This window comes from Cajanus cajan, chromosome 5 (assembly GCF_000230855.2).
Source record: "Cajanus cajan strain Asha chromosome 5, NIPB_CcT2T_4, whole genome shotgun sequence".
In the NCBI taxonomy this organism is placed as follows: domain Eukaryota; kingdom Viridiplantae; phylum Streptophyta; class Magnoliopsida; order Fabales; family Fabaceae; genus Cajanus; species Cajanus cajan.
Genome location: NC_138521.1, coordinates 59378837 through 59449158, shown reverse-complemented (window position 1 = coordinate 59449158; position 70322 = coordinate 59378837). Strand labels below are relative to the sequence as shown.

At 33.8% G+C, this 70322-nt stretch overlaps 9 protein-coding genes across 15 annotated transcripts in view; 7 read left to right on the top strand and 2 right to left on the bottom strand.

Moving 5' to 3' along the window:
- LOC109808399 (putative aldehyde dehydrogenase) overlaps nucleotides 1-1401 on the top strand; it is a 7212-nt gene extending 5811 nt beyond the window's left edge. For both annotated transcript variants that reach the window (XM_020371394.3, XM_020371395.3), the window contains exons 13-16: nucleotides 13-222; nucleotides 333-443; nucleotides 892-971; nucleotides 1052-1401. In XM_020371394.3, coding sequence (XP_020226983.1) covers nucleotides 13-222; nucleotides 333-443; nucleotides 892-971; nucleotides 1052-1190 — 540 coding nt within the window. In that variant the 3' untranslated portion in view covers nucleotides 1191-1401. The remainder of the gene's footprint in view (nucleotides 1-12; nucleotides 223-332; nucleotides 444-891; nucleotides 972-1051) is intronic.
- Nucleotides 1402-3338: 1937 nt separating this feature from the next.
- Nucleotides 3339-11122, top strand: LOC109807911 (putative aldehyde dehydrogenase). Its single transcript, XM_083075499.1, has 16 exons — nucleotides 3339-3565; nucleotides 4514-4593; nucleotides 4999-5102; nucleotides 5471-5538; nucleotides 6133-6190; nucleotides 6335-6448; nucleotides 6758-6841; nucleotides 7644-7748; nucleotides 8122-8235; nucleotides 8500-8631; nucleotides 8719-8808; nucleotides 8951-9040; nucleotides 9724-9933; nucleotides 10031-10141; nucleotides 10602-10681; nucleotides 10764-11122. Exons 1-16 carry the CDS (start codon nucleotides 3483-3485, stop codon nucleotides 10900-10902), a joined length of 1662 nt encoding a protein of 553 aa, XP_082931625.1. The 5' UTR covers nucleotides 3339-3482; the 3' UTR covers nucleotides 10903-11122.
- Nucleotides 11123-14927: 3805 nt separating this feature from the next.
- On the top strand, nucleotides 14928-17418 carry LOC109806842 (uncharacterized). Of its 2 annotated transcripts, XM_020369369.2 has the most exons (3): nucleotides 14928-15082; nucleotides 15253-15370; nucleotides 16009-17418. In XM_020369369.2, the coding sequence occupies exon 3, from the start codon at nucleotides 16032-16034 to the stop codon at nucleotides 17214-17216; it is 1185 nt and encodes a 394-aa protein (XP_020224958.1). In that variant the 5' UTR covers nucleotides 14928-15082; nucleotides 15253-15370; nucleotides 16009-16031; the 3' UTR covers nucleotides 17217-17418. The 2 variants fall into 2 exon arrangements, with proteins under 2 accessions (XP_020224958.1, XP_020224957.1); XM_020369368.2 differs by lacking the exon at nucleotides 15253-15370 and having other exon boundaries at nucleotides 14939-15082.
- Nucleotides 17419-20009: 2591 nt separating this feature from the next.
- LOC109806818 (P-loop containing nucleoside triphosphate hydrolases superfamily protein) lies at nucleotides 20010-28246 on the top strand. 2 transcript variants are annotated; one of them, XM_083075497.1, is made up of 13 exons: nucleotides 20010-20794; nucleotides 20860-21019; nucleotides 21408-21520; nucleotides 21642-21743; nucleotides 22311-22380; nucleotides 22898-22953; nucleotides 23908-23958; nucleotides 24220-24324; nucleotides 24447-24491; nucleotides 25842-25941; nucleotides 26881-27083; nucleotides 27538-27624; nucleotides 27881-28246. In XM_083075497.1, the coding sequence occupies exons 1-13, from the start codon at nucleotides 20225-20227 to the stop codon at nucleotides 28043-28045; spliced, it is 1827 nt and encodes a 608-aa protein (XP_082931623.1). In that variant the 5' UTR covers nucleotides 20010-20224; the 3' UTR covers nucleotides 28046-28246. The 2 variants fall into 2 exon arrangements, with proteins under 2 accessions (XP_082931623.1, XP_082931624.1); XM_083075498.1 differs by having other exon boundaries at nucleotides 20011-20794; nucleotides 20863-21019.
- A 2579-nt stretch (nucleotides 28247-30825) lies between these two features.
- On the top strand, nucleotides 30826-32357 carry LOC109807613 (uncharacterized). Its single transcript, XM_020370169.3, is given in 3 exon segments — nucleotides 30826-31298; nucleotides 31619-32185; nucleotides 32188-32357. Coding segments are annotated over 3 exon segments (756 nt in total). The 5' UTR covers nucleotides 30826-31165; the 3' UTR covers nucleotides 32244-32357.
- Nucleotides 32358-33987: 1630 nt separating this feature from the next.
- On the top strand, nucleotides 33988-38251 carry QKY (C2 calcium/lipid-binding plant phosphoribosyltransferase family protein). Its single transcript, XM_083075492.1, has one exon. It carries the CDS (start codon nucleotides 34735-34737, stop codon nucleotides 37771-37773), a length of 3039 nt encoding a protein of 1012 aa, XP_082931618.1. The 5' UTR covers nucleotides 33988-34734; the 3' UTR covers nucleotides 37774-38251.
- A 5092-nt stretch (nucleotides 38252-43343) lies between these two features.
- Nucleotides 43344-45903, top strand: LOC109809333 (mitochondrial outer membrane protein porin of 34 kDa). The gene is made up of 5 exons (XM_020372605.3): nucleotides 43344-43502; nucleotides 43619-43705; nucleotides 44327-44388; nucleotides 44493-44719; nucleotides 45169-45903. The coding sequence occupies exons 1-5, from the start codon at nucleotides 43454-43456 to the stop codon at nucleotides 45479-45481; spliced, it is 738 nt and encodes a 245-aa protein (XP_020228194.1). The 5' UTR covers nucleotides 43344-43453; the 3' UTR covers nucleotides 45482-45903.
- Nucleotides 45904-46424: 521 nt separating this feature from the next.
- HIR1 (SPFH/Band 7/PHB domain-containing membrane-associated protein family) lies at nucleotides 46425-55463 on the bottom strand. Of its 4 annotated transcripts, none has more exons than XM_083075493.1 (7): nucleotides 55285-55463; nucleotides 53610-53808; nucleotides 53053-53173; nucleotides 52866-52957; nucleotides 52678-52774; nucleotides 51884-52235; nucleotides 46425-51583 (listed from the first exon to the last, which is right to left on the bottom strand). In XM_083075493.1, exons 2-7 carry the CDS (start codon nucleotides 53796-53798, stop codon nucleotides 51577-51579), a joined length of 858 nt encoding a protein of 285 aa, XP_082931619.1. In that variant the 5' UTR covers nucleotides 53799-53808; nucleotides 55285-55463; the 3' UTR covers nucleotides 46425-51576. The 4 variants fall into 4 exon arrangements, with proteins under 4 accessions (XP_082931619.1, XP_082931622.1, XP_082931620.1 ...); XM_083075496.1 differs by having other exon boundaries at nucleotides 55289-55463; XM_083075494.1 differs by lacking the exon at nucleotides 55285-55463 and adding an exon at nucleotides 54777-54945.
- Nucleotides 55464-60106: 4643 nt separating this feature from the next.
- LOC109809086 (protein NRT1/ PTR FAMILY 4.6) lies at nucleotides 60107-64933 on the bottom strand. The gene is made up of 5 exons (XM_020372308.3): nucleotides 64658-64933; nucleotides 64445-64547; nucleotides 64014-64231; nucleotides 62721-63161; nucleotides 60107-61445 (listed from the first exon to the last, which is right to left on the bottom strand). The coding sequence occupies exons 1-5, from the start codon at nucleotides 64658-64660 to the stop codon at nucleotides 60465-60467; spliced, it is 1746 nt and encodes a 581-aa protein (XP_020227897.2). The 5' UTR covers nucleotides 64661-64933; the 3' UTR covers nucleotides 60107-60464.
- Nucleotides 64934-70322: the final 5389 nt, after the last annotated feature.

Sequence of the window (70322 nt, the reverse complement as noted above, 5' to 3'; positions counted from 1 at the left end):
CATATGTTACAGGTGACAACTGATTCAATGCTAGAACACATCAATAAATTGCTTGAGATACCAGGATCAAAGCTGCTCTTCGGGGGTCAACCTTTAGAAGATCATTCAATTCCGTCTATTTATGGCGCTATTAAACCAACAGCTGTCTATGTTCCTCTTGAGGAAATTATGAAGAATAAGAATTTTGAGCTTGTGACAAAGGAAATATTTGGACCCTTCCAGGTATGGAAAAGGAGACGGAGAACATGAAAAAAAAATTGATGCATTTTTTTGAAAAAAGAAATATTAGTTTGCTCTTTTGTGAGATAAATAATTTATGTTTATGTTTCCAGGTTATTACCGAATACAAAAGCAGTCAATTATCAGTTGTATTGGATGCTGTGGAAAGAATGCATAACCATTTGACAGCTGCTGTAGTTTCAAATGATCCTTTGTTTTTACAGGCAAGACTTTTATAACTCAAACTTCTTGGTACAAGTGCATGTGGTATGAAACAATTTTATCAATTTTTAACAAGTCTCGATTTAGTATGACTCCTGCCAATTTTTCTCATTGTCCAAATTGGTCATAAAATCATTAATTCCTTGTTTTCACATCTCATTCAGTAAACAAAATTATAGCTGTTCAGAGGATAGGACTCGAAATTTATTCTGCATGTCGAAAAATTATTCTGCATATGAGATCAAGTGCCTGCAACATTTTTTATGGCAATTAGATTTCTACTCCAAAATTTAGATGGCGACACTTATATTATATCCAACATGCTACTTGTCTGCTGGGCACATAAATGAGTGTGTTATCTTCTGAAAGAATTATCATGAATCTGCTTTATTTTGTGTTGGGTCTCTATGATTCTGATGCGGTCATTTGGGACTAAACACGCATTTGCAGGAAGTCATTGGCCAATCAGTAAATGGCACTACTTATGCTGGTTTAAGAGCAAGGACAACTGGAGCTCCACAGAATCACTGGTAAATTGATATATTTTTTTACTTGTACATAGTTATAAAAATGATGCTTTAATCTGTTGAAAATAAAAAATTTCGCGCAGGTTTGGACCCGCTGGTGATGCTAGAGGTGCAGGAATTGGAACACCCGAAGCTATAAAACTTGTATGGTCTTGTCATAGAGAAATTATCTATGATGTTGGGCCTGTGCCAAAGAATTGGGAAATTCCTCCATCAACATGAAAAAAGAAGTCCTGTTTATGATAGGAACGATGAGATTAGAATGTAGATCGGGGTCCTATTTATAAAGGATCAATGAGATTAGGAATGTAAAAGGAGAGGAAGTATATTAGCATGCAGGTTTTGCCACAGTCTGACAGCCTCTATGGCAGCTTTTCAGATCTTAGAATAAATTTATGAAAATTGAGTTTTATTAGCCTTTTTTATTACTAAATATCGGTCTGTTCGTCAATGGTTGAGGTGCTGATGTGATAAAAGAAAACAAATTTTATTAATGCTAAACAGGCTAGCATAAATAATGCATGTCTAAATAATTTTAAAGAATTGGACAGGTGCTTCTTTTTACACAATCTCAAATTGAAGTAGCCGCTTAGTGTTGCATGTGTGTGGAAGTCGTGAACAATGCGTGACTGTTTATAAAAAAATGTGAAGTAAGCAATATCATGAAAGGACATTTGTTAAGTGGATGAGGGATGCAATAGTTGTGAAAATTTTGGAGCTTAGGCTTTGGTTTTTGAGAGTGCTTTTGGTTGCTGTATCTGCAAGGAATGATAGTGGTTCCATGATGGTGGTACAAGGAGGAGGCTGGCTTGATGGTTGTGCAATTTCGAGAAGGGAGATTCCATGGATGGTTTAACATGGTGAATGAGTGATGTTTTGGTGTTGAGCCACATTTTTCCTTTCAATGAGTTGTATATTCCGATGAATGAGTTTCTGTATATATTGTAGATGTTGTCATTTCTCCACGAGTGTGAAACGAAACTTAATAAGAAATTTCTCATATATAATATAATGGTCATTGAGCTTTGTTTTCTTTCTTGTCAAAAAAATATATTATTTACAAAATATTATAATAATGATAATTATCCAGGTTGTTTTTTAAGGTTTTTTTTTTTGGAATAATAAAGATTGAGTTGTTACTTAGAATTTTAGTTTCATTTTCAATTATGTTATTATTAAAATTTATAATAATAGAAGTTTGATTTTGTATGATGTCAGATTTTTATTGTGTGCTTGATACTTTTACCAAACCACTCAACATGCACGAGTCTCAAATTTACCTTATTTTATTTTATTTTTTTTAAATTACTCCTTCGGGTTAGAAGACATTATTACCTAATTCAATGGAATTAAAAAATTTAATTAATTTTGTTGATAATATTAATTTTATTATAAATTTACATTTTTAATAAAAACCATTCTTAATACTAATGATTCATTTACTCTACCAAATTAAATTAAGAAAAATGATTTTAATTAAGGATATTTTTATAAAAATAATTAATATAAACAATATTTATTAAAAGGAAGAAAAAAAAAACTATGTCGTACGAAAGTCGAAAATGATTGGAGGGAATATTTAAGTAATTACAGATATGAAATTAATGGCCTCTGTTCGTAAACCTTGTGAAAAATGTCAACTGATTCAAAGACGGGGCGAATTATTATAATTTATTCTAATTGATCGGTGAAAAAAAAAATGGACTCAAATTATAATTGCAAGACATTTTAGTGTTTCAGTAATATCAGATGATAGATACTTTTAGCCTTAGGGACATTGCTGTCTTAAGGATTATTGTTGTCTTTAAAGGCAAATGAGGCAGTGACCTAAAGCCTATATATAAACTCTTCACAAGGCCTTTAGTTATTTGAGGTTCTTAAAAGAATTATATTTTTTGAAAAATAATTTTTTTTAATTCAAACTATTAAGTTATAAATTTTATTACATCATTTACGATTAATTAATTAGTGAGATTATGGAATTTAAATTATGTACTGTGGATTGTATAAGAAGTCTTGTTACTCATACAAAATGTTATATGAAAGTTATTTCACCTTTGCTTTGAACTCCAACAAAAAAAATGGCATTGAAATGAAAATGGTTAATATTTTATTTTATGTTAGGAAGGCTTGTCACATTGACGTGCTAATGTTTTGATTTGATGAATCTTAATTTGATTTCTTCCCATAATTCAATCATTCTAAATTTGCTTTCTACCAAAAAGAAACCATTCCAAGTCCATTACGGAAACCAATGCTATCTCCACGTGATGTTAAGACCAGGTAATATGACAATGTCACTGACTCACTTGTACGTGTCCAACACGTGGCTTATGAAATCTACAAGATTGCGTTCAGAATCCATCAAACTCTTCAATGCGACTCCTTTTTTTATTCATTTTAATTTGCTATTTATAAGAAGAAACAGGAGATGAGAGTGTCACTTCATTTTGAACTAGAGTGAAAGTGTGTGTGTGTGTGTGAAGGTAGGGTTTTAGAAACTCATCTAACAGCATGTTCAAGCTTTTGGTTAGCAGAGCAACTAAGGATTCAATTTCACGCAGCCACAATGCCTTTGCAACTTTTGCTTTCTCTAGGTACCTCTTTCTTTTTTTACCCCAAAATTCATTATTGTCAAAATAGATTTCAATTTATTCAATTATTAATGATTGTTTTGCATTCGTAAAGCTGATCCTCCTATAGTTATTGAAATTTGATAATTTTCATCCTTAATTAATTCGATATCAAACTTGTTATGTGATTCTGATTTTTGAAGAACTAAACTGCCGATGGTTACCAGTGAAACAGTTGAATTTTGTTCGTTGGGACTTTGATTCATACGACAACAATCAACATGATTTTTTTTTTCTTTTCTTATCAAACTATTAATTTTTTTTTTTATGTACTCAGGTTTCTCTCATCAAACAATGCAGAAAATAATTGGTGTTGATTCACTGACAAACACGGATAATTCTAAGAGTACTGTTTGTTATGGAACATTTTAAAATGTTGGTTCTATAAAAAAAATGATCTTACTAAGTAACTCAGGATTAAGGAATAAGGGCATAAGCAATTTAGCTGATGTGACCTAAATTAGTTAGGTAAAACTCTATAAACCAAAATAAAATATTTGCTGATCTATTTCTATCTTAACAAATATTTTTCTGTAAGCAGTTTACTGGTTTTTGGAGGTCTATTTGATTCGCTAGTCTGGTCTTACTACATTTAGGCAAACTGATTGGGTTAGACAACTTTTTAGGACTCAAATCAAGAGCAGCTGGGGCATTGTGTTAAATTTTATTTGTTTAGTTAACTCACAGGATGCTGGAAAAGCCATTTCGTTTTCTGATTTCATCCCATTCACTTAAAAATAAAAAGATAAAAGAAAAAAGTATCAGCTTGAACGGGTGATTCTTTTGTTTTCGGTCATATTTATTGTATACAATTCTAAAATATTTTACTATTTTATTTTATTTCTATAGATTTTAATACAAGTCTTATTGTGTTTTTTGGAATACTGAATTCATGTTTACAACATCTTGCAGGTTTGCTCATTCATTATCCTTTGCCACTATTGAAGCAGAAGAGATATCAGGCTCTAAGCCTGCTGAAGTTTTGAACTTGGGTATGTCCAGCAACCTTTCATTTTTTTGGTTTTTTGCAGATAGGCATTAGTGCTCATGAATTTTGTTAGTAATTAAAGATTGAAAAGGGTTACCATGATAGAATGTACTTAAATATTTTTCTATCTCTATATTCCAAGGCTCTGTTTTCAAGGTGTCAAACCTTCTTTCCAAGTATTTATCAAATCCAGAAGCAGATTGTGAAATATTATTTCATTAAAGAAATTGAAATGTGATGGAAAAGGAAAGATTCCTGAACATATATTCTATAATTTTGTTTTCTTCTTTGCATCAAAATCTAAACGGTACTTAGTTTAGTCTCGTTGTAAAATTCTGTTTCACATATTTATTGATAAATCCATCTTTAATCTTTAATCTAAATGGTTCTTTATTGTCTTCACTTTCAGTGCAAGGTAAATGGTTAGGATCTTCAAACTGTAATACAGTTGTAGATCCTTTAAATGGAGACTCGTTCATTAAAGTTTCTGAAATTGATGAAACAGGCATTCAGGTGCATCCCTGTAGTGAATTATTTTATTTTGAAATGTTCCTTTTATTGCATACATACAAAAGCTGCTGCTTAGTGATGGTTTAGTTTGATTGTATTCTTTTATTACTCCCTTACCTTTCAAACTATGACATATAAAGTGACGAGGCATTATCTTATTAGTCACCACCCACCACGCCTATTATTTGAATAGAAGCTTCAAGTTTGAAGCTTTAACCTGCGTGTGAGATGGGATTCTCATCATTTTGTGAAAAAAGAAAAATACTAAGAATTTCAATTTGAAGACTATAGATGAGTTGGTATTTTTGGTTGGAATTCAATAGTTAGTTTGAGACTCTTGACTAAATTTTTTCTTTTTATTCGACTAATAGCCTTTTGTGGAAAGCTTGTCCAGCTGTCCCAAACATGGTGTGCACAATCCTTTTAAGGCACCAGAGAGGTAAGTGCAGATTGTCGTTTGTATCTCTCCTTCATCTTCTTTATCGAAATAGAAACAAGTGAAAATCTGTTTTTTGGTTGGATCAATTAATGATTTGCCGCATAGGGAAAAAAAATTGATCAGAACATCATCCTTCATTATAAACCTACCTCTATACTTGTCTTGTCCATTAGAGAGTGGATGCTCAAATGCTTAATATGATACGGCATTTTTTATGGCAATTGACATGATTATTTAATGTGAATGCAAGTACTTATCTTTTCAGCTGTGTTTATATAGTTCCTGATATAACAAAGGTTGCATTGTAGAATGAACTTCCAACCATGTTGGTCTCAAACTTCTGCTAAGGGGGTAACTAAAATACATGGGACTCTGGTATTCTAAAACCTGCCTATCATAATAACGAGAATAAATAAACTTTCTAATGTCACACAGCTGTTATTTTTACTCCAAAATAAAAAATAAAAAAACAACTAATTTTGGTATTTTAGTTACAAGTATATTATGCTTTAGAGCATGATATCAGTTTTTATGTTCTTATTTTGGTTATCTTTATGAAATTTAATGTGGTGTTTTGCTACAAATCTTTTGCAGATATCTCATGTTGGGAGACGTATCTACTAAAGCAGCTCACATGCTATCACTTCCTAAGGTATTTCAAACTAAAGGAAGATTTTCTAATTTTATTATTTCTTTTTAATGTTACTTTATTATGTATTGTTAACTGTTGTATTTAAGATCAACTTTTTCTTCTTTAATTGAAAACTTATAATAATTTATGCTGCATGACTCTCAGGTTTCGGATTTCTTTACAAGGTTAATACAAAGAGTTTCTCCAAAGAGTTACCAGCAGGCTTTTGCGGAAGTCTATGTGACACAAAAGTTTCTAGAGAATTTTTGTGGAGATCAGGTATGTTAAAACAAGATATGTTAATTCTAAATAAATGAAATCCCAAGTACAAATATGCCATTCTCTGTAATGGAATGATGAAATAATCTAAATTGCTCATTGAGTGGTAAATACTGATGAATTTCCTTTTGTGAATTCTATCATTGATGCCTGGATTATTCGTTAGTGAAAGAATTTAGTCCTGGTACATGCACATACACCCACAAAACTGACATTATTATGTGGTTTCCCTAGGATGCTTCAAAACTCATATAATTCCATTAGTGATTTCTTCTTTATTCTTGCTTAATTTTAACAAAATCTTGACAGGTTCGTTTCCTGGCAAGGTCTTTTGGTGTACCTGGAAATCATCTTGGACAACAAAGTCATGGTTTCCGTTGGCCATATGGTCCCGTAAGGATTTTGTTTCATTTAATTTTGTTTTGTTTTAATTTTTAAACTATATTCTAAAGGCAAAAAATGAGTCCATGTCATCCTGCCACCAATGGTGCTTGTTTATTGTGCAAAAATTGTCAATTACCTTGTGATCAAGCAGGTTAGTCTGTTGGAAGTAATTCATATAGTACACTAGAAGATGTAAGAAATGAAAAATAAAAACAAGTTTTTCAAAATAAAACCTAGTAATATTAATATGTAATAATTTGTGTTTTTGATTTAGTAACAAGAAGGAAGGTGGTATAACTCTTTAGTATGTTAATCTAGTTGCGTCTATATATCAAGCAATGTAAATTGATGATCTTGGCTGGAGTGGCTAATTTCCCTTTGGTTATTAAGTAAAATAATGATGTCCTTTTATACCCAAAAAAAAAAAAAAAAAATACTTCCTGAGGTTTCAATTAGTTAAATATGATGGAAAGTCAAAACCCTGTCTCAGGTATTCTTGCCTGCAAGAAAACCCAAGTCTTTTACAAGTTAAGTGCTATCTTTATCAGAAATAGTTTTTTGCCCTCCACAAAAAAGTTTCATGCCCTATAGATGTGAATTCTACTTAAGAAAATAGATAAAAAAGAATTAGATGCTTTCTGATTTTGAATTAAATTTTGTTTAGATTAGTGTTTAATGATGCTGTGCAGAGATGTTTTGCAGTTTTTTCATGAGTGTCTGGTTTAGTAAAGAAATATTTGGCTCTTTTCACACCCTAAATATTCACCTTTGCCTATTGATGGAATCTTAAAGCTGAAGGTGAATTCTGCAGGTAGCAATTATTACTCCTTTTAATTTTCCCTTAGAGATTCCAGTCCTTCAATTGATGGGTGCACTATATATGGGCAACAAGCCAGTCCTTAAAGTTGATAGCAAGGTGAGTTCTTTTGGCTCTAGTTGTGGCATACTTTTATGACATTGCATCTAATACAAAATTGTGGGCTAGATTATAGGCTGCATGAAATTTTGATCACAATCAATTGTGGAGAAAAAATTGTGATGCAATGATTTTTTTCCCTGTGCGTGTGGAGGGGGTTGGGGGCATGTATTTTTCCTGCCACGCAATATCATTTCATTTGGTTGGTATCGTAATTCAGTTAAAGAAACCATTGTATAACTTGTATCTATCGCTCTTTCACAGTATTTTGATTTTCATCTATGGGATTTTGGAAACATTAATTTTGTTCGCCTTTAAAATTCATATCTGTCTGCAGTTATAATTCTGAATTATTGACATAAAATTGTTGTAGGTGAGCATTGTTATGGAACAAATGTTGCGCCTGCTTCATGCATGTGGCTTACCTGTGGAAGATGTGGACTTCATAAATTCTGATGGGAAGACAATGAACAAGCTCTTGATGGAGGTTGGTTGTTTGCTACTTCTTTTCCCCATCCAAGGCGTTGACTCTGCATAGCATAGTATTATTCCTGATAGATTGCAATTTACTTTTATGCTTCCATTTCATGATGATCTCAATGTTAACTCATATTGACCTCTGTTTTTTTGGTCTTGTTAGATCTTATTGGCTTTTGAACTCCTTTATTTTATGCTAATCATTTATCAGTACCTGCATGTGGTTACATGTTGCTTTTATTATGATAATGGTAATATGGTATCATATTTACAGGCAAATCCACGAATGACCCTTTTTACTGGTAGTTCAAGAGTGGCAGAGAAGTTGGCCCTTGATTTGAAGGGCCGTGTTAAATTGGAAGATGCTGGATTTGACTGGAAGATACTGGGCCCTGATGTTCAGCAGGTTTCTTACAATTTTTTGTGGATATCATAAAGGTACTGACTCATTTTCAGTTCTATAATTGTTTTTGTATGTTTTCTTGGGTTTCAGGAAGATTACATAGCGTGGGTCTGTGATCAGGATGCATATGCATGCAGTGGTCAGAAATGCTCGGCACAATCATTGTTATTTATGCATGAGGTCTGTGATGTGACATAGGTCATTTTGAGAACTTGTTCATGTTTAAATGTTGTCAATAACTAGGGTGAAGATGTGCATTAGTTATTTATTTTGTAAGATGCCAGTTTTTACTAACTTCAGGTTTCGAATTTCCCTTGTTTAGAACTGGTCTAAAACTTCTTTGCTATCTAAGTTGAAAGATCTTGCTCAGAGAAGAAAGCTAGAAGACTTGACAATCGGCCCAGTCCTAACAGTAAGTCTTGCATGTGTGCCATTTGCCCCTTTTAGCTTATTGAACTAGGATTTAACAATTTAAGGTGATAAAAGTTGAAACTGCTTTTTAAGATTTATTAACTTAAATTATATCACTGGATCCTAGTGTTAATTGTGAGAACTTAATATGAAAAATGCAGTAGTTGCAATTATCGTCCCTTTTATGTCACATTTCAACCTTTTACGTCACATTTACAATATGGAGAAGGTATCTATGCTTTTTTGAAAGGAATCTAATGATTAAAGAAGGGAGGGGGTGTGGGGGTATCGGAGGATAACTGAATAAGTCTCTACTTACAAGAGCAGTCTTCAGTACATTCATTGACAGACTAAAAGAAAAATTGGACACTGATTTGTGTTTATTCATTTATATTTGATTAATGATACTTGTGGGATGATTGGTCAAATTCTAAGTTTATGCCTTAGCTGATATTGATTTTGCATCAATGGTTAGACATTGTTGGTGGACCTTGAATCTTATATATCCAAAAATAAATAGCTTTTTGATAAACCATTTCTTCCTGCGCTCAAACAGGATGTTATAATATTTATTTAGTTATTAATATGTTGGTGTTCCTGAGGCAGAATAATTATGTGCTTCATTTCATGCAATGACAAGTTTAGTTCATCTGAAATTATTAATTTTTCTTCTCATATTTGCAGGTTACGACTGATACAATGCTTGAACACACGAATAAATTGCTTGAGATACCAGGATCAAAGCTGCTCTTTGGGGGTAGTCCTTTAGAGAACCATTCAATTCCGTCTATTTATGGTGCTATTAAACCAACGGCTGTTTATGTCCCTCTTGAGGAAATTATGAAGGATAGGAATTTTGAGCTTGTGACAAAAGAAATATTTGGACCCTTTCAGGTATGGGGAATTTTAAAAGGTTTTTTTTTTTTTTTATAAAAAAAAATGATACTAGTATGCTCTTTTTGTGAGAAATAATTTCTATTTATGTTTCCAGGTTATTACTGACTACAAGAACAGTCAACTATCAGTTGTGTTGGATGCTGTGGAAAGGATGCATAACCATTTAACAGCTGCTGTAGTTTCCAGTGATCCTTTATTTTTACAGGTAAGATTTTATTTTTTATAACTAAAACTTATTACCGAGCATGAGTGCAGGTATATGAGCATGGCACAAGTTGTCGATTTTTTAGTATGACTTCTATTCATTTTTCTCGTTGCCATTTTGGTTATTAAATCATTAATTACTTTGTTTTTTAAATCACATTTCATTTATGAAACAAAATTAGTGTTGCTTAGGGGATTGGATCCCATATATATACTGCACATCGAAAATTTTATTCTGCATATAAGATCAATTGCCCACAAGATCTTTAGTGGTAATTAAATAGAGTTTAACTCTTCAAAAATTGGGATGACTCGCGTTTCTCTCATATCCATCATGCTACTTGTAAGCTAATCATACAGAAGGGTATCATATCTTCTGAAATATTGATCATGAATGTGCTTTGTTTTGTGTTAGGTTCTTTATTTGATAAGATTATTTGTGATTAAATACACATTTGCAGGAAGTGATTGGCAACACAGTAAATGGTACAACTTATGCTGGTCTAAGAGCAAGGACAACCGGTGCTCCTCAGAATCATTGGTAAATTTTTTTGAGTTCGTTTTACGTGTACAAAAGTAAGAAATGATGTTTCAATTTGTTGAGAAAAATAATTGTATTGCAGGTTTGGACCTGCTGGAGACGCTAGAGGTGCAGGAATTGGAACACCGGAGGCTATAAAACTTGTTTGGTCTTGTCACAGAGAAATAATATATGATGTTGGGCCAGTGCCAAAGGATTGGAAAATTCCTCCATCCACTTGAAAAGGAAGTCCTATGTTGGAATAATGAGATTAGGAATGTAGAAGGGGAGGAAGTATGTTAGCATGTAGGGTATTTCAAAGTCCATCTTTGATGTTTTTAGATTTTAATAAATTTATGGAAAAGTAAAACAGATTAGAACGCTTGTGATGATGATCGAATGTAAGTCTTCGCCTAATCACTAGGCCACCCTAGTGCTTTTATGGAAATTGAGTTTTGATTACCCTTTTCTATAACTAAATATATTTGACGTGCTTATGCTGATAAATCATTTGCTCATAAAAGAATAAATAATGTGTGAATCATCATTTTTGGTTACTGGTGGTTTGAGACGCTATATAACGTTAGTCCAAAGCATAACTTCCACCAGTTGATGTTGTTAACATTACCGATTTAACATGTTAAGTGCATGCAAGTATCCATGTGTCATCCCAATCAGCAGGAACCAACATGAACAATTAATTATTGAATCACGTGGCATGCCCTCTTTCTAGCCTCTCCTTTCCCCTCCTCCGCACTGCTATATCTTTGTCTGTAGTTTCTGTTGCTTAAACCTGCCATCACTTCTGTCTTGGGACTAGTTTTACACTTGTCTTGCTATTTGCTTTACATTTCTCTAGTTTTTATTACTTCTGTCCTCTGCTTCTGCGCTAGTAATTTTCTATTTCTAATAAATAAATCATTTGTTCATCAAAGATGTAAATCATGTAATGCTTTCGGCAGTCAAAGCCAATGTATCATATTGAGAGCAAGGTTGAATGAACTCTTTCTTTTTTTATAAATATAGGAGAAAAGTTAAATTAAATTAAATAATTCAAGTTATATATAATAAATATTTAGCTTGTATTAGATAGATTAAAATAATAGTATCAAACCAAATATGAAATAAATTGTTAGGTACAGATAAGGTAGTAGTATTTAAAATAACAAAGTTTCAAATAACTTACTTGGTAGTTTGCACGAAGAGACTTGATGTAGTTGCAAATTTCATCTAGTTTCAATTATTGCTTAAAGTATGATATATATATATATATATATATATATATATATATATATATATATATATATATATTTTTTTTTTTATTTTTTATTTATTTTTTATTTATTTTTTTTTTGTGTAAACTAAGTTATCTTTTAGTTATAAGCTAAGGACTAATTCTTAAAGATACTGTATTGAGAAAAATTCAAATCTCACGTTGATTAAAGATAAGATGATTAAAAAGTATTTAAGTAGAGAACAATTCTTACCTTACAAATTGTTTGGTAGGATTGAATTAGACTTAAATTTATTATTTTAAGATAATATTAGAGTTATCATAAATCATTAAAAAAGATGTTACCTATTCTAGATTATTAAAAAGGAACAACCATCATTTATTTACGTATCAAGTCTAATAGTATTTTTTGTTTATTAGGGATCAAACTTTTAATCACATAAAGGTCAAAGTTGTTTTCAAACTATGTTACACCTTATTGGTGTACTACTAATTTTAAATCGCTATTTACAAATCTTAACATTTTTATAAGTTAAATCACACACTTTAAATAATATGTGATTAATCTCCAAAATCTATCAACACCCAAATTCATAACTTGTTTAGCTTTGCTTTTACTAATACGTAGGCAAGTAGCCATATTTATTATAAAAATTAAAGTAAAAGAAAGGTTTCTCTTCGTACCAACAATCCTTCTTTAACATGATTTTTTCTTTGGCAACGAGAATAAGGTAAAACTCTTATTTTCTTGGAGAACCTTAAGTTTTTTCCTTTGTTGTTATTAAAAGATTGTGCATTTTGAAACTAACATCTGGTATTTTTTTTTTCTTGAAAAACACAAAAATTCTGTCACTTCTTATTGATACCTTATGCTCTTGAACTCGAGACTTAAGTTAGATTTTCTTTTGTAGAGAATTTCTTTAAAAAAAATAGAAATTATATTTTTTTTGTACAACTAATGATATTTCATATTCATTGAACTAGAAACCGATTTCAGTCGATCTGTAACTATCGTTGGTTGAAAATTTTTATGCAAATGAGTTTATCAAACTTTTATTTATTAGCTTTTATATTTGGAACTAAATTGTAATAGCATTCTATTCTTAAAAAAGGGAAACAAATTGATAATATTTTTAAATCTAAATAACACCTTAAAGATTTTGAAACATAAAAAATAAGTTTAAAAAATTAAATTATTTATTTTTAAGTTAAAGATATTTAAATATATTCTCAATAACTTGTTGGCTAACTATTTTGTAGAAATATTAACTTCAAACTTTTCATATATCAAAACTATAATATTTTTTAAAAACTTCTGATCTATAAATGTTGTATCATTAAGACGGCACATATGATTTACAATATTATTAACATGTCAAAATAATTTTTAACATATTCCTTATCCTTCTTTTTTATCAACTCAAATTCTCTCTCTATTACGAGGAGCCTAAAAGATTTCACTTTGTTATTATCCTTAAATTCATCTTAGATTTTATTCCACACTTTATTAGGTACTTCAAAGTACATGATTTTTTTTTAATGAAAATGTGATCTACAAGTATTGAATTCAAGGAAGTGATGACTTTATTTTTCTTCGGCCACTCCTTGACACATAGCCTTTAATTTGAATAATAGTGAAATTTTCTTTTAATGATAGTGGATCAACTTCAAAATTCTCAATATTTCATAAGCTTTGAGATTCTATAAAAAAACTTAATCTTTACAGCTTAAATATGATAATTTATACCATTAAATATTAAAATTATAGATGACTTGGTGAAATTAAATGTATTGCATCACAATAATTTTATTACATTTGTTATATTAATAATGACACAATTAAATAGAAAATAATTATAATATAAAACTCAATAAAATATTTACAAAACATCATATATTAATACAGATTATTTAATTCACATCTGTGTAACAAAATCTATAATGTATTTATACATTTTTTTTAAATGTAAATAGATTCATAAATATATTTTAATGAGATAAGTTTTGTATAAGTAGTTAAAACATATAGTAGTACAATTTATAAAGAAAATTTAAAGACAAATTAATTAAAAAAATGTGAAAATGGATATAGTCATTACAATAACTATAGATTATTATTATTATGATGATAAAAAATATTATTATTATGAAAATAAATATTACTATTATTGTTATTATTTTTAAAATTATTATTTTTTATCACTATTGTTTATGTAATTTTTATTTAATAGGAATTTAAAAATATATAATTTGTGAAAGAATTACAATGATAGGGTTAGTTTCAAAACAGCATACTTTGTAATAAGACCCTCCTCACGGGCATTTTCTTGTGGTCAAAAACTTTTCAAAGAAAAAATATAACTTTTTATATCTGAAAAAATTGTACCCAAAATTTAAAAGTAAAATTGTACCTAAAATTTAAAACTAAAATATCTCTCTTGTTTTAATTTTTAAAATTTTTAAATATTAAAACTAATAGCTATATTGAATAAGACTTTAGTAGTTTCAAAAAATTGAGTTTTAAGTATTTTTTTTTCCTGTTATGAGTATTTATTGGTATAAAAACTAATTTTTCTGGTAATATTGGATTACTATTGGTGTGAAGGTTTTCGCACACACAAAAATTATATACCAAGATTTCATTAAATAGATGATATTTATCTTATTATTTTATTATCTTAAAAATACTTATTAAAAAGTATGTCTAAATTAGAACATGTTTTAATATAAAAGTTATTGTTTACAAGACGTTAATTATGTGTGACAACAAATGCTAATTATATTAACGGAAAATTAATTAGAAAAATGGATAAAAACTGAATGCAAAAGAATGGCTAAACTAAAAATACTTAAAATATATTTAAATTTATATATAAACAATATAATAAAATATAAAAATAAAAAGTAATAATAAAGTAATCCTATAATTTAAAGAAAAATAAAAATATCATTATAATATATAAACTATATTAATAATAGTATTCCAAAAATGAAAAATAAAAATAAAAATTATAGCGTGTACAGAATCTAGTTATTATTCTGAAAAAAAATATTAAAAAAATGTAGTTAATTTTAAAGACTAAAATGTGCACTCAATAAAAACCCTAAACCCTAACTCGCATCGCAGTCGCAGCATTCTGTGTTGTTTCGAATACTCGTCAATTGCTGGGCTTCTGAGTGTTCCAGAGGTAACTTGTTATTCTCCCTCTCCTCAACCCATCTTTAGGGTTTTCTTCGCTCAGATTCTTAAAATAAAGCTTTCTGATTTCTATCTTATACTTTGTGTTTTTAAGTTTCTGGACTTTCATATCAGCAATATAAATTTGTGTCATATCTCCTTAATTGAATGAACTTTCAGCTTTTTTGCCATACGAGCGATTGGAGTAGCGTTTGATACAGGACATGGGTGTCTAAGGAGTAATTTAATTGCATATAGTGGCTGTGCTACAACTTCTGTCTTGTTGCATCCTTGCTAGGTTGGCTGCTTGGCTTTCGTTGTTTGGTTGAGTTTGTTTCTTCTGTTAAACATATCATTACTACATTTCAAAGTGTTTCATTGTTCTAATTTTAAACTATGGACAACCTCGGGCAATCTAATTTGTTGCTTTGCATGTGTTGAGGGTCGTTATAAGGGTTGATTGTACTGGCCTTAATAAGAGTATACATCTTAATGATTGTGAAGGTTTAGGGTATAGTCCTTCTATATTCATATGCATCTTATTTACTTTTGTTTTTCCTCTCCTCCTTAGATGATTTTCTGTAGCAAATTTGATAAATTGTCTCCAGTGAAACCCAAGGAATGATTAGCAAGTAACAGTCTTGATATGTGACGTTGTGAAAATTGCTTAAATTATTACTTGAATGTTTTCACTTCTAACTAGTCTTGATAAATTTTCTGACATGTTTCCACCCCTTGGTGAGATGTTCTTCTCCTGTTTGATCTTGAAGTGTTTTTTGTTTACAAGTTTTATTATGAAATGCTTCTTTGATGTTTTCTTTTTCAGAATCATGAGTAACTGTTTTCATTTCTGTTGATAAATAAAATGAAATATTTTTTCCTGTATAGTCTATTTTACATGAGTGTCTGAGGTGTATTCTTCTGCTTGCTTTGCAGGAGTCTTTTTTGCAATTTTAATCATGACTTTGTTGGAAGTAATTAAGAACGCGTCAGTCGATTCAAGATCACGTCATTTACCATTGGAATACCCATTTGTTCTGGACTCAGATAGTATCTTACATAAGTTAAAGCCTAAAATTAAAGATATAAATTCATCAGCCCTCATAAAACCCCTTATTAGGTGGAAAATTCCGAAAGCCGATGCTAAGCTCATTAAGATTAACAAAATATTCTTTGATACTAGGCGCAAGCATGTTAAGAATTTGGATAAGGCAAGGTTTATGAGTAGTTTGTTTTCCCATCTAGAAAGCATCAGGCGTGAAGTAGGGGTTTTGATTGATGTTGATCCAGGCAGGAGTGATTTTATTAGGATTTTGATCGATAAGCTTGGAGTTTTCATGGGTAAAGATGTTGCTGGCCTGCTTTTGGATGCGAGTGTTTCTTTGAGGCTTTCGGAAGTGGTTGAGGCTTTGGTGGTTAATGATATTATTGAGCATTCTTGTTATTCCAACCTGGTTAACAAGTTGGTGGAAAGAAATATGTCTGTTTTGCTCTGTTTATGCATTAAGCGTGCTTTTCATCTCGGTTCATCAGAAATACTCACTATTTTGAGGTATTTTCTTTCTCCATCCAAAAGTGCTTGTGAAAGTATGGTAACTGTGAAGAAGGAGTGGGAGAGCCAAGCTCTGTTAGCCATTGAGCAATCAAGTGATACCAGCCGTAAGAGGAAGCACTTGCTTATGGCAAAGGAGGCTTCCATTTTGCTTATGATGGCATATGATGGTTTTTCTGCATCTGAGACTTGTTTGCATTATCTGATTGCATCATCCAACATCAATGATGTGATGCTATCCCCTTCATTCAGCAAGTTGAATGACAGAGAGTTAATAAATTTGATTCGTTATTTAACCAAGTGGTTGAAGAAATATCAGAGGTTTCCTCAAGCAAGACCATGTCCAGAAGCTTCATCAGTTTTGCATTTGGAGGCTTGCGATTGGGTTCCTAAACTTGAGGATGTTATAAAATGTCTCGGCTTAGTGCTTGATGAGAATTTTTCTTCATTGGTGTTACTTCCACAGTTTCATGAGGAGCTGAGATCGATTGAAGTAGTGGTTAGTAGCTTAACTGCTGAAGCCAAATTTTGTCACTTGATGGCTGACGTGGTGGTCAAACTAAAGATCGAAGTAAAGGGTGGAAATAATTAAGTCCATTCTGCAGATTCATTTTGATGTGATTTGCATTTTAGCTAATGATGTACTCACCCACCCTTCTGAAGTACCTTTGTAATTTTAATATCATTATATAACCTATTTTTGAGACACAATGTTGGTCATTGTATGCATTGCTTTATGTGTTGCATCAGAACAGTTTTCTTGTGATCCATAATATTTTTTATGCCATTTTACACATTATAGTCCCATGTTAAATTTGTACGGTCAATTAAGTTGCCTTTATGACTCCCGAGAGGAGTTTGAGTGTTGTTGCCTCGGCACGGCGAGGCAAGGCAGGGAGATTACATTTACATTTCGAACAAATATGAAATTAAAATTCTAAATTGAATTGGATTTTTTTTTTTAAAGACATTGGCTACTGTTTTCTATAAAAAATCAATTCAATTTAGAGTGGTAAGCGATAATACATATTAATTAAATTAGTTCAAATTTAAGATAATAAAGTAAAGAAAACTAGAATGACTTATATTATCAAATGGGTCTGGTCTGTTGTGTCACTTGGGAGCATAAATGGGTTTAGTGAATCGAGTCATGAGTTGTAAAGTCCAGTCAGGGTTGAATTCGCATAGATAATAATAAGTGGAAAAAAGACATGAAGCTAATGTGAATTTTTTAAAAAGTAAAAATAATAAGAAAATATAATAGTAAGTGACTAATTGAAAACATAAATGGTTATGAAGTGTATATTATAAAAAAATGGAAAAAATCTCAGTTATAAATATTGAATTGATCTTTATAGTAGTGCAAATTTTACTAGTGAGTTCTTATATTTTAAAAAATATTATTTTTAATTTTTATGCAAGCATTTTCAGTACCTTTTTTAATTTCTACCGTTTTAAAAAATTAATATCATTAATGTATGATGATGTGACACAAATGTGATGTTAACATTTGTTAGATTTTACATTTTAGTCCTTACACTTATACAGAAATAAAAGACTCAATTACTTAATATAATTAAAAAAATTAGTTAATTTTGTTTATAATAATTACTTTTATATAACTTCTCTTTTATAATTAATATTTATATTCTTTAAAGAATTTATAATTAATGACGAGAACACACTTTAATGAGAGTATTTTAGTCTAAAAATAATTAATATATGAGATAATATGAACTCGGTTTTATATAAAAGAACAAATAATTATTTTAATTTAAATTTTATAAATAAAAATATAATATAATATTTTTACATTTTGTTCTATATACTTATATAACCTTTATTTTTTAGTTAATTATTCAGAAACTACTTATTTTGTGTTATAAGAATAGCTATTTTTTTAGTTTTTATTAACACCTTTTTCTTCTTCCTTTTACCTTATAATTTTTTTTTTGAAAATTATTGACTAATTTTTATTAATCTTAAATGGTAGAGTGTCGAGATAAAATAAGGGAAAAAAAAAAGGAATGAAAAGGAGAAAGAAGAAAAAGGTGTTGCTAATGAGTAAAAGGTTTAGTCATTATCTTAAATACTAAACTAAAATAAATAATTTTTAAGTGGGTGAAAATTGTTAAAAGAAAAAACCAAAATATATAAATTAATGTTAAATACAATGTATCTCCTCATTGCACTATTTATTATTAACGGAACTTGACTTTTTTCTCGGTAGCAACTAAACAAAACTTAAAAGTACTTATCAAGCACATAGACTAAAAGATAGAATTTGAACAATTATGGAACCAAACATATGAAATAAGTAATAAAATTAGGTTAAAGATATAATTTAGTTTCTATATATATTACATATTCTCAATTTAGTTCTTATACATAAAAAATTATTAAATGTCTTTATATGTATAAATATTACTAATTTAATTCTTATCTCTATTAAATTTTTTTGTGTATTTTTAATTTGATGTTTATATATGATGTGAATCAATCGGTTATAAGTAAGACGTCACAAATACGATTATTTGATAAGTCAAGAAAGATCGCCACAAGAATTGGAGGATTCTTGATAAGATTAGTTGATGCAAGGAAGAACTCTAGCAAAGCTATAACTCACAAAAAAAATGTAATCTGAATAATCTATCCCTTTTCTCAATTTCCAAAATGTTTAATACAACTTTACTTTGAGTTTGTTTCATTTGGAATTAAATAAAGAAAAATTAAAATACTAGTATCCCAATTTGATGAAGGCATTATAAGCTTAAGGTTTTGGGATCAAATCTTGAAATGTAGCATTTTACAAAACAAAACTAACACAACTTTAAAACTTAAGACATAAAAAGATAATAATAATAAAATAAAAACTAAATCTTCCGGTTGGCCTCCTAACTCTCCAAGCAAGCTATGCATGTAATAAGTTTAGTCTCCTCTTGAATTTTTTTAAGCATCTCTCTAGTCATAGGTCCACCTAAAATTTAAATTGGATCTTGATCTTTATCGTAGACTTGGACCTTTTGATCATGGATCTTTTGAATTTAAACTTTTATGTCGATATCAATATATATAATATATATAGTACATTCTTAACTTAATAAAGACTTAAATTAAGGATTCTTATATATAAAGAATCAATTAAGAATTCGTCACATAGATAGAAACCAAATTAAGGACATGATATGTGTAGGTGTATTAAATTAAGAATACGTGTGAATGAGTTAAGAATTCATGCATGAGGGCAATCCAATAGTGTTTGCAAGTATATATGGACCAGATTAATAAACTTTTGTGTATTGAGCATCACGACACACATAAAAATTAAAAAAAATATATTTAATCATAAAATTGTTAGTTTATAACCTAATGGTTGAAAAGGAAAGGATTGAGATAAAAGTGGAATGGAATGCATAAGATTTTAGGGTGAATGAGATTATTACCTTACCTGATCCAAAATGCAGAGTGTGAATTGAGGGTTTAACCGAGAATTAGCGGTTAAGGCGGTGGCAATTGGAAGAGGTGTCTCCATCTCCATCTCCATCTCCATCTCCGTCTGGTGTAGTAGTAGCAGCAGCAGTAGGGTTCCAGCTTCCAAGAATGGATCGCCAATGGCGTCCTTCCCCTCCGCCAATCCAACCCAATCTCTGCCCTACCTGCTTCCTCTCACACTTCCCATTTTGCCCTCCACCACCCCACCCTTTCCCTTACAAGAGACCCCGAATCGACGACAATTTCTCCGACGACCAACGCCGATTGAAGCTGATTCGCGATCACGGCACCAACCCCCCTCAACCCCACCACACCCACACCGCCTTCCCTCCCCACAATGCTCATTTCAGATCTTCCCCCCATCCATCGCACCACTATCCCCATCCCTACCCCTACCCCTTTTCCGATAACATCGACGCTTCCAGATTCTTCAGGCCTCCACCTCCGCCTCCGCCTCCGCCTCCGCCTCCACCTCCACCCCCTCTCCCTTCTTCTCCGCCGCCACCTCTTCCCATGGAACCACCCATCAACCAGTTCAAAACCTACTTTTCCCCACCCTCTCTTTTCCCCGTTCCCGTTAGTTCCTCTCCTTCGTCCTTTTCGCAGCCTCCCGAGCCCTATTATCACGCTAAACCACCCCTTCCGGAGTATCCCATTCCCACCGTTTTTCCTTCCGAGGTACGCTTCTCATTTCTCTTCATCTCTAGCTTTCACTTCTTGCGCTGAGTGTTTCTTCTTTTCAGCAGGAACCCTCGAAGCAGTACTTGGGGGATTCCCAACCTTATTCGTTAAACAAGTTTGCTGCTCACAGGCCTAAGTTCATCGATGCTTCACATTTGTTCCGGCATCCGCATCGAGCTTCGCGCCCTGATCATTTTGTCATCATCTTTCGCGGCCTTCCAGGTCTGCTATATGTCTCTGTTGTATTCATCAAGTGTTATTTTGGTGCAAGTTTATTGTGTTTGTTTGCTAGGACCTAGGCTATTTGTTTGTTTATGTATAAGGAATGGGAATAGTGTGGAATGTGGATGATGCAAATTCGTTTCTAGCATACATGTGATGATGGAGGTTACAAGTTTTCATTTTTGTGGAAGGTTAAAAGTGTTGGTAATTATCCAAGTAATTTGTGCTGCTCATCTTGAAGAAGTGCCTGCTTTTGTGATTTTTTGGGTCTTGGACTATGAGAAGACTTTTGTTTGCTGCAATGGTAGTAATTTGTTGAACATTTTGCGTGAGGTTTGATTTTTTTCCTTCTGTTGAGATCTTTGTTGCATGTTTGAGTCTGTTACAGGTAGTGGTAAGAGTTACTTGGCAAAGATGTTGCGTGATCTTGAGGTTGAAAATGGCGGTGATGCTCCACGAATTCATTCTATGGATGATTATTTTATGACTGAGGTTGAAAAGGTTAATGAGTATGCATTCTTGCTTTTTATATTGAATAAGCATTCTTACTGTGTCCTATTTGTGGTTTTTGACGAGTACTGTAAGTTGTGATGGATTGATGGTTATATTTTCTGTTTAAAAGGTTGAGGATAGTGAGACATCAAAATCTTCAAGTTCAGGCAGAAACAAGAAGCCCGTAATGAAGAAGGTCATGGAGTATTGTTATGAACCTGAAATGGAGGAGGTAGCTTTTGCATGTATTGGCATCAGGATTTCAAATGTTTGTGGTCATTTGTTTAGAACTATAGTACTAGCTTTGTATTGTCCATGCAAGTATTCTGGTTGGAAATGAGTTTTGGAAAGGGCTGTAGAGGGAGAGGGCATTACGCGAGTGACCGTGCCTAGTTTATTGTTTATCTTAGGGCATTTGAGCCTTGAGGCTTTTTGATGTTCACTGATTTTCCTGGAATGGATTTCAAATTGAAATATCAGAAACTGTAAGGACTAGTACATAGGGGACAGTGGAATCTAGATTTTGCAATGCTGAGTGTTTGGAAGCTGGCTTGCATGTTATGTGGTAGCAAACTGGGAATTAGGCCATGGAAAACTAGGAATTTCATTCTTTCCTTTATTTATTTTGGCTGTCTGCTATAGATTTGTTGTTGCAATGTAAAAGTCAATGTTTTATGCTCTATTATGTTTAACTCCTGTTTGTTGCACACATTTGCTTCAATTTCTCTGCAAATACCTTGATAGTCACTTAATTATCATCCCTGCTTATGCTTTTTGATTTACACCCCTACCATGGCAGGCTTATCGGTCAAGCATGTTGAAATCTTTCAAGAAAACTGTTGAGGAAGGAGTTTTCACCTTTATTATTGGTATGCATCACATAAAAAATACAGGAGATAGATTATTCTTGAAACAGATGAATTCCACTTTCGAGGATATGAACTTTATTGAGGTCATTGTTTTGCTCTGAATGGAAAATTCTGCATTTTGTCCTGAGTTGCATACTCATTTATTGTGACATTATTTGTTGATTTCTCCTTAATAGAATTGCAACAAGTACTGATTCAGTGACTTGATCTGCTTTGGTAGATGTGTTCATGTGAAATTACCTAAAGCATCTTTTATTAAGGAAACAGAAAAAAAAAAAAAAAAAACTTCTTTCTTAGGTGAATTATAATAACTTGTCTTAAACATAGAGTCAGAGAAAATGGTTGAGGGATCTATGGTGGCTTGTTAAAGAATTTAATAAGTTAAATGATGTAGTTTCGTTTTAGATTAAGTGGTGATGCAGTGCCCATCCACTGCCTTTTTATTCACTAACTACAGATGCAGTTTTTTGTTCGGCAATGTGACCCTTTTCTTGGTGGTATTTGTTCCTCATCTTAGTGGATGACCGCAATCTGCGGGTAGCTGATTTTGCTCAATTTTGGGCAACTGCAAAGGTATACCCTTTTTTCTTTCTCGCAACCTCTGCCATGTGTGCTCAAGACGACTCACAATATCTTTGTAATACTCTCTCCGTATGCTCTCAGAAATAGGTGCAGAGATATGTTTTATGTGCCTTGTGTTTACCTTGTTTTGTAAAGCATATACATTGCACAGTTTCTTATTATGATTTTGTATGGAAAACTAGCAAACAAAAGGGTATAGGATAAGAAGTAATGTAACATTTAGTATTAATAGTAATTGCAAATAACTAGACTGAACCACGAAAGTGCTCTATATATTATGCTCCCTAGCTGTTTGTCTTGTTTAATGGCAGAGGCCAATTAGTAGCTGACCAAGGAGATGGGGCTAAGATGTGGAGTGTAGGGTTTACTTGGTTTACAGTAGAAGAAACAAAAGAGTAACTAGGCCAGGACATGTAGGCTATTCTGTTATTTTCTATTTTGTATGTGGGATCATGATTTTCCTTTCTGTTATTGCTTTTACTTCTAGCCTGGGCAGGTATAGTTTTTTCTGTGGAGCATAGCTCTTGGGGTTGGGGTAGGGAGTTTACCATTTTTTGGTGTAATTCCCCTACATTCCTATCTTTTTCCTAGTTCAATAGGACTGTTCATACATTTGGCTCCCATCATGAGACTCTGTATTACCCATGTTATGCACAAGGCTGTTAAACACAATAGATATCAAACTGTTACCTACTTACCTTAAATGTGGAGGTTGATGCTACTTCCTGTACCATGTGCTGCCTCCTACTGAAGTTCCTGCCTACATGTATTTGACGTAAAAGCTGATTTCAGTTGAAGTGCATGCATGAATGCTAGTAGCCTCTGTAAAGTTCTAGTGACTAATACTTTGTTTATGCCTAAAAAGACTTGAATTAAAGTGAAGGAACATGAGATCTGTCTGCTCAATATGTTTCCTTTGCTGATGGATATTCCTCTTTCTTTCAGAGATCGGGGTATGAAGTTTATATTTTGGAAGCTACATACAAGGACCCTGCGGTGCGTCTATTTGTTCTTTCCCCTGAGCAACTTCGAGTATCTTTTTATTTTTCTTTTACCTTAAAACCAGCTGACAATTTTGTACTATAACAAAGTGCTTTTCCATCTTTCTTTCCTGTTGCCCTTTCAAAACATGTGATTAGTTTTTTGTATATTGCATTTTTCATTTTTTGTTGTTTTTGTGGTGATTGATGACGAGTCCTCTTATCTAAGCAAAGTGTATTCTACAGTTACGTGGGTTTGATATTTTTCTTTATTCAGGGTTGTGCAGCGAGGAATGTCCATGGATTTACACAGGAAGACATAGAAAAGATGTCTAAGCAATGGGAAGAAGCTCCATCCATGTATCTGCAGCTTGATGTGAAGGTTTTCTGTAATTTTGGTGTTATTTGGTCTAAAGTGATGTCATTATTGAGCTATAATTTAACATTAGTTTAACCTGTATTCTAACTAGTGTCTTCATTGTTTCTCTCTTACCGACTTGACAGTCATTATTTCATGGAGATGATCTAAAGGAAAGCAGAATAAAGGAGGTAATTGTAACATTTGCACACATTTATCTCTAGTCTCTGTAATTTGAGTGTTAAGAGGCCAAGTTTCAAGTGTTCTTCAAATTTTTGGAGTGTGGGTTAAAGATGAAATTTTATGGGAGAGACGATAGGAGAGGCATGACAAAGGGAAGATAATATCTCCTGGAAAAAGATACAGAGAAAGTAGAGTCACAGATGCCACAAAATGCAAGAAACTTGTGCAACCTCCCCGTGAATCAGAAATAGCAACCCCCTTGAAACTGCCTTGATCAGAACACAACAAATTGTTTCAAGAGAATGTGGGCTTACTCTTTGTCAAAGCTTTTAAATTGTTTCAAGAGAAACTGCTTCAAAATTTAAGGACACTCAATGTTACAAATATTTCCAGAAAAAATTATTCTATAGCAGAACAAAATAACTGTTGTAAAAGTATATAAGCTTTGGCTTCTCATCTAGGTCTAGCTCTACATGACATACTTGATACATGCAATGGTAAAGAGCTGTGTGCAGCAAATGAACTCAGTCTAGATGTGGAAAAGACATGCTGGGATTTAGCAAGCATACATCTGTGTAGTTGTTACCATGCTTTATTTTTTGGTTACATCTAGAGAACATATTTAATCCAGTAACCAATTATACTTTTTTTTATTACTTGTATTAAATTATTATATAACAAATAAAATGTTTAAAACAAATCTCATGTATATTCACAATTAATTGAAATCTGTTAAAATATAAGTGTTCAAAAATTTTATATTATTACCAGTTATCATCCATAAATATCTGTAAGTTAATATCTTACAGGTTTTTTGGTGATCTGTCATTGTCATGTGTTTGAAACATCATCAATGGAGTAGTTTCTAATTGACTGATATGTGTGGTTGATGGATGAATAATAAAACCATAAATTAGTTATTTTAATGCTGCTGTTATTTAGGTTCAATAATCTGTGTGGTTTTCTGAGCACTAATTATTGGTTCATCTAAGTGTTAGGGTCTTCACCTGTATGTTGTGTTTATAAGAGTGTGATTGACGCAGGTAGATTATCTTTAATAGTAAATTGTTCTATAAAAAAAAATTGGAAAAATATCTGGGTTTCACTATGTAATTATTTGCTTAGTCATATGGTTATAATAATAACTATGTCTGTTTTAATTTGTAGTATACCTTATGGTTTTGACTTCCTAAATGTTATATGTGGGACATGTGCTGGCCAAATACCTAAAAGCTGTTTATTTGATTTTATTGCTGCAGATGCTTTCATATTTTAAATGAGAAATTCAGTTTGTTTAATATTAAAAATTTTCAAGCTGTCTGCCTGGACTGACTGGTTTCATATTGCATATATTTCAGGTTGACATGGATATGGAAGATGATATGGGTGATGCATTTCCTCTTGTTCAAGGAAGAGAAGCTGAGAAAGTTGTTGACCCTCCTGTTGGGGAAGATGCAAGTATGGTGCTTTAACCCATTACTATTTGTTTGTGGCTTTGTTTTAGCTATACTGTTAACGTGACTTTTTTGTGGTGAATATCATCACTGATACCCAACTCTAATTTTGTTGTGTATCTTATTTTTATTTTATTTTTTTAATATATATTGGATGAGATTGGCTGAGATAGAGTTGCTATTTTGATATGCCTAACCTGGCTAAAAATAAGACCTTAAGTATTTAAGTTAACACTGGTGTCTATCCTGATTTTTTTTTTCCCCTCCTTTCATGTTAATCCCTTTTCACCCCTTTATCCATGTTTCAAAAGAACAGCTTGACAAAGTCATTTATACTTGGGGGATAACGTACAATGTCTTCTAGTATTGACAATTGGCTTGATATAAAAATCCATTTAGGGAGGACATGGTTAGAAGGAAACCAAGGAAATTTAGACCTATTTTATTTGATGTATTTTGTACACAATGTAAACAATTTGTTTTCAATACTGTGTTGCTGTCACTTGTCCATGAACTTCGTTAGCATGAGAAATACTAACCTCTCTTCAATGGAATATTCTGTATTTTATGTATGTATGATTATATAGTGGAGGTTTACTGCATTTTTATATGGGGTTTCTGGAGTATTTCACTCTTCCAGTGCATGTTCACCATATCCGTAGTTTCATGCATATTGTTTTCAATTTTCATTATATTTTAAACATAAACTTGTGGGTTAGCGAAGTTTTAGGTTATGCCCTTTCTTAGTAATGTGTAAAATTATGATATCAATCCTTCCCACCCTTTAAATGAAAATGCATTTATTTTCAACTGTTTATCGAAATTAAACATTTTATGCTATGTAATACCATCCCTGGATTATAATTTGATTAACATTATCTGGGTCGGTTTCACTTCCATCTTTGTCATGTGCTTTCCGTTTGATCAACCCTTCAAAATTTAGGTGTGCTAAAGGCTGGGAAGAGTTGGGATGCTGAAAGGGAACATCCGACAGAAGTCAGGGAATTGGGTAAAAGCAAATGGTCAGAAGATTTCGGTGAAGATGACAATGATCAAACTGAAGGTATGAAGGGCAATATTAATGCTCTGTCTGGGTTAATTCATCAATATGGCAAGCAACGAAAATCTGTACATTGGGGTGATCAGGTATGATATGTATTTGATGCCCTTATCTGAAAGCTGTGAAAGTACTATTTTGAAGTCTCTTTCGATCTTAATTTTGGTACCAAAAGTTTCTTTATTGTTTAAGTTCCTCTGGAAAGGAGGAAGGGGTTGGGGATGGTGCAGGGATTGAACCCACATCAAGTGCTCTATGGTAAAGACCGTGTGAGCTATCAGCTCAGTGGCATCTTTTTTTCTTTTCTTAATTTCTTCTCTTGCTTGCTTGAGGCATTGAGTTTGAGGCTACTGAAATATAGAAAAAAGGGAAATGAGTTAAAACCGTTATATTTAAGAGATAATTTCAATTATTAGGTTTTGATGTGTGTTGAAACACGGCTACAACAAACAGTGGTAAAACCTGCTTTTGTGGCTTTCATTACATAGCCATTTCCTTAATTTCCGCCCCCCCGCTCCCCTTGCTTTGCAATCATCTTTTCAGGGTGGCAAGACAGGGTTTTCAATAGGGGCTGCAAGGAAGGTAAATGCTTTGTCTTTAGTAATCGGACCTGGTGCTGGATACAACCTGGTTAGTTGTTTGTCTTGATGCTTCTTAAATTTCCGGAACAGCATTTGCTATTATTTAGTTGTCCTTTTCCTTTATGCTGTTAATTCTGATAATAATCCATCTTTTTTCCGAAGTTAATCTGTTGTATGTTTAAGAACTCTATTTTCTAATTTGACCCAAGTTGAAGATATTTTTCACCAAGGATTTTATTTTGCTTTTTCATGGTGAAGATACCACCTGTATATAATAAACACGTGCATTTTATATTTATGTACAGAAGTCTAATCCATTACCTGAAGAGGATAGTCCAACCCGTAATAGTTTTGAGTCAAAGAAGCATAACATATTTCAAGAGCGGATCCGGGCTGAACGTGAATCTTTCAAAGCTGTTTTTGATAGGAGACGGCAAAGGATTGGTGGACTTGATGTGGAGGAGGACTAAAATACAATTTAGGGTGTGGGGAGGAGGACTTGATGTGTGCAAACTTAATCCCTCCCCCCATTGCAATGAGCTCATGTATTAGACTAGTTTGGTTGGCTGGAAAAAGAACGTCATGCCCCCATTCAAGGATTAATATGAAATTTGTATATACGATGTAGGTTTTTCTTTCCTTATACTATTCAACACCTTATTTGACATTTATGACATAAATTACAATTACTCTGAAAAAAGAAAATATTTTCGGTTTAAAAAGGAAATACGTACACAACTGGGTGATGTTAATTTCATAGGTACAAATATGAAATGCGTTTGACATAACCCAATGCGCCGAGAAAATTTGCTTGTTTTGACTCGGTAATTATATTTTAAATTTTTTTGACACCAACCTCTATTTTAAATTATGATCAAAAGGAAAATAAAAGGAAAACAGTGAAGTGGAGAAGCAAGGCTTGGGTTATACTTAGCTTCTGCTACGACCTGGATCGCTGCATTTGGTGAAAATTTAAGACATCTTTTCCAAAAGACGCAATCATTATGAAGCACAAGAGTGTCACAGACAATTTCGGCAACCTATCATACACAAGTCATTGTTAACATTTTTGAATATATGAAAGTATTTTGTTATTTGGCGCCACCCTTGATATTCGTGGAGGAACGCCCCTTGTGAGAACTGAGAAGCAGCAGCGAAGTTTCGTTCTAGACTGCTTATCAGTTTTAGTGGCAAATACATCTTCACTATGGCGAGGTGACTGGGTCTCCCATAAAAAATATCAACACCACCAAATATAGGAGGATATGTGTATAACAATCATTGCATACGGCAGCAAAAACAAAATTACCTTTATTTTTTTTTCCTCCTAAATTGAAAAGCATGAGATGGAATGATAATTTTGCTCCATTTTATCATAACAACATATTTGAACAATGGAATTAATGTTTTGATCTATTATTTTTCATTCAACTTTATTCCATTTTATTGTGCCACCGGGGGTTACCACACACATACACATGTCTCCACATTGCTAAGATATTGCCCGCTTTAGGTCCAAGCCCTCACGATTTTGCTTTTGGACATCATTCAAAAAGTCTCTCTATCAATGGAGACAACTGTGTGTATATAAACCTATGTTCATCCTCTTTTTTGAACGATGCCCATCAAACAAAGGACTTTCGACAAAAGGGATCCCAAACTTGGATCCACCTACCAGTCACCGGATCATACCATCGGCTCTGATACCACTTGTTGTGTACCGGGGGTTACCACACACATACACATGTCTTCACATTGGTAAGATATTATTCGCTTTGGGTCCAAGTCCTCACGATTTTACTTTTGGACATCATTCAAAAGGCCTCTCTATCAATGGAGACAACTGTGTGTATATAAATCCATGTCCATCCTCTTTTTGAACACCGGATCATACCATCGGCTCTGATACCACTTGTTGTGTACCGGGGGTTACCGTTACCACACACATACACATGTCTTCACATTGGTAAGATATTGTTCGCTTTGGGCCCAAGTCCTCACGGTTTTGCTTTTGAACATTACCTAAAAGACCTCTCTATCAATGGAGACAACTGTGTGTATATAAATCCATGTCCATCCTCTTTTTGAACGATGCCCCTCAAACAAAGGACTTTTGACAAAAGGAATCTCAAACTTGGATCCACCTGCTAGTCACCAGATCATACCATCGGCTCTGATACCACTTGTTGTGTACCACATACACATGTCTCTTTTTGAACACCGGATCATACCATCGGCTCTGATACCACTTGTTGTGTACCGGGGGTTACCACACACATACACATGTCTTCACATTGGTAAGATATTGTTCGCTTTGGGCCCAAGTCCTCACGGTTTTGCTTTTGAACATTACCTAAAAGACCTCTCTACTAATGGAGACAACTGTGTGTATATAAACTCATGTCCATTCTCTTGTTTGAACGATGTGAGACTTTGCTTGCATCCCAACACATTCAGTTTCATCACAAATCCTTCCACCAATACAAACATGACTTTCATTTTTTTTTTTTGCCTCTTTAAAGGAGACCATAGAACATTGCTAATGTGTTTGGATTACGTTCATGATAAGAAATAATCAATTATTTTTTCATGAAGACAAAATAATAAATAATTACTTTGACTTTTTCATTATATCAACGTTATTTTAGTGGTAAAATTGATTTCTGAATGTTATGCAAATACACTATACAAACATGGTGAAAATTGTGCGTATTGAAAGAAAATCTCCTAAAGAAGGAAAAATTCAAAATAATATTTTCACCATAGTCGAACTGGCTATTGTTTCTAAATTCCAAACTTATCATTTGCATTTACTTTTGGAATAAGAAATCCCTTATTTCATGACATTGGTTCCAGTCAGTCACGTGTTATAACGTCACAAACTTAGCTTGCTGCCATAAGCACATAAGAATATCTCCCCCTTATTAATTCAATACTTAATAATTCATAGTCCTCTAAGTAGAGCATATATCCAAACAGAAATTAACAATTTGCAGCGTCTAATTTTTAATTTTAATTTTTAAAAGTATTTATTTAGGTAATAATCAGACAATGACAATGATGGAAGATGCTTAAAAACCAAGTTAATTTTTTTAATAATGAAGTTCACTATTTTTAATAGATAAAATTCTCAATGTTACATTTACTATTTGTTTAATGACTTTTGTATTTTCAATATATGAGATCACTTTCCCCCGTGTAAAAAAAAAAAAAACATAAGGACAGATGCTAACAAAACCTAAATAAAACAAAATTTACTTAGCGTGGTCCCTGTAAGATTAGAATAATCCAAAAGAAATAGTAGAACGAAACAATGAAATATCGGTTGGAGAGACTCCGCCGAAAGAGGAATAGTCTGATTTTGCACATGTAATAGGTTAATACCCCCCAAAAATTTCACGCTCAAGTTTCGAATATCAATGTTCAAGCAAGTAAAGCAACCCAACCATGAAGGAAACATGAAACCCAAAGCACGCAATTATACGATATAAATATATATGCCATCTGCACTCTGTAGGTTGCATGCAAATTATAACATTCACGTTTCTTGCAATCTTGAGGTTCATATTAGTTGTTAGTTGGCGTCCTGAATGGCCAGTTCTAGAGGTACTACAAGGGTTGGAGTAAGAACAAGGGCACCAACTCCAGTTGTTGAAGAGACAGTACCTAATTCTGGATGGACAGAGGATTCTGCGGGTCATTACCTTCTTGTGGATCTTCCCGGTATTGCATCAAACACCTAATTCACTTTTCAACAGGAAAACGAATAGAATATGAGTATCAATTGTGAAGAATTTAATAAATCCCATAGAGAGACCAACGTTAATTTAGTTTTACTTTTTGTCTCGCTTCTTTTAAGAATCACCCAACCGAAAAACCTGTCTGCTTTTAACGTGCATGGGTGCTATTTTTCTTTCTACCGAAAAACTATTTAGTTAGTGGTAACATTTACAATTAGTAGGACTTATTGTACAGTCCTCAATAAGTATTGATGCTGCGAAAACAAAAATAACCCGCGATTTTTTTTTATCATGCTTCTTCAGAATTCAGGAGGGAAGAGGTGAAGCTCCAGGTTGATAGCTATGGCCGTATTCTTGTATCGGGAGAAAGGCAAGTGAATGAGTGGAAACATGTTCAATTTCGGCTGAATTTTCCGGAACCAGTGGACTCTGATATGGATAAGATAACTGGGAAGTTTGATGGTGGAGTCCTTTATGTCACTGTTCCCAAGCGAGTCACACAACAGAACAAGGAAAGCGAGGCTGCAAAAGCTGGAAATAGCCAAGTTGAAAGAGCAGAAAATGATAGCCATAATAGAAATGGCGAAGATGAAAAAGCAGAAGAAAATGATAGCCATCAACATGGAAATGGCAAAGTTGAAAGATTAGAAGAAAATGATAGGCAAGCACCCAATAATGCTGATGTGGGGAGGAGAGATCCCAGCCAACATGACAACCATGCAGGGCAAGAAATAAAAAGAAATGAAAATGAGCACATCGGAGATTTTCCTGAACAAGTAATGAGGAATTGGGATCAAGAATCCATGTTAAGAACTGCAGCGGGGATTTTGAGGAAAAACAAAGGAATTGTAATAACAGCTGTTATAGCCTTTTCCTTGGGGTTGTTAATATCTCGCAAATTCAACACCACCTAAGTTCTCAGACCTGAATCCATAAATGTATATCCCTCACTTCAGGCCACGAGCCTTTTACATGCGTATGTAAATACAATAAAGTATCATGCAGATATTCAAACATTAATAATAAAGTCTCTGCTTATTTCTTTTTTCTTTCCAATTTTAATATCTGTATCCATAGTGTGATTTGATTTAGGACGTCATCAATCCTCTATCACATTTATAACAATAGAGGGCTCAATAGGTTCCTGTCTATACCTCAATATACCCCATCATTACCATTAGATTTGCTCAATTCTCATACTATGCTTTAATATCAAACGGCTTACCATATGGAAGACTCAAAGTCTCACCTCGCAATTAATTCGCATAGAATTTCGGATCTAATTGCTTTAATGTCTTTGACTCTTTGTCAACGAGGATATATAATTTTATCATTAGTTTATGGCATTCTGATCAAAGTCAAGAACTTGTCTTTTCAGTTCTAATAATCTAATCTAAACAAAGTATTTTAAACCCACTCCAAATTTATCTCTGTATCCTCGGCCACCGACTGAGTAAAAAGAGAGAATCAAAAAAAGAGGTAATGCTTATCCATGAATAGTAGATACAACAGGTGCATCTCATCAAGGCAGTCTTAGAGAAGATGCAATCTCAATAAGGTTATCTTCCTTGATAACCTTCCTCCAAGTTCGTTCCTTCTCTCAAGCTACTATTCAATAATGTTATGTGGCTTTCTATACTGTGATGAATCCTGAAAAAAGTAAAGTCACAAACCATCCGACATCACCTCATCTTTTCAACACCTCCTTTGCATATGGTTTTTTTAATCTACAGTGTTTTTTCACTAATCTCATCCTGTACCTTGATCCAAATTATGCTGATTTAGAAGAGCATCATATCATCAAAATTTACTTTTATCTTACAGGATCAGATTCTACAACTACTAGTACTCCACCAATTTAAAAAGAGCAAAAGAGCGCATAGGATGTTGCTTCGGGAAAGAGAAGCTTCTTTGGCATCTGTGCCATAAAGTTGAGAGTTGTGACCTAATGTTCCTAACTTCTGACCGCTTATCCAACATAACAAAATAAAGTTTCCCCTTCCTTATCTTAACAGAGAGGCTGAAGCACTTTGCTTGCTGAACTTAAATTGTTTGGCTGCTGCTTCCAGTCACATAAACTATTTTCCTTCCTATTCATGCTTTCTTTTAACACATATTAGTATACAACCTTCGAAAACAATTTACAAATTTCATATTAAAAGGTAGATGATGCATAAAAATTAAACAATACCTCATGAGCCAAATTCGAAATGCTGAAAAGAAAGAACTTGTTGAACACAGTTGGGATATAGTGAAATTGTACCTCTGGGAGCTTCCCGAACACTAGTATAACACTAAAAGACATTAGACAATAGTTGCTTGACTTAGAAAAGGAAAGGTGCTTAGAGTTTTGAGGTTTGGATGTTGACAAGCGATGCATGGTGAAGAAGAATAAGGAACCAAAGGAGAGGGGGTATAAAGGTGATGCTTTGTCTTCGAACTTTATTCAAAATGCAAGTGCTTTTTGACAAAAAGGAAGGGCCCACGGTTGGGACGCGGAATCATGTGCTTCCTGTCAAGGCTTTTAACCTTCCTTTGACAATTTTTTATAAAGAGCCTCTATAGTTAAGGAGGGCTAATTACAAGAATATTTTCAAACATTGTTACAAAGAGTGATGGACATAAGGTTTTAGATATTGCTATTTGTACAGTCTTTTTAAGCTTTAAGATCTCAGTGTCATGTATGCTTGTTCTTGAATGTAAGTATCATATATCACTGTTCAATAGTACCTGTAAACCAATAACTTTATAGTACTAAATCAAGAGGTCTAAAGTTAAGAAATGGTGAACAAAAGTTAAGTTCCTCCATGAGCCTCTCTTACTTATTGTTGAAGGGGAAGGGAATAAAAAAAAAAAAGATTTTGTGAAATTGATATTAAGATATAGGGAAAATTTTAGTAAATCCAAAATTTGAAACATTATTACACAAAAAGCACAAACTTATCTCTCAACTAAAATAAAATGTAATGATCACAAATTGCACATGTGCATTAGCATCCATATCCTAAACCTACATATAGAAATTTAGAATCAGGACTTTTTGTCTGTGTTTGGGAGATTGGTGCAAGAGAGAGAGAGAGTATTAGGAATAGAAAAAGAGAGATGCTTGGGTCATTCTTGCAAGCCATTGAAATAAATAATAAAATATTAATTATAAAAAAACATTGAAAAAAAGAAGAGGTAGATAAGGAAATCTGAATGGAGGGAATTAGAAAAAGTTGGAAAGAAATCCTTGGCGAGAGAGCATGGAATCTAATCTCCTACTGTCATCACAACAAAGTTTAAAACCATCCTCCATCCAAAATAAATAAATAAATAATTAAAAACAAAAAGCACCGCACAACACAAAACGAACCTCACCTCAACTCTCAACACTACCGCTATCAACGGGCACAGTGCGTGTGAGAGAAGATGAGAAGATGACGACGCCGTTTCAGCAACCACCGCAAACCGTACGGAGGCTGGTCGTGGAAGTAATCGACGCGCGCAACCTGCTCCCGAAGGATGGACAAGGTAGCTCAAGCCCTTACGTGGTGGCGGACTTCGACGGCCAGAGAAAGCGAACCAACACCCGCTTCAAGGAGCTCAACCCGGTCTGGAACGAGCCTCTCGATTTCATCGTCTCCGACCCTGACAACATGGACTTCGAGGAGCTCGAAGTGGAGGTCTACAACGACAAGAAGTTCGGCAACGGAAGCGGCCGCAAGAACCACTTCCTCGGGAGAGTTAAACTCTACGGAACGCAGTTTTCCAGAAGAGGCGAAGAAGCTCTCGTCTACTACACGCTCGAGAAGAGGAGCGTCTTCAGTTGGATACGCGGCGAAATTGGCCTCAGGATTTATTACTACGATGAGATGCTAGTTGAAGACGACAAACCACCGCCGCAACAACAGGAGGAGCAACCTGAGCAGAACAAGCCGCCGCCGGGAGCGGCTGTTGTCGAGGAGGGACGGGTTTTCGAGGCTCCTGGACCGATGGAGCAATGTATACCTCTTCCTACGGGTCCTCCTCATTCGCCGCGTGTGGTGGTGGTTGAAGAATCGCCGCCTCCGGTTGTGCATGTTTCGCAGGATCCGCCGTTGCCGGGAATGTGCGAGCCTCCGGAAATGCAGTTCCATCCGGAGGTGAGGAAAATGCAGGCCAACAGAGGGGAGAGGGTGAAGATATTCAAGAGGCCGAACGGTGATTACTCGCCTAAGGATATTTCTGGTAAGAAAACTGGCGCCGAGTCCGAGAGGGTTCATCCGTTCGATCTCGTGGAGCCTATGCAGTATCTGTTCGTCCGGATAGTGAAAGCTCGCGGGCTTGCTCCTCCCAGTGAAAGCCCATTTGTGAAGGTCAGAACGTCCAGCCACTTCGTGAGATCCAAGCCCGCCAGTTACCGCCCCAACGAGCCCGCCGACTCGCCTGAGTGGAACCAGGTGTTTGCGTTGGGTTACAACAAGACCGACGTCAACAGCGCCACGCTGGAGATTTCCGTTTGGGATTCTCCCACGGAGAATTTTCTCGGTGGTGTTTGCTTTGATCTTTCCGACGTTCCGGTTAGAGATCCTCCGGATAGTCCCTTGGCGCCGCAATGGTACCGCCTCGAAGGAGTCACTGCCGATCAGAATCCCGGGAGAGTTGCCGGCGACATTCAGCTCTCCGTGTGGATCGGGACGCAATCCGACGACGCGTTCCCGGAAGCGTGGAGCTCAGATGCACCGTACGTAGCGCACACTCGCTCCAAGGTTTATCAGTCACCGAAGCTCTGGTACCTCCGCGTGACGGTGGTGGAGGCGCAAGACCTGAACATTGCTCCGAATCTGCCTCCATTGACGGCGCCGGAAGTGAGGGTGAAGGTGCAATTAGGGTTCCAATCGCAGCGAACAAGGAGAGGATCCATGAACCACCGTAGCTTATCGTTCCACTGGAACGAGGACCTTCTCTTCGTGGCCGGGGAGCCTCTGGAAGATTCTGTGATCGTTCTCCTGGAAGATCGGACGAGCAAGGAAGCGGCGCTGCTAGGCCACATCGTGATTCCGCTAGGCTCAATCGAGCAGCGAATAGACGAGCGCCACGTGGCAGCGAAATGGTTCCCGTTGGAAGGCGGGCCCTACTGCGGGCGAGTCCACCTGCGCCTCTGCCTGGAGGGCGGGTACCACGTGCTGGACGAAGCGGCGCACGTGTGCAGTGACTTCCGTCCCACCGCCAAACAGTTATGGAAACCGGCGGTGGGGATTCTGGAACTGGGGATTCTGGGCGCTCGCGGCCTCCTCCCGATGAAATCGAAAGGCGCTGGAAAGGGCTCCACGGATGCTTACTGTGTGGCTAAGTATGGAAAAAAGTGGGTCCGAACCCGCACCGTAACCGACAGCTTCGATCCACGCTGGAACGAGCAGTACACGTGGCAGGTCTACGACCCCTGCACGGTTCTCACCGTTGGCGTGTTCGACAACTGGCGCATGTTCGCTGACGTGTCAGAAGACAGACCCGATTGCCGTATCGGGAAGGTACGAATACGTGTCTCTACGCTTGAGAGCAACAGAGTGTACACCAACTCCTACCCCCTCCTCGTGCTCACGCGAACCGGGTTGAAGAAAATGGGGGAAATCGAGTTGGCGGTTCGGTTCGCTTGCCCCTCCTTGTTGCCCGACACGTGTTCGGTCTACGGGCAGCCCCTGCTTCCTCGAATGCACTACCTCCGCCCGCTCGGGGTGGCCCAGCAGGAGGCTCTCCGCGGGGCCGCCACCAAGATGGTGGCGCAGTGGCTGGCGCGGTCGGAACCGGCGCTGGGGCACGAGGTGGTTCGTTACATGCTAGATGCGGATTCGCACGCGTGGAGCATGAGGAAGAGCAAGGCGAATTGGTTCAGAATCGTGGCGGTTTTGGCTTGGGCCGTTGGATTGGCCAAGTGGTTGGATGATATTAGAAGGTGGAAGAATCCAGTCACCACTGTCCTTCTCCACATTCTTTATTTGGTGCTTGTTTGGTACCCGGATTTGATTGTCCCCACTGGGTTCTTATACGTGGTCCTAATCGGGATTTGGTATTACCGGTTCAGGCCGAAAATACCGGCTGGGATGGATACCCGGTTATCTCAGGCTGAAGCGGTTGACCCGGATGAGTTGGACGAGGAATTCGACACCATGCCAAGTTCGAAACCACCAGATATAGTTCGAATGCGCTATGATAGGTTAAGAATGCTAGCAGCTAGGGTCCAAACAGTGTTGGGTGATTTTGCCACCCAGGGAGAGAGGCTTCAAGCCTTGGTTAGTTGGAGGGACCCTAGGGCTACCAAATTGTTCATTGGAGTCTGTCTTGCCATAACTGTCACACTCTATGCGATGCCGCCAAAAATGGTGGCTGTGGCCTTAGGGTTTTACTACCTCCGCCACCCCATGTTCCGGAACCCCATGCCCTCCGCCACCTTGAACTTTTTCCGGCGACTTCCCAGCCTGTCTGATCGCTTGATGTAGATTATTATTCAAATTCAGTGCCTAGTTTTTTTCTTTTTTTTTAAGGTGACAATTTTTTTAGAAGTGGGAATTTATTTTTTACTATATGGGACTGGGACTAGTGACTAGTGAGGGTGTGGAAAGGAACAAGCAGAAGCAGCTGTTTTGTAGGGATAGTGTTTGAAAAAGGTGTCTCAATAACATCGTAAGGAGTGAAAAGGGGGTGGAAAGTGGCTAGTTGTCATCATTTCTTTTTGTTGCAATCGAATGGATTGACTGTGGCCACTGTTGAAAACTCGAAATAAGAGAAAGGAGGGACGAGGGTGAGAGAGAGGCGAGAGAGAAACATGGGGGGAGAAATTTTGGGTACTGTCTTGGCTGTGGTGGGGAGACTTTTCTGTCAATGTTTAGGAAGGCATATAATATTGCCTTTCATATCTCTTCACATTTTTTTTTTAAATACAGTGCCCTCAACAGCTCCTTGCTGTTTGTTTGTTTCTGTCTTGTCTAATTTCCTTCTCAATTATCATTTTCAAGATTTAATATTCTTGCCATAAAAAAAATCATATTATTCATATATAATTTAATATTTTTCTTGTTTTTTTATTATATATACACGAATCTAAAAAATATTTTAAAATAAAATCAACGACATTTTTGTTGTCTCACTTTTAATCTTCAACAAACACTCCTTATTTTGTTAACGCCACCATGTGCTACACATATTACTAATTCATAGACATTTGATTGCTGATTTTAACAGTTAATGAACATAGGTAAGTTGTATGTATGGTTTCCGAACATCTAACACAATCTTGTGGTGGGAAGTGGGAACTAGGAAGGCGTCGTAATTGGAAGAAAAGTGAATGCATAATCACATGACAACTGCAATCCACCACCATATAATTCATTTGCTTTCAGAAACTCCAGAAAATATTGACTTGATGGAGGAGGCAGTGTAAGTATGGAGTGCAGAGTACTGACCAAATTTGGGTGCCACTGATTTCCACAAACATGGGCATCTGTGAAATCTGTGTGTGATGGGAAGTGGGAATCACAAGCACTTTCTGTTTCTGTTCTGGTCTGGGTATCCATGCCATAAATGATATATTCATAAATACACAAACTTCAGAAAATGTAAGGCCCATTTTTGTGTTTGTTTCTTTGCTGAGTAGTTTTTTGTGCTTGTGTAATATTATTTTGATATTTTGATTCTCATTCTATAAAAACATTTATATTTATAAATTAATCACACCTTTTATTCCCCCCCGCCCCTTCTCTATTTTCTGTCCTCTTTAGAATTTTGGTAAAATTTACCTGTTCCCTGAAGTTTGGATAAAACAATAAATAATTAAGTTAAATTTAGTAGCTATTTAATATTCGAGTTCGATCTATGATAAAATAATTTTTTTACTAAACTTTATTTATCTATAACGGATAGATTGACCTAAAATGAATTATATGAAGAAAAAAAAAACTAACAATGTAGGTTATATAACTATGCAAACTTCTGTAGCATAAAAATTAGTTATTTACATGTGCGACCACACATGGCTCAATAATGTCATTTCAATAAGAGAAAAAGACATAAATGTGAAGATACAAACTATACGTCCAATGAAATTACTTGAGAATGGCTTTATGCCTTTTCATTTAATAGAGTAGCAAATCTAACCTTGTATAAAAGGAACTATAGGTCAGTGGACAATCTCATGTAAAAAAATTAAAATGTGCCATAGCCTCCGAAAACGAGTATAATGTTTTCTTAGGTTAAACGAAAATTGATCTTCTCACCTTTAAGTGCAAAGATAGAAAGGAAGCTTAAATACAAGAACCATCCGTCTAGCACGATCAAAAGTTAGCCTTAGTAATATTGCTAAATAGATAAAAGTTACTCTAAAGATATCTTTCCCAGAAGTTTACATGGATAGGATGGTTTGGCACATTTGATTTCAACTCTTTGCTGTTGTTTCCAGTAAAATTAGTTTATGGATTCTTTTCTTTTGAACTAGCAAAATTTTCAATTTAAGTATGTAATAAATAGAAACTCTACGAGTTATCAGAGCCTTAAGGTACTACGTGAAATTATAATAAAATAGATTTCAAATAATACATATTCTTAACATGCAATGAATTCCAGGAATGAGTCTCACACATGTAAGCTAGTCAAGATCCAATTTTATGTGAATTAATATGCTAGAATTTCTAAATATTCATCAACAATTATCACAAAATAGGTTTCATGCATGTAAACATTCAGGTAAATTGAATGAACAACGACATATATATTGATAATAAAAATCATGACTTGTTTGCTTCAAATTATAAAATTACACTATACTAAACTAAAAATAGAACTATCCTAGGAAAAGAAAGGAAAAAAAGATGGCCAAAAAATCATACTTAGCAATCTCATACACAAGAGCCATGTGCACCGATAGTGAGTATTTGTGAGAGTTCGTAAATATGATTTTTCAACCCTTGAGATTGAGTCTAGCCTGTCTATTTATAGGAAGACCACAATAGTAGTTAGATTCATCATGCCATTAGTAACCATCCTATTCTTTGGATCGTGCATTATCTTTCTTAACCGCCTCTAATTTTCTCAATAACCGTTTTTTGATCATTAATTACTTCCTTATTTGAAATACAGAATTAGTATTTTTTGAGAAGTAGTTACTATACATAAGTTCCACTAAGATTATAATTGTCTCGTGATTTATGTTATATGGATAATCTCTTTTAAACCGTTTGAGACTATTTTATAATTACTTGTTCGAGTTTCAATATATTACTTTTGGAGCTTGAGAGTTGTGCTAGTCATATTTGACTCTTCCACTATTCCATGTCATAGGTGTCTCCTCAGTGGTTGAGAGTTGAGACTTGATCTGTTTTATCATGGAACGTTTCTACTCAAAATTTTACTCCTAACAATGTTTCATCCATTAATGTGACAGTGGGTTTTAAATTAAAATGTCATAAGCATTGATAAGACTTTTTCTTAGTACAGGACCACGAAGGACATATCTATGTTGTGTCACTTATGGTGTCCACAGTAATAAACGCGAGTAGCAAGTGTAAAGTAGATTGGTGGATTAACATTCATCGTATTTCTATCGGAAATTCAAACACATCCTAAAATATTTTAATTTAGGGTTTAGGTAGTAAATTCACACTATTGTGAGTGCTTTCCTTTCCCTATGTCAAGTTTCCCCAACGGATCAATGCAAAATCCGGCAGTAAATATCCAACCAATGGCTGCTATTTTTAGCTCATATTTGATCGACTTTTATATATGAACGTCAGTAAATATTTGACTTGGTGGAGCGAATGCTTAGAGAGGAAGTCACAAACTTAATTTGGGTGCCACAAATTTCAACAAAGACTGTCTCTGTGCATTCAGTGTCAGTAAAAGTTGACAATAAAAACCAAATTCTGTTGCAACAAATTGTTAGAGAAATATATATGTTACCTTCTAGATCTCTTAAGCTGGACACTATTCTTTAGATTTTGGGGCATTCTTATCATGAAACACCCAACCTTGTACATCTTTTAAATTGATTTGAGTTATGGTACTTTCTCATGAACTAATAATCTATTACAATCCTCGATTTGAATGTGAGAGAGTTTGAAGAAGATAAACATGAAGGACAAGAAGATAAAGAAACCTGAAGATACATATGAAAAACAAAATTTCTAACTTCTAACCTCCCCTTTCTCCTCCCTCTATTAAAATTCCTCTTCTCTCCTCCTTTGAACCAAACGGATCTAAGGAGAAGCTGAGAGTCCAAATTTAAAAAAGTGGATTGAAAAGCCTCGTTGTATGTACTATGTATGTATAGAATAATTGTAGATATTGTTCTGTATTGTAAGTTTGCTAGTGTTGGGCTCCTGGCTTGTGCAAATTCTTTTAAATTCATATACTAAAGATTTCTTCAATGTTAATATCAAGTTTTTAACTATAACCTATGCTATGCCGATGTTTTAAAATGTCCTAGAGTGATCACACAGCCACAGGCCCATAACAAAAATGAGAGTATGGAAATTAATTTTATTAATCGATTTATTATATATAATATAAAATTTCTTTTGTATGCACTGTTTCATTCTTGTATAACCGCTATATCTGTTTTATATTTTTCTTCAACAAATAACACATTATCATGTTTAAATTTGCATGAGATCCTATGTTAAAAAGTAGTAGACTTTTGTAAAAATAAAAAATCATGTTTCAAATATTATGACATCTTTCCAAGTTTCTTTTGGATTTCTTTATCTAAATCAATACCGCTACATATTGTCACTTCAAATTTATTTATTTATTTATTTTAATGATAAATCTTCACTTAAGATTATTTAGAGGCTCTCCCTGTTTTTCCCGCCATTTTCAAAATTCATATCCTCTCCTTCCATCATTTCATATCTTTCCAACAACAATTGAATAACTACCAAACATGTTTTCACTAAATAGGGAATAAAACAACTGTAACAAGAGCTTCATTTATCATGTCTCTCCATTCACTAAGTTTTTACTATTTCTTGCTTAATTTCTACCCAACATCGAATAATTTTACTTACACCATTTCAATTTCTAGTAAGTTTGAAATAGAAAGTGTAATCTGTGCATAAAAAGAGTGTAATTTGAATATGTTGCGTAAATTGTTATTAAGTAGCCCGCGCTCGATCTCACCGTGACGCAATAAGCCGCCGCAAAAAGACAAACAAAAATAAAAGAAGAAATAAACCCAAGAATGCTATTAAAGTTTATTAAAATATGAAAATTAGGCAATAGGCAAGGCACTTTTCTAAATGCACAATCGTATCAATTTTGTTTTAATAAATTGTTAGTCAAGTCTTTTTCCAACACTCAATTCTCATTTTATTTGGAAAATTGTCTCAATTGTGAAGTGTTCAACGCAGTTGGTCGGGGATAAAAAGTTGAAATTAGTTAATGCTACAATTGAAAAGGTATAGACTATGAACTCCAGAACAACGATGAATTTGTGAGGATAATCAAACATTAAATGACCATGGCTGGTTATATAAGAAATGTTTCGTACTCTCACAATAGTGACAATAAAGAATGCATGGCTCATCACCTGGTTCTTAAGAAGAAGAGCAATATTATAGAACATACATATTAATGCCTAGAATTTTGTCCATTCATTAGAATAACATGCAGCTTAAAATGGTAATAATTGGTTTTAGTACAGTTGTAAATAGTGACAAGATAAACAGCATTAAAATGCTTCCAAAAATGTCACTAATCTCTAATATATAATTGTACTCAGCTTAAGCGTAAAGCAACAATGATTATACTACAATCAAAAAGGTAACGGTTAGATTTCCCTCCCCTTACCTTGTTGACCGAAGAAACATATAGCAATCTTATTATGTACATACAAGAGAAACAGTGACAGTGTTTGTGTTAGCTAGCTTAAGTTTTACTCCTTGTCTATTTGTCACCATCCGTGGGTGTCATTTTTTGAGTACGAAATGGTAGCTGCAATTGGTTTATGGAAGTTTCGTTACATGCAGGTTTCAGTTGAGTCATTTTTGTATTTGTACCAATAAAAGTGAGTCATTCTGTACAAGAGGAAACTTCCCTTGCCCTTCTTCCCTCCTAATAAATTCTCATGCTAACAAATCATCAAAAGGTGAAGCACAAATAATTTTGGTTCCTAAGATTAGTTTTAGCAAAATGAGCACCTGTCCAGGGTTATATTTTGATATTGGCAAGAAGGCCAAAGGTTTATTTTTATTTTTTTCTCTTTTTAATCTTTCATCAGAATGAAGTATAATATCAGGATCTTAAGTCTGCCTTCCAGGTAATATTGTAACACAAATTTGTTTACTTTTGTATTAGATGTTCTTCACAATGACTATGCACATCCATCACCAATTCATTTTCACTACCAATTCATGGACTATAATGTAGACCTCTCTTGTCAAGGTACTGTGAATATCAACTCAATACTTTTCTTTTTTCATTTCTTCTTCTGGTTGAAACAAGTTCATTTTTTCTTATAATTGTTTAATGTTTTTCAGTTGCAAGAAAGGGGTCAGTTGCTATAGATAACAAATGAGTAAACTGATATTTGATCATGAAAAATATATGAAAATTGTAGTTTAGTTCTCATTTAAATAATATTATGATTTAGCCCTTAAATTTTCAGACTTGTTTCACAGTATTCCTCTTTCTACCTCTGAAAGGGGTTTGTGTAGAATAAGTTTACATAATTTAATTCAAGGTTGACATTGCAAGTTACATTTTCGATGATAAAATACCATTTTACTCCATAACAAAAACCACTTACAGAGATATAACTTGTACAGTTTCTCTGCAACCTTCAATTTGTTGTTTTATTGGTGAATTTTCAGTCTTCATTTTACTTGATTAGCATCTAACTTGCACTGAGGAAACTAGTCAGTACCTTATAATATAAGGAAAGGCACCAATTAGTCCTGAAGGTTTTTCACAATCAATATGAGAGCCACGTGAATTTCTTAAAAAGCCATGAAATAGCATGCATCATGTCTGACTTTACTGTTTTTGCTGCCACATCCATTGCAGTAGACGAAATTGTACCTGGATTCAGAAGCCTTCTCAAATGCACCTTACCGGATTCTGGGAAGGTAAAATTTATTTTTACTTGCCAATATACTATTAGTATCATCTTTAATCATTCTAGTTTTTGAATTTTTTCATTTCATCTGACTATTTTCCGGAATCATCATAGGTGGAATTACAACACGTGACTAACTACACTGGCATTACCGGATGCATTGGATTAGAAGGAAACATAGAAAAAGGATATGATCCTGTTGTAAACTTGTCGGGCCTTGTAGGAACTAACATTGTGTCCCTTGGAGCCAATGTTGCTTTTGACTTACCAACAAGAACAATCAACAAGCTGAATGCTGGCTTAGGCCTCAACACCGACTTCCTTGTTGCTTCCTTGACCATGTGAGATATATATATCCTACAAGAAGTATAGGAACTAAATTTATCACAAAAAGCATAGGAATATCAATTTGTGAATTGTCATCTCTAAACTAACTAGAGATATTGATCATTACTAAGTTTTCTCCTTGTTGAAAGGTTCCACGCTATCTGCCTCAATTCTTGGAATATAACTTATATATCTTTTGGACAATTTCATTTAATGTCAATTAGTTTTAAGACGAAATCTTACATAATATCATTGTCTTGGTAAATTGCCTCTTCTGGTAGGCTCACTTGTTCTGGCAGGCATCTATGGAAGGGGGATGTGTAAAGGTTCCATGTCAGATGTCTCAATTCTTGGAGTGCAACTTATATATCTGTTGGACAACTTTACTTGATGTCAATTGGTTTGTACACTCCTATTGCTACTTCCTTCAAGCCTGAAACGACTGGAGTTTGGTTTTGTGCAGGCATGACAGGTTTGACATTGTTAAAGCCTCCTGCTATCATGAAGTGAACCCCCTGACCAAGACTGCCATTGCAGCAGAGCTTAAGCATAGCTTGTCAATGGGGGAAACAGGTGTCACCATTGGTGCTCAGCATGCATTTTTTCCGGAAACGTTGGTAAAGGCTCGATTTAACAACTATGGCAAGGCAGGTGCTCTTATTCAACAAGGGTTATGGGAGAGATGTTTCGTAACTTTAGCTGGAGAAGTGGATTTTAAGACCTCAGATAATAATTTGCATCCCAAGATTGGAGTCTCTGTGGCTTTAAGACCTTAGTCAATGCCAATGAAATAAGCTTTCATCTCCAGTTAAGAGGTTGTTGGATGTAAAGAGACATTTAAGAGATGGCACAAACTGGATGAAACTTCTCAATTTTCGCCATCCATTTTCTTCAATATTCAGCAACAGTATGAGTACCATGTCTAGTTCTTCTACTCATACACAATTTTTATAAATAAAATTATTATAGGGCTAGTGAATAGTGATAGACATTTATTTATCATTTTTACCTGTTTAAGTTTAAATTGACTCCTGTTTATTCATATAGAAGTCGAGTCTCTGAAACAAATAGCCCCAGAATTACTCTCTTTTCTTGTATCGTATGAGATGGTAGTTGTCATGTTACTTCTGTTTTTACTTCGTTGTAAATGACTTATTATTCGTAAAGGGGAAAGCAGTTTAATATTTTCTTAGAAAAATATGAGCATTGCAATACATGCAAACCTTCAGATTCCGGGGGAAACTTGTAGCATAACTTCCTTTTTAATTTAATGGAGACAATGACGACTAGAAGCATTTTTCATTTGTGCAAAAAATGGAAGGTTAGAAAAAATAGTATGTAATTTAAGGTTAAATTACTTGGTTGGTACCAAAAATATTTGGAAATTTTCAAATAGTTCTCTAAACTAAAAAGAAAAAAAATGGATTATTCATCATGTAAATTTTTCTAATTAAGTCCCTAGCTCTAATGTTTTTAAAACCATTTCCTGTCAGTTTCAAGCCGACATAAACTAATACCAGGAATCTACTTTTTTAGTTTAAGACCAATTTAAAAAAAAAATAGTCCAGAAACCAGCTGAGTAATTTAATCTTAATTTAACAATTAGCATGAAGCACTCTCTAACGATATATAAGAAATTTCTTATATGCAACTTTCACAATCTAGAAAACTTGTATGTACATGGATACTTAATAGTTTAGTTATGCATGGTTCACAATATTGACAACAGAATACACAGTAATAATTGACTGCCTGAAAGTATCAATCAAACTGGCCCTCCAAAGATTTTGGCTAACAAATCAAACACTAAATTATTTCTTCTTACCATTTTAGTCCTCTATAAGAACAGATGTGGTAACATTTTAGATATTTGTGGGACTAGTCTGATAACAAATATCTTTATAAGATTAATGTGGTGATGCCATAATTTTTGGAGGACCGGTTTTTGTTGAGATTTCCGTTGAAGTACTTTTGTTATAATTGAAATTTCGTTTAATTCTATCAACGGTCTCAAACACGGCAAGTATACCGGCCGTTCAAGTAGTAAAAATATCGTATCCACAGGGATTAGAAGGTAATATAAGCATTTATTGACTATTCGTGACTAAAGAATAATTCCAATTTCATAGTTTGTGCAGTGAATGCAAAGTTGTGACTATTGGAATGAAAGCTGTAAATAAATATTGTTTTGTGAGTGGAAAAGGTAAGGAATGGTATTGTGGTATTGTGAGGTTGTGGGGGTCAGATTTCACCAAACGTAACACTAATGTATCCTTAATCTCTTGTTGAATTCATTGCTTAGTCAACCCATAAGTTTACTCAAACCTAATCCCTTAGAGCAAGAGCCTAGGTGCGGATATTGAATATCAATCCCTTGAGTACCCAATACCTACACCCGCATTACGGGCTAGGGTTTAAGACTACTAATGGGTCAAGCTCTATCCCTAGATACAATCACCACTAGGCATATGTTTCAGAACTAGTTTCAAAGGTTATTTTCCAATACCCATGGAACCTTAAATCATGCAAAGGGTGATCAATCCAAAGCAAGCATTAAGAATAGAAACATAAACAACAATGAATGAAACAACATGTATATATATCATAAAAACCGTAAGGATTACAATAGAATTCGTTGGTTACATCTAACCCCACAAAAATGGGTGAAACCACTCAACAAAGAGGGCAAATACAAAATAGAGATGGAAGAGGAAGTGAAGAACCGAAGGAAAGATCCGCACACGGACGATCCCAAGCCCTGGGAATCCCTTCCGCAGCTCCTGGAGGCGCCCAATGTGAGAATGGGGGTTTCTCCCCCGAAAATGGCTTCAAATACGAGCTTGGGGAGTCAGATTAGGGTTTCGCGCCCGGCGCATAAGTCTTCACGCCCGGCGCGGGGCCTTCCAGATACTCTCTGCCTTAGGACAAGCCCGGCGCAATTCACATTACGCCCGGCGCAATGGCTCCCAGAGGTGAGATACTTTGTTTTGCTCGCCTGGCGCGGATCACCTTGCGCCCGGCGCAGAACCTCTTCTCTGCTCCTTAGCTTCTTAGATTTCCAATCCTAAGAGTCTTCAACTTTCCACTCTTCCTCAATACCTGCACAAAAAATGAGGTGGATTAAGGTATTGTTAGATGAATTTGGGTTAGTTATATCTGCACACAAAATGAACCAAAAAGAGAACAATTATATTGCAATGGTTCAAAGGATGAGTGGAATTTGTTCAATAAGTCTCATCCAAAAAGAGGTAAAATTGAGACTTAACAACTCCCCCAAACTTAGAACCTTGCTTGTCCTCAAGCAAAAGGTAATTAATCTAGCAGATAACAAGTAATGCAAGTGAGTCAATTTCTACATCCTAGTTCACTTGTATATTCTTTTTCGCAAGCATGAACCTCAGATGAATTTCCGATCACAATTATTGCAATAGAACATGACAAGGTGCAAACAAAGGTTTCAAAAGAGATCAAAGAGCTGAGAAGAGTAATGACTATCTGTGTATGCATCCTCACTAGGAAAATGTTTCTCTCTATGCACACTAGTGTATCAGGGTGAGTGTTTCTCTCTAGTCTACTACTCACGCCACATAATTCAACTTTGCTCTTCGTTTCCAAATGAAACCAGTGGTAAAACAAATGCAGACACTTATCACAAGGTCTTTATTAGGGCAATCTGGGTCAAGCAGGGTCAAGCGGTAGCAGTTTTATGGTTTTTTTAAGGATTGAAGGTGCTATAGCTTAAGAGAGCAAATAAGATTTTACAATGATGTCCCTCTCCATACCCCATTACAACAATTTGGCACATGCCCTTTACCTGATCCAAGCCATTAGCCTTTATGAGATGCATATTTATATTTTTGCATCTTAATATTTTTGTTTTTGTTTTGCTTTGTTTTTCTCTTTTTTTTTTTTTTTTTTTTTTTTTTTTTTTTTTGTAATGGCTGACCACATACTTTCTTCTTCCTAAAGTTCCCCATTCTTCAACTCCCCCAAACTTATTTGATGTCATCAGTTTGCTCTCTTAACCAAAGCAAGGGTTATGGTTAATTTTTCATGGTTTGGGACAAGTGGAAGGTGTGGTGTTTAGGCTTAGAAAGGTATGGGTCAAGTGAAGAGTGGAGATGGCTTTTTGGCTTAGATGGTTAACAAAAGATGGAAATGTGAATGCCTTGATCATATAAGTGCACAACATAAGCAAACCACCAGGGAAACTCAAGCAAAGTCTATCATGCAACCTAAGTGTAGTTCACTCATAGGTGTTTTAGGCTCAAACCTCACCCGGCTATGCATCCACAAATTATCAAACTCAGCTCAGTTCTATGATCAACATTGAAACCCGTATGCAACTAGTCATGAACTAAAGATCTAATGTGATTTGAAAATGTCTAAGGTACACACACCATAAACATCAAGCAAACTATAATCCAGAATCGACCACAAGCAAAACAAGTATCAACAAGATTAAAAACCATGCTAAGGCAGACTATTCACAAAAAGAACCAACAGAGTAATCACCAAAAGACTATATATAAAAACAGTTAAATACTGAAAATAAAAGACAGAAAAGTAAATTGCAATAACAAAGGTAAACTAAGGTAGGCTCCATCTGCTTCCATCTATGGGGTCTGGTCATCATCATCAGCAGCTGCTCCACCATCATCACTCCATTAGCATCAGCAGCTCCACTCCCCCAAACTTAGGAGCCTGGTCCCCAGGCCAACCAGTATATGCTTGAAAGTCCTAGTAACCAGAAGTGGTGAAAGAGTATAATCATGAAAGAACATGGTGAGCATAAAAATTAAACACAGTGATGACCATGCAGTTATAACCAAGATGAAGAACATCCTTAGACCAAAATTAAGCACAACAAACAAACACAAAGAAGCATGATTGAAAATAGATAAACATGGGGTATCAGGAGAGTGCGCGCCGGGCGCGACACAGGCGCGCCGGACTTGTTATCAGTAAAAAAAAAAAATAATAGAGGTTTCAACTCTGATATCGCGCCGGGCGTGACTGATGTCGCGCTGAGCGCAATTCCAATTGTGCCCGGCGTGGTGGTTCCAGAGACCATAATTCGAGTCTTGCGCTGGGCGCGAGGTAAATCGCGCCGGGCGCGTAACCCTGATATGGTCAGTTTTGCCTAAATTTGCTTTGAAAGGAGGCCTTATAACCACCTGGAAACAGAGTTACCTCATCTCTCACTCTCCAAACAAAATGCACCCTATATTTACTCATTCAAACATGATTCAAACACTTAACAATTAACACAGACAACACATAACACAAACAACATGTAACACAAAACATATAACACAAAACACAACACATAATACAAAACAACACTTATAACACAGAACAACATGCAACAAAAATCTAAAACACAGTTCAGATCTCTGGGTTGCCTCCCAGGAAGCGCTTGTTTACTGTCCCGAGCCTGACGGTGACCAACTTGAAGTGCTCTGATTCTCCTTCTCCTCTTGTTGCTCTTGTTCCTTTTTGCCCCGTGTGCAATCTCATGATTGCTCAACAATGACTCAGAAGGATTGGTGAATCCAATTTGAGCAGTACCTTGCATACAAGAGAAAGCTGAAGACTAGAGTACACAGGTTAGCTCCAACAATTCATTGCTAACAAAGAATAACAAAAACAGTAAAGGATTAAATCACAAATAGCTATAAATACTAAATCGCCATTCTAGTCCCCGGCAACGGCGCCAAAAACTTGTTGAGATTTCCGTTGAAGTACTTTTGTTATAATTGAAATTTCGTTTAATTCTATCAACGGTCTCAAACACGGCAAGTATACCGGCCGTTCAAGTAGTAAAAATATCGTATCCACAGGGATTAGAAGGTAATATAAGCATTTATTGACTATTCGTGACTAAAGAATAATTCCAATTTCATAGTTTGTGCAGTGAATGCAAAGTTGTGACTATTGGAATGAAAGCTGTAAATAAATATTGTTTTGTGAGTGGAAAAGGTAAGGAATGGTATTGTGGTATTGTGAGGTTGTGGGGGTCAGATTTCACCAAACGTAACACTAATGTATCCTTAATCTCTTGTTGAATTCATTGCTTAGTCAACCCATAAGTTTACTCAAACCTAATCCCTTAGAGCAAGAGCCTAGGTGCGGATATTGAATATCAATCCCTTGAGTACCCAATACCTACACCCGCATTACGGGCTAGGGTTTAAGACTACTAATGGGTCAAGCTCTATCCCTAGATACAATCACCACTAGGCATATGTTTCAGAACTAGTTTCAAAGGTTATTTTCCAATACCCATGGAACCTTAAATCATGCAAAGGGTGATCAATCCAAAGCAAGCATTAAGAATAGAAACATAAACAACAATGAATGAAACAACATGTATATATATCATAAAAACCGTAAGGATTACAATAGAATTCGTTGGTTACATCTAACCCCACAAAAATGGGTGAAACCACTCAACAAAGAGGGCAAATACAAAATAGAGATGGAAGAGGAAGTGAAGAACCGAAGGAAAGATCCGCACACGGACGATCCCAAGCCCTGGGAATCCCTTCCGCAGCTCCTGGAGGCGCCCAATGTGAGAATGGGGGTTTCTCCCCCGAAAATGGCTTCAAATACGAGCTTGGGGAGTCAGATTAGGGTTTCGCGCCCGGCGCATAAGTCTTCGCGCCCGGCGCGGGGCCTTCCAGATACTCTCTGCCTTAGGACAAGCCCGGCGCAATTCACATTACGCCCGGCGCAATGGCTCCCAGAGGTGAGATACTCTGTTTTGCTCGCCTGGCGCGGATCACCTTGCGCCCGGCGCAGAACCTCTTCTCTGCTCCTTAGCTTCTTAGATTTCCAATCCTAAGAGTCTTCAACTTTCCACTCTTCCTCAATACCTGCACAAAAAATGAGGTGGATTAAGGTATTGTTAGATGAATTTGGGTTAGTTATATCTGCACACAAAATGAACCAAAAAGAGAACAATTATATTGCAATGGTTCAAAGGATGAGTGGAATTTGTTCAATAAGTCTCATCCAAAAAGAGGTAAAATTGAGACTTAACAGTTTTGCAGTTTATTCTGAAACAAAATCACAAAACACACTGTACAGAAATACAGATATACAACCACAGGCGCTATAGCTTTACCATACCCCCATACAAACCAAATACAAGATCTAGGTGGAGTAGAGGCTACCCATGAGAAGCCTGAAGAAGTCCATCACGAATTTGGGTAGCTACATCGCGAACAGCACCAGGTCCATGTGGAATGAACACAGCAGAAGACTTGGAGGCAGCACCAATTTCTTTCATAGTGTCAAAATACTGAGTGACAAGGACCATGTCCATGACATCTTTTGCAGTCGTCCCAGGTACATTAATTGAGAATCCAAGCACACTGTCTCTCAATCCGTCCACAATTGCTTGACGTTGGCGAGCAATACCCAGCCCAGAGAGATACTTAGACTCAGCCTCACCCTCGGCTCGTTTAATTAGCAAGATCTTCTCAGCCTCTGCCTTTTCATTAGCTGCCACCCTCAATCTTGCAGCTGATAAAGGGAAAATGCAGCAAAAAAAAACTAAGTCAATCCATGATCACAGTTAAGTTTGGATATAGCAATTGACAGAGGAACTAAGTGAATTATAAACACAATCAATCATTTGAGTTCGAAATTACACTCCATACAATATCTAGTTAATACCTAAGTCATACAAGATTGAGTTGATTGAATGAAGACAACCTGATCCATATTATATAGAGAAAATAACAAAAGGTCATGCCTAAATAAAATTTTCTGCAATAAATTAGATTTAGGATCTAATACTCAAGAAAAAAAAGCTTGCAGAGTACAAATAGCGGCATATACATGAGGAGAAAGGAAGAAAATATTAGTCATATTACTAAAAAAATAACTGACCCCTTCTGGAGTATAAATAAATTATTGGCAGAAAGTAGAAACTCAACATACAAGTTCTACTCATATAACATACCAGCGTTGATTTCATTCATAGCCCGCTTCACATGCTCATCTGGATCTATATCAACAATCAGTGTTTGAACAATTTCATACCCATAAGCTGACATAGCCTGTGAGCGCAATAAAGCATCAGATTCAAATTAACATAAATTCACAGTTCACCTTATAAGTAAATAATATTATTTAAAAAAAAAAAAAAACCTTCTCAAGTTCTTCTTCCACAGCTCTGGCAATTTCATTTTTCTGCTCAAAAGCATCATCCAAGTTGAGTTTTGGAACACTTGCCCTAATTACTGCAATGAGAATAGAAATTTCACCTTAGCAGATAAAATATGCTTAAACCAGTTATTGCAGGTTTCGCACTGTTACTCAGTATTACGGTTTATACCATCAAAAACATAGGCTTGAATTTGGGTCTTAGTATTGCTAAGTTTGTAAAAAGCATCATTGGCCTTCTCTGCCAGGGCACGATATTGAATCGAAGCAACAACATTGACAAAGACATTATCCTGTAAGCAACAAATATAAGAAACATATACAGAGTAACATGGATAGATTGAACTGAAAGAAGCCAGTACTAGTGAAAGAGCCAATGAACATACAACAACAACCAAGCCTTTTCCCACTAGGAAGAGTCAGCTACATAGACTAAATGATGTTCTATTGAAAATCCTGTCTGTAGACAAATCATTGACCTTCAAATTCTTTTTATTAGTTTGCCTATAGTTTTTCTAGGTCTCCCTCTACCTCAAGAAATAGGACTACCCTACAGCTGACAATAAACTTAAAGGATTCAAATTAACAAAGCACAAGAATGACAACCAAATACACATTGATAAAAATTGAAAAATGTCCATGCCAAAAAGAAAGTGTTTACGGCAATTAAAGAGGATGAAATGACTTAAAAAGATTTGGTTATAGTCGAAGTGCCAGACAATAACAAACCTTTGTCTTGGTCTCACATCGAAGATCCAATTGCTGTAACCGAAGAGACAGATGACCTGCAAGTTGTTTTCCAAGGAACCATGGCATGCAATGGCATCCTGGCTGAAGCACCTTCTCAAATCGTCCAAATCTTTCTTTTATAGCCACCGTAGATTGATCAACTTGCACACAACAAAAAAGATTCCCCATTTTCTTTTAACTGCGATGTTCAAATGTATCAGCATATCATTAACTCGACAAGATAAAGGATACTTGAGGATGATAATTAAGGCATGCATGAACAGAATAGAAAAGTGAAGGATTTTGTCAAAACACCAACAGCCAATACAAGCTACGCAGTACGTATAGTCATAAGGTCAACTGCAAATTATTTAACACATTCCAATGGCAAAACCAACTGTAAAATACTAAAATCTATCGATACTCATGGAGTCACAGTCCTGAACAAGAGAGAAACCAGTTTTCATACCAACAGAAGTCCAACAAACCTCTACTATTGCACTTCTTATTTAATTTGTATATCAGTGCACTAGAAGTCAGCGCACTATGGTTGAAGATGAAAAGGTTTTGGAAACTACAGTATTATATCAAGGAAACATCGATTGAGTTATTTCTACAAGCTATTAATGAAGGGCGTGTAATATGCATACGGTACAAGTGTTTAACCATTTAAAAGGATGACCAAAATTTATACTTAATTATACTGCAGAATTTGAGAATTTGAAGTAAAGAAAACACACAACCAGACAATAAAACTTGGTTACCATATTCTGTCACCAACAGTAGTCCCAAAATTATTATCATTGGCACAAAGCTAGACAAGTATTTATTTGAAAGAAAAAAGAAAAAAAATTAGAAAAAACAAAAACAAAAACAAAAGCAACAGTTAACTGGGCAAAAAAATAAAAAACAATTGGACAAAACAAAGGCAGTATCAGAAAGTCTTGCCAAGTTAATAATTCACCTCATAAAAGATTACTGAACAATCTGGAATTCATCGTCACTAGTTATGAAACCATGTAGTAAGATCATTCAACTCTCCAAGCAATAACATAATTAGATACTCAAACCTCATGTAATGGATACACGCACCACATCAAACACATCTAGAATTAGACATAGAAAAGTTACAACTTAAGCAAAATACAGAGAGAAACAGAATGGCACCTCAAAGATAGAGGCTTCGAAAGTAAAGCTGACTTGGGGGAGCTCTTGCTTAAATTATAAGCAAGTGGCTCTTGAACACTGAGTCAGAGAGTAGACAAATAAGAGCTATCCTTGATATATTCACCACCACCATTAATCATGATGTATTTGTTTTAACCATATAGCCATAGGCATACAAAATACAATTTATATATTGCCTGTTAGAAACTCAGAAATTGCAAGGTAACTGGCTTGACAAACCTATCACATTCAAGGAAATTCTAGCTATCATAGTTGTCATGCTGATACAACCTAGAAAAGTATATATTAGCTTTATTTAATTTATGTGTGGGTCAAGGGATCACAAGGTCCAACCATAAAAATATATAAATAATTAGCCAAATGGGTAAACTCTAACATTCATGCATCTACACTACACACAAACTATGCAGAGTTTGGAAGCAACCAACAAAGTTCAAAACCTGAAATTGAATTGCAGTGGTAAAAAAAACTATGAATTAATTATTACCTACAATTCAGTTTTGCTCAATCGATCAATTGACCCTCCAAAACAACCCAAGAACTGTACAGTTCAAAATTTCGGATAACTGGATTTACAAAGTGCAGGTCAACAAAAGACGACTTCAAAACCAATTTTCACTGAGAACGCGAGAAACCTCGAAGTTAGCATGAATGGGATAATAATATAGAAAAATGATAAAATTACTATAACTAGTGTGCGAAAAAGGAAAAAAAAAAAAAAGAAAAAAAAAAGTGTACTGTTAATATAACCTCTATAGATTCATTAACAAAAATAAATTTTGCCCCCAAAAAAATGATTAATAATAAATGTGAGATTTTAGCTTTGTTGTAGAGCCAACTCTTATTTTTTTAATCTTAACTCACTATTGTTGGATTCTGTCATTTCAAGAATTTCAACAATTTTAAGAATACTTAAACAACTTGAACCTTTCCCAATTGTGTAGTGTTAGGTTTATTCAAATTTCCGAGGGGTTGTCAAAAGTTTGATTCAGTGTCTCAAATGTATGTATTATATTATAAATTATAGATTTTGAAGTAATTAATACGTAAAAATAAAATATAGTATTTCAATACTTGTTTATCACAACAAATATATTAAATATATAGTAAATTTATTTACTCTTTTTTTTATCACAAATAAAGGCAGTTTCAAAAAATATTTTAATTTTAAGCTCTTAAAATAATATCGAAATGATAAGTTATAAAGATATTATCGATTAGAACAAGTGTCTTTTACAAAAAAAAATTATGATTTGCTAAAGAGATAAAAAAAAAATCACTAGAGTTAGCCTAATAATTAGATGTAGAGAGGTTAGAATAATTAGAAGCATGAAGACTTATATTCAATCTTCATTGCGACTATTTTTGTAATTTTTCCTATTTTTATAAAAAAAAATAAAAAAAAAACTAAAGAAATTTGCAAGAAAAAAAAATTAGTGTAAGTATTTGAAGTTGCAAGGACAAAAACATTTGCTTAAGAATAAAAAGACTTTAGTAAAAAGATACTAGTAATAATTTGAAAATTTTAGTTTCATGAAACTTTGTACTAATAGAACACTTGGTGTTTTACCAAGAAAGGTATAACCTCTAAATTGAGACAAATTTGTATAAAATTCTTTATGATCATCTTTCTATCTTTATCTCCTTTGTTTAGTAACCTTTAGGGAGTTAACATTGTCATAAAAATATTGATTTTTTTAAATAAATATATTATATAGAATTAAGTTAATAATTTTATATGTATCTAATCCTATTACATAAATTTGGATAATAATAAATTAGTTTATCAATACAATCTAATATATATCTATCTTGTTATTCTTAGATAATAATAAATTAGTTTATCAATACAACCTAATATATATAGATCTTATTATTCTTGTTAATTTTGTGTTGTGTGAAACATGATTTTAGTTGTTAATGTCAACGAAAACTTGAATTAATTATGTATTTTCTTTCAAAATTTTAAAATATATTAATATTTAATTCATCTATTAAATTATTCAACTCGATTCAATTCAATTATTTTTAAATTAGATAAATTACTTAAAAAATGTGAACTTAACCTGACTCAAATATATCTAATTAAATTTAATCTTAAAATAAGTGAAACTTAATTTAACACAACCCAATTACACCTTTAATAGAGGTATACATAGTTGGTATGCTATTTGAATAATCTTTTATCTTGTTAAAATTATAAATTACATATATAATATAAATATTTTTTTCTACTAGCCTTTGGTATTATTTAAAATTATTTACTGTACTATTATAGAGAAAAGTGTGGCACAATTGTACAACACCATTCTCCAACTACGTGCCTACAACTCCTCGGTACTAACAAAATCATTTTAACTTGGTTAATTTTTAATTCCATCTTTTCCTTTTGTTTGCTTAACCAAGGCATTGCCCTGCCTTTCATCTTCACAACACCTCACTTCTCTCAATATTTCTCATTCTTATGTGTTGTTTATTTTTCTTTGTTGCACTTCTCATCTTCCGTTCGTACATATAGGCCCTCGTCATTCTTACATTTTTCATCTTTCATTGCTACACTTTTCACTATCAAATGGAACACCATCTTTCCCATTTTTCACCTTTACCAATTCAACCTTGAATTAAAGCATACTAATTGAAAAACAAGTCGCAAGTTGACATATGCTCAAACTAATTCATGATTTTTCTACTAAATTGAGATGACACGATTTGCTTCATGGTGGTGATGAGAATTCTTAATGACTTAAGATCATTTTACAATTCTTTGATTGGTTATTTTATGGTATTTGTTTGAGGGAAATATTTTATGAAGATTATTTTTATAAGGTTATTACACAAACATACTCCACAATGATGAGATATTGTCCGCTTTGGGCCTTAACCCTCACGGTTTTACTTTTGGTCATCACCCAAAAGGTCTCTCAATCATTGAAGTATGTTTATGCTATATAAGTTGTTATTTCTTATCTTATTTTATCGATGTGAGACTTGTTTGTATCTCAATACTCTATAATATATGGTGTGTGTGGTTGCATTCGAATTCAGTTGTTAATTGTTTCTATAACGTTCAATTGTTGGTTATGTTGGGGTTTTTCAATTCCTTGGTTGATGTATTTTGGGGTTGATTTTTCATTTTTTAAATATTTTTTTCACTTTTTATATTTTTTTATATCACAAATTTTACTCATGCTAAGTAAGATCATTAAAGTTTTTATCTAAAATAATATAATTGTATATTTAAAATTTAAACTCAAAATTATTGATTAAATTCAAATAACTTCATAATAATTGATAACGTGCTCGTTTATAAGAACCTAATTTTTATAGGAGAACCATTTTACACATACGTCAAAATGAAAGAATTATTGGTTGCTGTAAGAACTCTAAGAATCACTCAAAGAACTAGCTAGTTAGAATTAGATTAAGAACAAATAATGTGAGCTCAAAGATCAACGATAATTAAAATATATGAGAATTAAGTTTACACACGAAATGTCATATAATAAATGAAAATTGGAATCCATCACTCTCGTGCTTTTCTTTTCATTCTCAGCCCTTGAAGTTTAATTAGGTATCACACAATTCGTGTGATATGCTATTCCTTGAGCATCATTCTCATTCTTTTCAAATATCTTTTTTTTATATTATTTTTTGTTGAAATATCTCATTTACAAAATAGTTACCAACTGAAAAATTTGAACATATATCACAAAATGATTTAATGAAAATTGATATTTTACATTATACTGCATGACTTTCACAAGTCATGACGGGTGACACATTTAGCATTTCTTGTTTGATATTATATATCATTTGGTTTTTTTTTTAATGTTTTTGAAAAATATTTGCATGTGTGTGTGTATAATTTCATTATTCTTATATATGATAAACTTTTTTATTTTATTCCTCTATAAAATAAATAAATTGATCCTTTTAGATTTTTTCTTAATTTAGTTAGAGTTTATATTCACATATAGTGCTAGTCTAAAAAATATATAATATTAACCAGTTATAAACATATATTCTAAGAAGATGTTTAATAAACTTTTCGTGTATGGTGATATGAATGAATTAAGGACACTGTAAAAAAAATATTTACACTATCAGCATAGTTAATTAAATTCATTTAGTTAATTTTGTGCATGGATATATCAAATTAAGTTTATATATATATATATATATATATATATATATATATATATAATATGATGGAAAAATTAGTCTTTATAGTGGAAAAGAATAAAGAATAATTATATGTGAAACAAACAATTTAAAAACAATTTTCATAATAAAGACTATATTAAAAATAATCATTCAGAGAAGTAATTTTAATCAAGTAAAAATTTAAAATTATATATATATAGAGAGAGAAAGAAAAAAAGAAAGAAAGAGAGAGAGAACCATCTTAGAGGATAAAAATCACTAAAAATGAGATTTTTTTCAATTTGAAATCTACTTATTGCTAAATTACATAAATAGAAATGGATTCTCTTTTCCACCTTTTTCAAGACGTAAGGAACTTGCCAAAACACTATTAATTTATGATTCAATAGTTACGTGTTAAATTATATTTAAATTGGAATTAATAAAAATAATTTAATAATACATAAAATAAAATTCAAAAATATATAATATCAAAACTTTATAAAATTAAAAATAAAATATCATTTTATACTGTCTAGCTTACATTTAACTTAAGTACATATATAAAATCTAAATTAAATATAATACTTGATTTTAACTTTTAATAATGCACAACAAGATCTACTAATTTATATTATAGAATAAAAAGGAAAATGAGAAATATCTCGAGTTGATTTTTCATTTTTTAAAGAAGAAATAAAAAGGACATACTAAATATATATATATATATTTATTTTATCAATTATTAATGATCTCTTTTTTTTTTATTATCATTTTTTAATATTAAAATTATAATGACAGTACTAAGATTTGAATTTAAAATCATGTGTGTATATTTTGTCTTTTTTTTTATTGATTTTATTTTTTTATTCTTTTATTGATTCTTATCAATATTGGTTCTGTAATTTATTTGGACCAAACATTAATAAAGCTGGTTAATCGAATTTCTGATAATAAAAAAAAAGTAGGGATGTAATTTCTTTTTCTTTTTCATAATGAACTAAAATACCTCTTTTTTCTCCTTCAATATTTTGAAAGTCAGGGATATGTATTTCTTTTTTTTCTTTTCCCTTTTCATTCCATCATTATAAACCTCTAAATAATAATAAGATGTTAAATCCATTTCATCACCATTAGATGTCCAAAACCAAATAAAGCAAGCACACTTGCATGAAAACCCAAAAGGAGAATTTAAGATTTACATAGAACCATGAAATCTGATTTTGACGACATCATCATGCATATTCATAATGAGCAATGGATTAATTTAATTAAAACTAAAAATATTGGTACACTGCGCACCAGGTAATAGTACGTAGAATAGAAGGTAGCTGCACCAACATTGGTCTATGCGCATGTGTAGCTCATGAACATGAAGCAGGTAAATGAGGTTGAGTAAGGGGTCACTCTACCTCACTCGTTATTTCATCATATATGAGACTACGAAAGGCTTAGGGCGGTTAATTATTAAGTTACAAGAAGAAGTAGTACACATTTGTACGTACTACGTAGGTTTGTTCCATTCTAGAATCCATGCTTTGTTGAATATCTATATTTGTAGGAAGTGGCCCAGAAGAGAAAATGAATGAAGTTGAGTCCACTAAGCACACACATCAACCAGTAAAACCTCTCAAGGTGATAGTGATTCAAGTTGGCACCTAAGAGCCATGGTGTGTGTCCAAAAGCTCCTGTGGCCTTATTGATGACGGACACAAGAACTGAGCTGAGGAAGTACCCCATGGCCAGTGAGGCCCATGAAAGTGCTGTGGCCAAAGACCTCATGCTCCATGGTGCCTCTGTGAAGAAGAACTCCATCATGCCAGCCAAGGTGAAAAGATCAGCTGAGCCAAGAAAAATGTACTGCAAAGCCACCCAAAGGAATGTTATGGGAAGGGGTTTGGTTGAGTCTAGTAAACCAAGTTTAGAAGCTGTTTTCTTTCTCTTGGTTTCCACCAAAGCTGCCACAGCCATTGCCACAATGGAGAGAAACAGGCCTGTCCCTATTCTTTGTAGGTGTGTGATCCCCATTTCGGTTTTGGTGGCTTTTCTAGCAAATGGAAGAATGATGTCGTTGTAGAGTGGGGCAATGATCATGATGAAGAGGACAGGGAACACAGGAAGAGAAGCTGGTGGGACCTTGAAGGAACCAAGCATGGTGTTCATGGTGGCTGATTGGTGGACTGAGAAGGTTGATAGCTGAGCTAGGCAGCAGTTTAGCATTATGGTGGACATGAATATGGGAAGAATCTTTATCACAATCTTCACCTCTTCCACTTCCTTAACTGTGCACTCTAACATTGGGTGAACCGGTTCCATCATTGCTTTGTTAAGGAATTTAAGGTTTGAAGTTAGAGTTTGGCTTTGGTCTACCACCTCTTTTCTAGTGTTAATTTTTTCTCCTCCATCATCCCTTTCAGTTTCATGGGATGGACTTGTGGGCATGCTTATGACAGCATTGCTTGAATTCCTGGCTTTGCAGTTGTTGCAAATTGCTGCAACGAGAACCTGTCAGCATACCAAATTCAAAGCAGCTTCTTTAGTTTTCCTTTTTACTAGTCCACTAGCAATATCTTTACTTTGACCATCTGTTATTTCTTTTAAGGAAAAAAAGAGTATATATGCACCGAGTACTCAATAAAACAAAAAACAAAAAGTGCTTAACAAATACGACTTTCGGTAACATTGGAAAAATTTTAGTTAATCGTATATAAATAAATGTTATTAATTTACTTTTATATCATATATATTATTAGATGTTATATATACTTATGCTATTAAAGACTTTTAATAGAATTTTTATACAATTATATATAAATATTGTTAATTTACTTTTTACAACATTTTTATATGATTTGATAATATTTTTTAAAATGCTGATATTTTTATAATATTTTAATAATATCACTAAGTTTTAATTGACTTTATAAAATATTTATTAGTTTTAATATAAATATTTATATTATTTATCTTTTATTATTCTTAGCCCTTAAGAATTCTTTAAGATCGAAAATATTCTAAATTAATCATCATCAAATCTATATTAAATATCAAAACTTATTGATCTTCACTCTAATTATATATATTTTTTATATATTATTTATTTACTCGATATGAGACTTTAATTTTGTTAAATAATTAGAGATGAGAGAAATACATTTTTTATGAAATATTTCTTTACTTGATGTAAGACTTTAATTTTAGAAATAATTAAAAATAATAATATTAAGATAAAAAAATATCACTTTATTTATAATAACATTTTTTAAAGGAAAAAATTAAAAAATATTTTATATATTTACTCAATCAATAATAATATTTTAATAAATATAAATAAATAAATGTTACTAAAGAAATAAAATATAATAGTAACTATTATCCAATCACATACCATCATATATAATATATATTACCTTTTAAAATAATTATCTTAAAAGTAATGACTTTAATTGCATATTTCAATAAATCGTCAAATATCATATTTTGATAAAAAAAATTTATAAATACTTTCAAAAGATTAAAAAAAAAAATAAAGGACGAAAAAATGAATCCAACTTTTTTTTTATAAGATAAAATTAACTTATGTAAGTAAATTTTGTAAGAAATCTTATTTGAAAGTTAAAATAAAATTAATATGCACTTAAATTTTACAAGAAATTCACTCATCTAACTTACATGAATGTTAAGGTAAATAAAGTTGATTTTACTTTACTTGAGAACCTCAATCAAGTTACTTTTTAATAAGTAATTATACAGAAATTTATGCAACAAGTCTATGTATACCTTGAACATGGATGTGATGGGGCTTCCTGCTGGAATCTTGGTCCTGTACTTGTGTGAACCAAGAAGAAACACTGGAATGGAGAGAAGTATTAATGCAGTTGAGACTCCTAAACCCCACTGCCATCCCTTGTTGTCTTCAATCCATACCACAAAAGTTACTGCAATTAATGCACCACATGACAGGCTGAAAACAAAGTAATTGAAAAATGAAGATCTCTGCTTCCTTCCCTCTGGGGTATTCTCATCAAACTGCTCAGCTCCATGAGGAGGAAGTGAACCTTTTATACCTCCTACGCCAAGAGCCACTAGATAGAGGCCTGCAAATAGCATAACTGCGTCCCCACCATGAATGTTATGGCATGGACTGTGGGTCTTTCCCATAACACAGTGTGGTGGCTCCAGTGATGGCTTGTGAGCTTGTATTGTCAGCATTAATAAACCCTGTGTGTGTCCACCAACAAGTTCGACGTTCAAAATATATTAGCTCACATGGTAATTAATGAGCTTCAATTATTTGAGCAAGTTGACATATTTGATAAATCCTTGTTTCTTGGGTAAGTTTGTTCCATTTGATAAATAATCATATGATATGATTAAAGCTATTTTGAAAATTGGCTTTGGCTCAGTTGGAGGTTCATTTGTTTCACTGTTTTACACTGAAGAATAGTGATATGGTAATAACTCAGAGAACTTGGTTAATTGTGTCAAGGTTAAGCACGATTGAATCCTGCTTCCAGTTTTGTGTACCGGAATCTAATCGCAATGAATAATGATCATGAGTCCTTTGTCTTACTTCTCTTCTGTCATTTTTGTTTGAGTTGGTTGAGGATGGAAAAAGGGCCCCATCATGTGGGGATAGTACTGTACTATACAAGTGAAAGTCTACCAAAATCTTGACCATGTGCTTTGCCTCATGCCTGTAATTATTATTATCATTGCTAGATTCATTCTTCTAGAATTTACCCTCAAGATATTCCACTGGAGATTTCCCCCTTATTGGTAATTACCTACCTAGAAGCACAATCTATAGTTGGTAAAAGATTTTCCTTCCATGCTTCCACATATAATGACTGTGTTTATTAATAGGGTGTGATGTGTGGTGGCCACCCTCTATTTAGCTTCTCTTTTTTTTTTTTTCACTTTTTATTGTTGACATGTCACATGTGAGTGATATTCAAACACGTATTCCGATTAATTTGGAAGTGTTGAAGCTTTTTTTCTTGCAAAGCGAGTATACTAACTTGGACACATAAAGGAAAAGATAGAAGCTTAATAATTAAGATGGGAGCTTACCATGAATTCTATTGCAGCACTTATGAGATAGATGGAATAAGTGGTGATAAATGCATCAGCCAGAAACCCACCAAGAACAGCAAGGAGGAAGGATGTTCCCATGAAGTCAGTGACAATGTTGGCAGCGGTGGATGGTGAAAAGTGCATAAACTTGGATAGATATAAAACAAGGTTGCTTGCATTGGCAAGATATGCAAGGTTCTCCAATACCTCAGCGGCTGTGGTTTGCCATGTGGGAAAATTAGAAACATGTTATGTTATGCATGCATACTTAAAACTATATAGTAATTTTGTGAAAGAGAAAAACGATTAAAAAATATATAGCTAAAAGATTTCTAGGTTTCAACTTTCAAGTTATAACCTATATCATAACATTGTGGTCAGCAAATAGATCAGAAACAAGAAAAGTGTGGTCAGAAGACAGTACTTACCCAAAACAAAGGAAGCGGCAAGCATGCCACCATGATGTCCTCTTATGGCTGGTCTGTTCCTCCAATCTACATACCCTTCCCACACGTGCACCTGTGCTTCCTCCTAGAAGAGTTATCGCAGTAGTGTTAAAACCAACTAATGAAAGAGTGCTATACTAAAAACTAAGACAAAGAATAAGTCAACTGTAAAAATTATGAAACGAAGTTATATACCATCTCTAAGTTTTGTTATATCCGGTATTTTATCTTATTCTTAAATATGGAGGAGGGATTGATATGCTGGTGGTGGTAGCAGAATACTTGATCAAGAACACTTTCTATCATGTGGGAAGTGGTGAACAGAATCGCATTTATAGCGGAGGAAATGGAATTTCTGATAGAAGAGGAAAGGTCTAGAGTATTTGAAAGCAACCATTCATTCTCCTGGATCCTTTCCCCTTACATTAATGTTGATGTTGACGGTTTCTACCGTTACCTCTGTCTTTTCTTGGTTTCCTTTCATTTCTACATGGGAAAGAAGGCTTCTCTTGGTCAGTATATATACCTGATTAGAGTTAGCAAATTAGGATCAACTTTTCCACCTACAATAATTTGTTTTGAATGTTCTCATTTCTTCTATATGTTTCCTGTTTATTTAATTAGTTAGTTGCTTATAGAAAAGATAAGGTTAAAATAAATGGAAATGCCAATGATGGTACTCGATTAGAAATTTCAAAACAGGAGATCTAGATGTTGTGCATGGTGGGAGTTAAAGGTGGCGGTAGATAATTGCATGAAAAAACCATGCAGTTTAGTGTCATCATACTTAGCAATTGGTATGGACATTAAGGCACCGCAAGCTGAGACAAATATAGATAAACAAGTGGACAACATTATTGACAAAAGGTCATAGTTGCATGATGGTGAGCGTGAAGGTAAAGTTAGGAAGAAGCTTTCCTCAAGCATGTCCCACACCCCTCTTCCTCACCGTGTCTTTATGCTAATCTCAAAGATTTATGATTTGCCAACTTCACTCACCTTATGTACAACCCTTTCTGACCAATAGAAAAAAAGGGGACCATTTTGGAAATAAAATCCTAAAAACGCTCAATGTTTGAATTTGATTGTGACTATTATTTGTAGCTAGCAGGCCAGGCCAATGGAGGCTTGTGCAGGTCATGTGAATTTTGTCCCGTTTCAATTCCTTAATAGAGCTTTCAAGCTGTGTGTGGATCTTCTCAAATGGGTCATTAGATTTTGAACAGTAATAATAAGTACCAACCAATTCTATTGTATGGTATTCTTGATGGTTAGAGTGTGCGTGTATATAAGTATCCTTTATGGACCACACTCATGGGACCCTTTTACCTTTATCATAAAATATATATGTGGATGTAGGTCGGCAGAGTAATGTGGATGGCTGTTCGATCTATATGCGATCTCCAACTTGTGTGGCTAGGATCCCCATAACCATGGTCCACATGCCTCATGCCACCATGTAAACTAACTCCATTTATTGGTACTATGTAATAGTTCCTCCTCCAAGCTTATTATAAATATTTATTAGATAAAGCATAATTTATTAAGAGATGGGAGCACAAGGTCAAGGGGTATCCCTGCCCTTTACATCAAGATGCAGTTCTAGTTTTACAATAAGAAAATAGACACATTACAGAATTTGACCACCCCTATTAATAAGACATTGATGCTTTTTTAAGTTTAGCACCAACTTCTAACTTTGATCAACACCACCTCTTAAATAAAAGCTTGAATAGCAAATGATGTCTAATTAGTTGAACTGTATGAACTATTGTAAACTCGTTGATATCAAATTCGTTTTTTATGAATAAATTATCTGCAAACAGTAGTCTTTTGACCCCAAAAAAATGAACGGGGTTTTGTGGTAGAAAATTTAAGAATAAGGTAGTAGGTGAATTGCATGTAACTGTTGTTGCTTTTACATTTTGAATAATGGATGCTGTACTATACAGTCTATACCATCTTTCTGTCTTTTTGAATCCAACTCACTGACTCAACAGTCATAACTTAATGACTCAAGTGGATAACTTGGAATAAGATATCAAACAAAAAAGAAGATCGACATGTTTATGAGTTGAATAGTTAAGTTTTATCTAGAATTTTGTCGAAGTAATATATATATATATATATATATATATATATATCAATCATGAAAGTAAATAATGAAAATATATGTGAGATTTTTCCATTGTCATAATTAAATTGTTAGAAAAAGTAAGTTGTGTAGATAAGTGGTATTTGCTTATTAGCTTAGTTATATTTTGTTACTTGTTGTACCTAATCAGGAGTTAATCAGTTTTAGTACTTAAGTATTTGTTATAAACACTTTCAATGTGTGCAAATTTGAGTTCATAACTTAAATATATCATATTAGTTTTTGTCTCTTTTTATGAGTGATGCTACAAAATTTTTAATCTAAATCCCTAGATTTTGTTTAATTATATACCTTTGTTTTTCATGTTCTATTTTCAACATAGTATCAAGAGTTTGTTGATTTTTAAGGCCTATGAGAGTGAAGGAAAAAAAATGAAAATCAACAAAAAAAAATTCATACAAAAAAACTTTTAAACACAAAAATGTCTTCTAGCAGTAGTTCTTTATCTCTACTCCCTATATTTGTAAGTGAAAATTATCACTTGTAGGCAGCAAAAATGAGAAATTATCTTTGAGCTCAAAATTTGTGGGTTATAGTGAAAAATGGAAGTAATTCACCTCCATTAACAAAAAATAAAAAAATAAAAACCAACAATAGCTTAAATGAGGAGTCATAATGATGAAGTAGCAAAAGAAGGAAGAGCTCTTATCATTATAGAAACAACACTATATAATGATGTATTTATCAAGATTCTAACTCTTGAAACTGCAAAAGAGACATAGGATAAGCTACAAGAGGAATTCCAATGGAGAAAAGAACGAAAAAAATGCAAATGTTGAACTTAAGGAGAGAGTTTGAAAATGTAAAAATGAAAGAAAGTGAAATTGTCAAAGATTTTACTGATAGACTTTTGAAGGCTGTTACCTAAATCAGATTATTTAGTGAAAAACTTAGTGATCAAAGAGTTGTGAAATTTTTTTTGATTTGTCTTTTAAAAATGTTTGAATCCAAAATATCCTCTTTTATTTATTAACTTAGTCATATATTATTATTTATTTTATCCCATCAAGAGTTAGTTACTTTTAGTGTTTAAATACTTCTTATAAATACTTTTAATATTTATAAAATTGAATTTATAATTCAAATATATTATATATTTTTTATCTCTTTTTAGTGAGATGTCGCAAATTTTTTAATCTAAATTTCTATATTTTGTTTAGATATATATATATTTTTTATATTCTATCTTCAAAATTACTCGTATCTTAGATCAAAAATCAAAACAAGTGTGGATATGGGATAGCATTAATTAGAAATAATTAAGTGTGGATATTATTGTGTGAGGAAATACGAACCAATGGTTGCTCGTATAAGGTTACCCTTATGATCGGAAGGGTGACAAATTCAGAGGTGAGACCCACCATACTGCAACCTGCTTTTTCTGTGGGGACTAATTGTGTTATTCAGTTTACTGTACACTTTTTTGAGTTGAAAGTTGTGACTCTGGATAAAGCTTGGCTAAGATATGTATAATATAATGGATGAAGTCCACGTTGGCATCTCCATTTAATTTGTCTCCAACTTAATTGCCATAATTGTTTGTGTTTTGGGATAACTAAAAGGTCGACATGAGATGATGATTAACTAGCATTACAGAAGGAATGTTGCAATCTGCTAGCGAATAGTGCAAGTTATTGGCCTACGATAATCGCTGCCTTTAAATTAATAATTGCAATTTGGTCTATGCAAAACAGCAAAAGTGTATTATTTTTCTTTGACTTTAATAGATATGTATGGATTATTGGTGTATTATTTATAAATTATATTTAATGCTTTTAAGATAATCATTATTAAAATTATAATTTAATATATATAATGGTTTGTATACTGTATGGGCCATGGCCGACCCGACCGACCCGACCGAATACCCGAATCTAAGAATAGCCGAATCTAATACCTGAACACACCGACCACTCGCAAAACAAAAGTGGTCGGTTTGCTCGGCCGATCCACGGGACTCCAACAGTATGATTACGAAATGATTAATTTAAGAAATAAGCCGGATTAACCCCTTAATTTTTCGAGGCCCAGCTCCTAATCACGGCCCAATAAAAAACACTATAAATAGACCCCTTCGAGGTATGTAACTAACTTTTCAACTACCGCGTTTATTACGCCGAGCACTTACTTGAGCGTCGGAGTGTCTTTGCAGACACCTCTCACTTCGCTTCGGACTGCCCAGATAGGAACGAGAAGACCGAGACTCAAGACCCAACCCGCTATAACTGGGATAATTGAAGAGTGTATCCTAACACAGTAACAGTTTGTAATTAAATAACAATATAAAAAAGTATATTATTAATACTCATATTATTTTTGTTCTTTTTATGTTAATTGTATAAAAGATAAAGATATGATGTTTATATAGTTGAGTTGAAAAATGAGAAAATAGTATATGGAGAGGCAGAAAATTTGAGATAACTATAAAATTACTTTATATTTAATTATTTTGTTTAGACAGGGTGAAAAAGAAAAAGGAAGGAATAAAAATAAGAATAATATAAATAAATGATATAAAGATAGAATAGAAAAAATATATTATTTGGATGAATATAAAAAAATTAAAAATTAAAAGTGAGAGATTTTTTCTCCATTTGTTTGAATGAATGAAAAAGAAAGAAAATAAATATATGAATTATATATATATATAAATTATATATATATATATATATATATTATAATAGTTAAAAATGTAACTTTTTAATATACTATTAGTCTATTATCTTACTCTTCCATTTCATTTCAACTTGACGAGCAGGGAGAAATGTTCCCTAAGAAATAGCTCCGTCCTTTTTTTTTCTCTCAAACAAACGTGAAAATTTACTATTTTTATTTTATTTATTTTTTCCTAATTTCTTTTCTTTTATTTCTCTCATGAATAACAAGGTTTAAAAGTTGGAATGTGGCTTTTTCAACTTCACTTTATTTGTTTCAATTTTGATTCTCCTTAGTAACTTTTCATCTATTCAACATATTGCATTCTTAGAATAAAATAAATAAAAATGTATTAAATGTTTTTTATAGCAAAAAAAAAAAGAATTTCATTGAATGAGAGGATAAAGAGGTACTCAACTCAAACAATTTTTATCTACACACGTGAGTTTATCTCATGTAATCAAAACATATTCTCTCCCTCTAAATAACTCATTCATATTACAAATAAAAACCGTCCCAAAGTACTTATAATTAAAATAGATAGCTTACAACTAGAACTGATTTTACACACACACAAAAAAAATACTATTAAATTTGTTGCTTCTACAATTTTCACCTTTACATTGTCAACAACAACAAATGTTCATCCTCAGCAGATGGCAGAAGATATGCAGGCTCCAGGGTTTATTGTCCATTGGTCAAAGCTAAAATCAAAATATTTTTTTATTGAATCTCAATCAGAGCCAAGATGTGAATATTTTGTTCTGTAATAGTTTTAATCTATAAAAAAATTCCTCTTTTAAATACATACAGTTGTGTCTATGCTCCTATAAGTTCCAAATAACTACGGATCACACGACTATCCATCTATCTCTTATGTTGAAAGGGGAAGAGTATGGTAGTTGATTGAAATGTTGTAGGTAAGAAAGTTGATGATGGAACTACTTGGAGAAGATTGATGAATCTTCAAGTTTTTCATGCAAGGACCGAAGAACTCTTGAGGTAGAACTCCTTGAGGTAGCGGAATCAACTTGGAGGATTCTCCAATGG

Bases quoted from the DNA above. Each gene is read 5' to 3' on its own strand.
- LOC109807911 (XM_083075499.1), top strand. From the start codon at position 3,483: ATGTTCAAGCTTTTGGTTAGCAGAGCAACTAAGGATTCAATTTCACGC. The intron at 6,191-6,334 runs GTATTTCAAACT...CATGACTCTCAG, and splicing joins ACATGCTATCACTTCCTAAG to GTTTCGGATTTCTTTACAAG. The intron at 8,632-8,718 runs GTTTCTTACAAT...CTTGGGTTTCAG, and splicing joins TGGGCCCTGATGTTCAGCAG to GAAGATTACATAGCGTGGGT.
- LOC109806842 (XM_020369369.2), top strand. From the start codon at position 16,032: ATGACTTTGTTGGAAGTAATTAAGAACGCGTCAGTCGATTCAAGATCA.
- LOC109806818 (XM_083075497.1), top strand. From the start codon at position 20,225: ATGGATCGCCAATGGCGTCCTTCCCCTCCGCCAATCCAACCCAATCTC. The intron at 21,521-21,641 runs GTTAATGAGTAT...TCTGTTTAAAAG, and splicing joins TTATGACTGAGGTTGAAAAG to GTTGAGGATAGTGAGACATC. The intron at 27,625-27,880 runs GTTAGTTGTTTG...ATTTATGTACAG, and splicing joins CTGGTGCTGGATACAACCTG to AAGTCTAATCCATTACCTGA.
- QKY (XM_083075492.1), top strand. From the start codon at position 34,735: ATGACGACGCCGTTTCAGCAACCACCGCAAACCGTACGGAGGCTGGTC.
- LOC109809333 (XM_020372605.3), top strand. From the start codon at position 43,454: ATGAGCACCTGTCCAGGGTTATATTTTGATATTGGCAAGAAGGCCAAA. The intron at 43,503-43,618 runs GTTTATTTTTAT...CTTTTGTATTAG, and splicing joins TATTGGCAAGAAGGCCAAAG to ATGTTCTTCACAATGACTAT. The intron at 44,389-44,492 runs GTAAAATTTATT...GAATCATCATAG, and splicing joins CCTTACCGGATTCTGGGAAG to GTGGAATTACAACACGTGAC.
- HIR1 (XM_083075493.1), bottom strand. From the start codon at position 53,798: ATGGGGAATCTTTTTTGTTGTGTGCAAGTTGATCAATCTACGGTGGCT. The intron at 53,174-53,609 runs GTTTGTTATTGT...TGTTGCTTACAG, and splicing joins GATGTGAGACCAAGACAAAG to GATAATGTCTTTGTCAATGT. The intron at 52,958-53,052 runs GTATAAACCGTA...TTCTCATTGCAG, and splicing joins TCAAGCCTATGTTTTTGATG to TAATTAGGGCAAGTGTTCCA.
- LOC109809086 (XM_020372308.3), bottom strand. The intron at 64,232-64,444 runs GTAAGTACTGTC...GGCAAACCACAG, and splicing joins TGCCGCTTCCTTTGTTTTGG to CCGCTGAGGTATTGGAGAAC. The intron at 61,446-62,720 runs GTATACATAGAC...GTATGCTGACAG, and splicing joins CCATCACATCCATGTTCAAG to GTTCTCGTTGCAGCAATTTG.